This window comes from Indicator indicator, chromosome 18 (genome assembly GCF_027791375.1).
Source record: "Indicator indicator isolate 239-I01 chromosome 18, UM_Iind_1.1, whole genome shotgun sequence".
NCBI lineage: Eukaryota > Metazoa > Chordata > Aves > Piciformes > Indicatoridae > Indicator > Indicator indicator.
This window is the reverse complement of record NC_072027.1, coordinates 11,676,861-11,747,478: the sequence shown is the minus strand read 5'-3', so window position 1 is coordinate 11,747,478 and position 70,618 is coordinate 11,676,861. Positions and strand designations below refer to the sequence as shown.

The 70,618-nt window shown below is 50.0% G+C and overlaps 2 protein-coding genes across 2 annotated transcripts in view; one reads left to right on the top strand and one right to left on the bottom strand.

The window, feature by feature from the left end:
- Positions 1 to 1,203, bottom strand: part of YIPF5 (Yip1 domain family member 5) — an 8,613-nt gene extending 7,410 nt beyond the window's left edge. The window contains exon 1 of the mRNA XM_054389093.1: positions 1,103 to 1,203. Within this exon, the coding sequence (XP_054245068.1) occupies positions 1,103 to 1,203 (101 nt within the window). The remainder of the gene's footprint in view (positions 1 to 1,102) is intronic.
- A 10,825-nt stretch (positions 1,204 to 12,028) lies between these two features.
- On the top strand, positions 12,029 to 68,861 carry KCTD16 (potassium channel tetramerization domain containing 16). The gene is made up of 2 exons (XM_054389233.1): positions 12,029 to 12,860; positions 68,410 to 68,861. The coding sequence occupies exons 1-2, from the start codon at positions 12,029 to 12,031 to the stop codon at positions 68,859 to 68,861; spliced, it is 1,284 nt and encodes a 427-aa protein (XP_054245208.1).
- The last annotated feature ends 1,757 nt before the right edge of the window (positions 68,862 to 70,618 follow it).

Genomic DNA, 70,618 nt, shown 5'->3' with positions numbered 1-70,618 from the left:
CAGAGACTTCAGTAAACATCCCCAAAATATTTACCTATGGAAACAACAAATAGAAAGAAGCAAACCCCAGAATTCCTTCTCCTTTCTTTCCCTCTGTTAGCAGAGTTCAGCCTCCTGGTAGCACTGTAATCCTTATCAGGACATAAACAGGCATCAACCTGCTCCATCTATCACAGGGATTACACAGATCACCACAACCCTCAACCTGAGCTGGATCTTCACACAGGGCTCCCTGGAACTGCCCTGACCTAGACATGTCCGCTATACTTTCCTGCCTTTGGATCACCAGAGACACTGTGGGCTCGGGTATGTGACTCTGCAACCATATTTCAACCCCTGAGTAGCTGGAAATGGGCTCACAGAACAACCACATTGCTTTTCCCAAAGACGTGAGGATTGTTCATGTAATTAAGAAGACTCATATTTCTTTTCTTTCAACATATTTTCAGTTCTAGAGCCCTCACTCCAAGAATGACATGGAAGTGCTGGAACAGGGCCAGAGAAGGGCAACAAAGCTGGTGAAGGGTCTTGAGAACAGGGTTGGTGAGGAGCAGCTGAGGGAACTAGGGTTGTTTAGTCTAGGGAAGAGGAGGCTGAGGGGAGACCTCATTGCTCTCTACAACTCCCTGAAAGGAGGCTGCAGTGAAGTGGGGCTGGTCTTGGTCTCTTCTCCCTAGTATCAGGCGACAGGAGACAAAATGGCCTCAAGTTGCACCAGGGGAGGTTTAGGTTGCAGACTAGAAGAAATTTCTCAACTGAAAGGGTTCACACAGACTGGGAACAGGCTGCCCAAGGGCGTGGCTGAATCCCCATCCCTGGAACTGTCTAAAACAGTCTACCATTCTATATTCCAACCTTTGCTTCAAAGTACAGCAAATATTCAACTGTTTTATATTTCCTTTTAGTAACTGTAAGTTATGCTCTTCATAAAACAGAGCAGCAAGAATTCATTTATAGGCAAGAGCAGCTGGCTGAAACACCAATCCTGTTCTGAGCAAGCAGACTATCCCAGCAGTATCTTAACCCAGGCCTGGTGCCTACAGAAGAGTGACTGAAGGGCTATATACAAGGCAGGGAAGTTCAAAGGGCATGCACAAGTTACTTGTTGTAGGGCCTTCCGCTGTAATCGTAAGACTGGGTCTGGTCATCGATGCTGTAGCTGGTCTGGAAGAACTCTGTGTTGAAGCTCTCAAACCCAGACATCGCCAGTTATCTGTAAAAGAAGAGCGAGGTTTCCTCGGGGCGCCACAGTAACTCTCAACAGAAGCGTGAGAGAAAGAGCGGCTCTGTCCGCCCGCTTCCATGCAGGTCCTTCCCGGTGAGCCGTCCCCTGGGATCACTCCAGGAACTCCTAAAGGCACCAATTTTGTTCAAAGAGCTCCCGGAAGCACCGGGGCCGCTCCAGGAGCTCCTAAAGGCACCAAGGACGCTCCTGTCAGCGCAGAAGCTGTTCCGGGACCTCTGAAAGCAGAGGTGGGTCCGGGAGCCCCTTTCCCGCCGCTCAGCCCTAAGTACAGGCCTCGCTCCGGCCGACACCCTCAAGCTGCGGCCGACACCCTCAAGCTCCGGCCGACACCCTCAAGCTCCGGCCGACACCCTCCAGCTCGGACCGACCCCCCCACACGACTCAGGCCAACCCCAGTCTCAGCTGCAACCCCAGCCCCTCTTCTCCGACAGAAAACTCTCAGGGTAAGGAGCAGACCAAGCAGCCCCGCAGCAACAGCACAAACTCACCTTCACCGCCGGGCCCGGCCCCGCACCCGCCGCCGCGGCCCCTGCGACGTGTCACCAGCGGCCCGAGCACTTCCGGGGCCCGTCCGGGGCACATCCGGAACAGCAAGGCCGTGGGACCACGTCTGCACACGGCGCGCTGGGCGGAGCGCTGCTGTTGGGCATGCCCCGCCCCGTGCTGCGTGATGCTGCCGCGCATGCGCACAGCCGTCTCGCCCGTGGGGCGGGAGCCGAGCGGGTGTGATGTGGCAGGGGAGCGGGGAATGGTTGCGGTGCTTGGGTTCTTTAGGCTCGTCCTGGGGGACAGCGCGGGCACCCCTTCAGGGTCGTGAGCCTTTTCGCTATCCCGCAGCCTCCTGCTCGGGGCTAGCTGGCGTTTTGCCCTGCTAACCACCCTGTTAGGGCTGGGGCTTGGAAGAACCCCGGCTTCTGTCTCCCCTTGTTGTGCCTAAAATCTGAAGAAAAGCAAAAGTTTGCCTTTTAAGTATGTGCAGAATAAGATGCAGAAGGTGGGAATGAGGCAGAACTGAGGAAAAATAAAAAGGTTGGAACTGTGAAGACACCCTAAATTGATGAAGCTCCTTCACAACCCTTTGTCACTCACTGCATTTCTCTTTCCAGCTTCATCATTTTGCGCCTTCTTTTTCATGTAGGGCTAGGGAAAAGCTGTACTCGGGCTGTTAATTAGGAGATCCCTTCCAACCCCTCCACAATTTGTTTTGATTAATCCCTATGGCCCTGGTGCAGAGCACAGGAAGAGGTGAGTGTGCATGGCTGACCCAGGTGGGCTTTGTAGTGGACAGAGTCATGGAAAACCCCACCTGAGGTAGTCCAAATGAAGCTTCAGAACGAAATTTGCCACTTTGTTATTGTTGCTGAGAAGATATCTGGGAATAGGGCTCAGAAATGTGTTAGCTGAGCATACATCGACAGGGTCAATCCCATACTTGATGTAACCAGCTTCTCATATGCGTTTGGGAACTGAACCCCTGTCACTTGGGCACACATGCTTCATAAAATCATAGAATGGGTTGGGTTGGAAGGAACCTTAAAAATCATCTAGATCCAAACCCACTGCCATGGGCAGGGACACCTTCCACTAGCCCAGGTTGCTCAAGGTCTCATCCAACCTGGCCTTGGACACCTTCAGGAAAGGGGCATCCACAATCTCTCTGGGCAACCTGTTCCAGTGTCTCACCACCCTCACTGTCAAGAATTTCTTCCTAATCTCCAGTCTAAATCTATTACTTTGCTTCTGCAAATGTGAGTCCTTGCTTTGAATTATGTGTAAATTTGTCTTTAAATAAATTTTAGCTTAGGAAAATATTACAGTTATTTTGTATCAGACTCACATGTATATAATCTTCTTGCTGGGAGATTACTGTGTTTAAACCATAGTCCTGGTACAAGCCTCTCCTGCAAAACCTCTCTGGTGGTGCAGCACACATGGTATCTCCTGAGAACAGCTTCCAGATATTATATGGGTTGGTAGAGCTGAATGGAAAAAGGGTGGAGGAACCACAGCCCCAGATAATCGAGAGATCTGTAACTGTGGGATAAGCTGCTTCTCACGAGTTTAGACTGTAGGTAAATTAGTGTTTGAGGTCCGAGAAGATCCCAGCTTTCATGGAAGGCCTGTAGAGTGTGCAGACCACATCTGATGGTGGTGACTTAGTGTGGCTTTGCTGAACTGTGGGACTTGGCTGCAGTTCATTGGACAGTAAAATGAGACTCAAATCCCAGGCAGTGGGCTGTGTAATTCTCATATGCTGGTGAAATGCTCTTTGGCTGGAAATCTATTTGGATTTGCTTAGATTATTAGAATTTACTGACAGCTTAGGCAGAGCTTTCATTAATTAGTTCTCTCCTCACTAGGCATCTCAACACTGCTTTAGGATACTGTCTCCCTCAGCTTTGCAGGACAAATTCACACTCATCTGCAGCAGTGTGAGGCTGTCAGAGGCCTGTGGGTTCAAAGGGAGGCCAAGGCATTGCAGATGCAGAACCACTTCCTTTCTGCATTGCTGGAAAAGGACATTTCAGAGACAGCCCAGCTCCTTATGCCTTGAGGAACAACCTAGTGAGTCTCCAAACACTGCCTGGCAAACACCACCCTTCTCTTGAGGACCCAGCTCCAGCTGCACCCATGCTTACCTGGACAGGACCTGGCTTTGCAAGAGGCCTTGAAATGACTCCAAGATGGGAAAAGTAAAGAGACCCATAAAATCCCTGCATGGATGACATAGTGCTGGTATCACAGCAATGCTGCCTGGGATGACCAAACTTTGTCTTAGTTGTAACGTTAAAAAACCACACTATAATGATACTCATGTTAATAACAGGATGATCTGACATATAAGATCAGATTTGATGTGTCCCTGGGCAGTCTGCTCTAGTTGGAGGTGCCCCTGGGGCTTGGACAATATGATCTTTGAGGGCCCCTTCCAATCAGATGCAATCTGTGAAACTGCTGTACAGCCATTGTGATCTAAATCAGTAGAAGATGGTGCCCCCTCACTGTCAGGTTTTGAAGACCTAAAATTTAGTGCAATGTATTTGGAATCATTTAAGTGGGAAAAGACCTTCAAGATCATCAAGTCCAAATAGGGTCTGACAGCAGGAGCAGACAGGCTTCCTGGCAGAAGCTGTGCCAGCACTCACTGTAGTACCTGATGGGAAAAAAAAGGTCTTCTCATGTCTCCTCTTTGACTCATCTGCCTTGAACCATGCCCATGCTCATGTGCTCAGCAGCTGTGAAAGATCTTCTGCCCCTTTGCCTCTTGTTGAAAATACAGGATGCACTTGGGTTCTAAATGAAAGATCAAGGGCTCTGTGGCCACTTGTTAGTACCCCCTGCTTGATGGCACTCACACTGCTTTGCCAGCAGATCGTTTTCTTAGTCAGGTTCTGCCATTTAATGCTGCTTGATGCTTCAAAGTGAAAACATTTATTAGGGGTTCTTGCTCACACCTGCTGCTGGATTCCAGCAGAGGAGATTTGCTCTGGATGGTGCTCACTCTGCTGGAGCAGTGGCTGCCTGAGGACATGGTATCCTCTTCTCACTGAAACCGCTGTCCTTTTGCATTGACAATGGGTTGGAACTGGACCCAAGACATCTGCTGTGGTCAGACTCTTGTCAGTGGTGCCCAGTGACAGGAAAAGGGGCAATGGGCACACACTGGAACCCAAGAGGTTCCATCTGAACAGAAGGAGGGTGCTGGAGCCCTAGAGCAGGCTGCCCAGAGAGGTTGGGGGGTCTCCTTCTCTGAAGATATTCCATCCCCACCTGGCCATTGTGATCCTGGGCAAGCTGCTGTTGGTTGGACTGGATGATCTCCAGAGGTCTCTTCCAAGCCCACCATGCTGGGATCCTGGGATTTCTTTTCCTCTTTGCCATGCCACACTTCTCAGAACTGCTCTTTCCTCTGTGCCCTGGGGGAGCTGCAGCATTTAGAATTTAGAATTTAGAATCAAGAAGGCTGGAAGAGACCTCAAAGATCATCGAGTCCAACCTGTCACCCTAAACCTCATGACTATCTAAACCATGGCACCAAGTGCCACGTCCAATCCCCTCTTGAACACCTCCAGGGATGGTGACTCCACCACCTCCCTGGGCAGCACATTCCAATGGCCAACCACTCTCTCTGTGAAGAACTTTCTCCTCACCTCCAGCCTAAACCTCCCCTGGTGCAGCTTGAGACTGTGTCCTCTTGTTCTGGTGCTGGTTGCCTGGGAGAAGAGACCAAACCCCTCCTGGCTACAACCTCCCTTCAGGTAGTTGTAGACAGCAATGAGGTCACCCCTGAGCCTCCTCTTCTCCAGGCTAAAGAGTCCCAGCTCCCTCAGCCTCTCCTCATAGGGCCTGTGCTCAAGGCCTCTCCCCAGCCTCGTTGCCCTTCTCTGGACATGCTCCAGCAATTCAACATCTTTCCTAAACTGAGGGGCCCAGAACTGGACATAGTACTGAAGGTGTGGCCTAACCAGTGCTGTGTACAGGGGTACAATGACCTCCCTGCTCCTGCTGGCCACACTATTCCTGATACAGGCCAGGATGCCATTGGCTCTCTTGGCCACCTGGGCACACTGCTGGCTCATGTTCAGCTGCTGTCAACCAGTACCCCCAGGTCCCTTTCCACCTGGCTGCTCTCCAGCTACTCCGACCCCAGCCTGTAGCTCTGCATGGGGTTGTTGTGGCCAAAGTGGAGCACCCGGTGTTGTCTTGGTGTTCGGAGATGAGGCTGCTGAGGAGCATTGAAATGTACAGAGCATGTGGCTGAAGGATCCTTAGGTGGCACCTTGAAGTAATTTCTGGCTCAAAGTGTGTGGCTAGAACTGGAAGTACTGCTTTGCCTTTTTTATTTTAACCATTGTGTGTGAAAATTGCCTAGAGTGATGAAAGCGACTTTTTAGCTGAGTCTTCTCTCCAAACTCTAACTTGGGGCTTTTTTTTTTTCCTTCTCAGAATGACTCCTTCACTTTCTGCTACTCAGTTGCTGCTTCTCTGAGTGCTTTGAGGTTCTGCAGGGTGTTGCTAAATGCTGATGAGCTGCTTCCCTGTGCTTCGTTACGTGTGGGCGAACGGTGGGTATTTATAGCTGGTGTGTTCACGCTGCAGGGCGTGATGTCTGCTCACCAGCACTACTACAGACCTTGCCTCCTAGCATTCACTGCTGCTGCTGCTTCTAAGACACCTGTTTTTTTTTGTTTTTTTTTTGAGCCCCCACAGAACCTGCTGAAGTCAGTTCTCCCATCATTTCCTGAAAGCTTGAATGCTAATTTAGCATTTTCTGAAGAGGAGTGACCTCAAAGTGGTGGCTGACGTCACATCATTGGGAGTCCTGGTGGACAGCAGGGTGATCATGAGCCAGCAATGGGTCCTTGTGGCCCAGAAGGCCATTGGCATCCTAGGATGCATCCAAAAGGAGGGTGGCCAGCAGGTCAAGGGAGATTCTCCTCCCCCTCTACTCTACCCTGGTGAGGTCACATCTGGAGTACTGGGTCCAGTTCTGGGCTCTCCAGTTCAAGAAGGACAGGGACTTGCTGGAGAGGGTAGAGCCAAGGTCAAAGTCAAAGATGCTGAGGGAACTGGAACATCTGATGAATAAAGACTGAGTGAATTGGTTTTTTTTCAGGCTGGAGAAGAGCAGGCTGTTGGGGGAACTCATCAATGCTGATCAATACTTCACGGGTGGGTGTCAGGTGGATGGGGCGAGGCTTTTTCTCAGTGGTGCCTGGTGACAGGACAAGAGTTAAGGGGCACAAACTTGAACATCTAAACATGAGGAGGATGTTCTCTAAGGCTGACAGAACAGGCTGCTGAGGGAGGTGGTGGAGTCTCCATCTTTCAAGTCATTAAAATCCACCTGCAGGTGTTTGTGGGTGACGTTCTCTAGGTGATCCTGTCTGGGCAGAGGTGTTGGACTCAACCTCCAGAGGTCCCTTCCAACCCTTAACATGCTATGATTCTGTTACCATTAGTATATGGGGTTTAAGCATTGCTCTGTGGTGACTTGTAACGCACACACTCTAAGGTCAGGATGGATTTTCCCCTCACTGTAGAGTGTTGTTGAAGGTGAAACATGCCTCATCCTTCCCCCTCTGTTAGATTCATAGAATGGTTTGGGTTGGAAGGGACATTAATGAACATCAAGTTCCAACCTCCTGCCATGGGCAGAGACACCTCCCACTAGAGCAGGTTGCTCAAGGCCTTGTCCACTCAGGCATTGAACACCTTCAGGGAGGGAATATTCACAACCTCACTGGGCAACCTGTTCCAGTGTTTCATCCATCAGAATTGCAGCTGCTTCTCAACTGAGCTGTGTTTCTGCTGCAGCTGAATAGGTAAGAACCTGAGCGTGGTCCTGACACACATCTCACATGTAGGTCACCACGGTGTTTGCCCTAGATTTTAAAGTTTCACTGTCCTCAGGCTACACTTTGATGGAGTTGGCCCATGGGTTGTATGTGGCTGGGAAGCATTCTGTGGGGCTTTTACTACTGGAGTCATCTCATAAGGAAATTGTATTATGTTGGGGTGAAATGTTTGGAACATCCTGAGTGAGGAAATACAAGCAGATGTTGGATTCCTTTCATGTCCTGTGTGAGAACATCAGGTGCATTTCTGAATCTGTTGTGATTAAAGTGCCCCAGTTTTGTTCTTTCCAAAACGCAATTCTGATTAGAGCTTTTCATAAAGACTTCAAGGTGAAATGTCTCTGTGCTCACTAATCACACACTATCCATGGCAGGATGCTGCACAGAAGTTTGTCAGGAATCACAATTTCTTACAAGATTCTCTGTCACCACGGCTGCATGTCACACATTGTGTTGTCTCCATTTGGCCCTCAGAATTTCTACCCAGGAGGTCTTTATCCCCCTGCCTAGGATCTTCACAGAATTGTTTTGGTTGGAAGAGACCTTTAACATCATCCAGTCCCACTGTTAACCCAGCACTGCTAGGTCACCAGTAGTCCATGTCCCTCAGAACCACATCTGCACAGCTTTGAAGCTCCTCCAGGGATGGAAACTCCATCACTGACTCTCTGGACAGCCTTTTCCAGGGCTTGACAACCCTCAAAGGGAAGAAATTGTTCCTTGTATCCAACCTCAACCTTCCCTGGTGCAGCTTGAGGCCATTTACTCTTGACCTGCTACTTGTTGCTAGGGAGAAGAGACCAAGCCCCACCTGGCTTCAACCTCCTTTCAGGGAGTTGTAGAGAGCAATGAGGTCTCCCTTCAGCCTTCTCTTCTCCAGACTAAACAATCCCAGTTCCCTCAACTGCTCCTCACCAGACCTGTTTTCCAGACCCTTCACCAGCTTGGTTGCCCTTCTCTCAATACTCTCCAGCCCTTCAATGTCCTTCTTGGAGTGAGGATCCCCAAACTGACCCCAGGATTGGAAATGTGACCACCACACTGTGTGATCTCTAATGGCTTCAGGGCTTGTTTGAAGGAGATCAGTTTTTACAGAGGAGGGTGACTTGACTCTTCCAGCCCTACCAGCCTGGCAGCCCTGGCTTTGTGCAGTGGATGTAAATACAATTCCAGCTCGTTAATTGGTGTGAGTAACAGAAATATTTGAGCAAGCTGATGCAATGCTGCTCGTTTGAGCAGGGGCAGCACTAATGAGCTGTCATCCCAAGGGAATGGGATTTCATCAACCATTTCATCTGTCTGGCCGTGGGGATGGTAATGCAGTGACTGTACCAGGCTCTTAGGAAGTGAGTGGAGACATCTAAGGTAACATCTGCTCCTGTCATACCTTCAATTCTCTTGTAAGAGTTGTGGAGTACTTTGCAGGGACTTCTTCAGCTGCCACAAAGATGATCAGAGGGCTGGAACAATTCTGCTATGAAGACAGGCTGAGAGAGTTGGGGTTGTTCAGCCTAGAGAAGAGAAGGCTCCAGGGAGACCTTAGAGCTGTATGTCAAGTATCTGAAGAGGACATACAGGAAGGCAGAGGGACTTTTTAGAAGTGTTTGCAGTGACAGGATGAGTGGCAGTGGTTTGAAAGTGGAACAGGATAGGTTTAGATTGGACATCAGGAGGAAGTTCTTCACAATGAGGGTGGTGAAATACTGGAACAGCTTGCCCAGGAATGTGGTTGAGGCCCCATCCATTGAGACATTCAAGACTTGATATGGCCCTGGGTAACCTGATCTAGTTGGAGGTGACTCTGCTGAGTGCAGGGGGTTGGACAACACGACCCTTGAAAGTCCCTTCCAACCCAATGCATTTTGTGAATGTGAATTCGTCTACCAGAAGTGGGAGGGAAGATGCTCAGTACGTGGTCTTTTCTCTTCGTGAGGTTCACTGAGCTCTGATAGTGCCAGGTGTGAACATGAGAAACGAAGTCTAGAAGGAGACAGAGCCTTGCAGTTCTATCAACATTAATGAATTGATTAAGGTAACAATCAAGGGTTTGATTAACTGTTCAGTTCACAATTGGGATTTGAAAAGTCCATCAGTCTACAGAGTCATGGTTTTCTGTCTTATCCTTGAAACTTGTACTTCTCACAGCACCATATTCTGGTATGTCTTGATTTCTGATGCTGGCCGTGCTTTTGGAAGAATCCAGCTGAAACATCTACAGCTGAAGTGCTGTCAGCACAAGCTGTCTGTGTATGGTGCCTTGCTCACACAAAGGCTTCATTCATAGTTATTTCTGGAGTAAAAGGCTCTACTTTACTATACTTTGATCATCCTGAGGAACCTGGGTTTGCCCAGAACTGGTGTGTGCTGGGCACAACACTGGATGTCCCCATTACCATGCCGTGAGATTGCATGTGTGCACACGATGAGTTCGTGGAGCTGTTGGAACAGCTGCATCCTTCATTCCAACGGACGTTTTTATTTAACCATGTGGCTTAACGTCCTCGGGGGGCTCCGGTTTACCCCGCCCTCCCGGGGCCCACGTCCAGCGGCGGCAGGAGGCTGCACCGCAAATCCTGGTTTCCCCGGTGCCGTTCAGCTCATTTTCCAGCAGTGCTTGGCCCGGTGAGAGCAGCCGGGACGATCACGGTGGCGGACGCGAGGTGGCGGTGCCGGGTAGCGTGGGGCGGGCGCGGAGTCGCGGCCACAGATCCCCACCAGTTAAAGACCTGGTTAAAGTGGGTGCGGGACCGCTCCTGCCCTGCCGAGCCTCCCGCAGGGTCCCAGATCCTCCCGTTTGCACTCCTCTCCGCTGCCTCCCGCCCTTTCCTGGGAGATGAAGAGTGCCGGTGGCGGGACCAAACCACGGACCCGCCCGAAAGCCACCGGGGTGCGTTCCGGGAGCCCCCACCCACCGGGCGCTCCCACCCTGCCCGCCTCTTTAGCCGGCTGAAACCACTGCGCGGCGCCGGGAAAGGCACGTTTCGGCTGCGGGCGGGCAGGGGAACAGGAGCTGCCAGCTGGAAGGGGGACGGAAAGGAACGGAGCGGGGAGGAACTTCCCCCGAACTCCAGCGGAGAGGGCTGCAGAGCCTCCCGGATCCCCGGGCACGGGCACCGGCAGCGGCTCTGGCGCTGTCACTGTCCTCGGTCCTGAAGCTGCCCCCGCTACTGGCGCTGTCCACGGTTCTGACGTGGTGCCCGGTGCCGGTGCAGGTCGCGGCCACCCATCCCAAGCCGCCTCCTTTAAGATGATGCAATCGGTCCCGCGCTCCGCGCTCCCGTGCCCCTGCCGTTGAGCAGAACAGAGCAGAGCCGCGCAGCGCGGTGCGGGAGCGGCCCCGCGGCCCGGCCCGGCCCGGCCCGGCCCGGCCCAGCGGGGCGGAGCGGAGCGGCCCCAGCGCGGACATGGCTGTGCAGCCGGCCGCTCTGACCGGGAAGCTGCCGCCGCGGGGTCTGCCGGAGCCCGGCAGCCCTTAGCGCAGGGCTGCGGGCTTTCTGCAAGTCATCTGAGGCAGCCAAACGGGCTCCCCTGCCCCGCTCACACTGAGCACAACGGATCCGTTTCGGGGCGGGGGGCTGCTGCGGGTTTTTTTTTTTCCCTCCCCCCCCCTGCCCGCATCGTGCTCTGTGTGTTGGTTTCTCTCGTCACCTGCCACGGTTAAGTTTCCTATGACTCACTTTAACTCTTGAGATCTCCACGGATGTCGCTGAGAGCACTTTTCTTGCCTTCGCTGTCCCTTGCTGGGATGGGATTTGCCGCTGCCTGGCCTGTGTGCCTGTATGTTGTGTTCTGAGTGCCGGGGGGTTTTGCTTTCCTTTGCCAGAGCTTTGCGTTCCTGCTGACCAAGGTAAGCCTCACTGTTCCTGTTCCCTCACCTGCGTGTCTTGATCAGATGTGTCTCTAAAGATGAAATTTGTGTTTTGTTTGAAGCAAAGGAGTAATTTGTAATCCTTCCATTGATAAGTAGTTGTGAGAAAGGAGCACAGAACTTGCTCGGAACCAGACCCATTTAGCAGCAGATGCAGCCTGGCTTTCCAAACTGCTCTGCTTCTCTCTGCTGCAGCTCCTGTGGTCCTTCACAGACTAATTTGTGTCTTGCTTTCTTTTCCTTTTTGACAGACCTGTGAATGACCACAGGCTTGGCTTGACCTTGATTTGGATGGCTTTGTGGGAAGATCTAATGCCGTGATTGCATTTCATGAAGTGAAGCTCTCCAGACTCCATGGCATAGGGAATAAGCCACTTCTGCCACACTGTAACTCATGGACAATTCAGATTTGGGTTAAACAAACCATTTGGCTGTTTTTCTCTTTTATCACATCCCCTTTTCCCCCATTGTCTTAATGTTGGAAGCCTTATTCTACACTTGGATGTGATTGATAGTGCTGCTGCTTACTGCTGTTGCTTCCTGCTTCAAAGTACAATGGCTCTGAGTGGCAACTGCAGGACTTACCTTCCTGCTCGGGAGCAGGGGACTGGGCTCCACTCCTTCCCAGAGGTAGTGGAGCTAAACGTGGGTGGCCAGGTCTACTTCACCCGCCACTCCACCTTGGTTGGCACCCCTCACTCCCTGCTCTGGAAAATGTTCACCCCAAAGAGAGACACAGCCAACGATCTGGCCAAGGACTCCAAGGGAAGATTCTTCATTGACAGAGATGGTTTCCTCTTCCGCTATATTCTGGACTATCTCAGGGACAAGCAAGTGGTTCTGCCTGACCACTTCCCAGAGAAGGGGAGGCTCAAGAGGGAGGCTGAGTACTTCCAGCTCCCGGACTTGGTCAAGCTTCTGACTCCTGATGACAACAAGCAAAGCCCAGATGATTATTGCCACAGTGACTATGAAGAGGTCTCCCAGGGCAGTGACACCAGAATCTGCCCACCTTCAGCACTCTTACCGCCCGATCGTAAGTGGGGATTCATTACCATTGGCTACCGGGGGTCGTGCACTATTGGCAGGGAGAGCCAAGCCGATGCCAAATTCAGGAGGGTCCCAAGGATTTTGGTTTGTGGAAGGATTGCTCTGGTCAAAGAGGTCTTTGGAGAAAGTTTGAATGAAAGCAGAGATCCGGACAGGGCTCCAGAGAGGTACACCTCCAGGTTTTATCTCAAGTTCAAGCACCTGGAGAGGGCTTTTGACATGTTGTCTGAATGTGGATTCCACATGGTGGCCTGTAACTCCTCAGTGACAGCTTCCTTTGTCAACCAGTACACCGATGACAAGGTCTGGTCCAGCTACACCGAATATGTCTTCTACCGTAAGTACAGCTTCTGAGGGTGGGGGGGGGGGGGGTCAGTGTCTGTCTTAAGCTGCTCTCTTCCCTTCACTGATTGTCAAAGCACAGAGAGCAAATGTCCTTGTGCCTAAGGCTTTATGTAGGTCTGGAGGGGGGGGGGGTTACGCTTCAGCTGAAGCCTTCAAAATGCAGAGTAAGGCTGAAGCCAATGGCTTGGTCCTGGCTAGGTGGCAGCACAGACTGCCAAAAGCCCCCATCCCTGTGCCTGAAGGCTGCCTGCATCAGCCATCTGCCTGCCTTCCACACTGCCCTGCTGCGTGTGGGATGCGATCAGAGCCTTGCAGACACACCATGGATTTCATTACAGACAATCTTCAAATGGGATTCCATTTGCAAAGGTAATAGTTGCTTGATGGTAGTCGAGCAGAGGCAGCCAAGCCATCTGTTAAGAGACCTGACACACTTACAGGGAAGGGAAAACAAAATCCTGTCCCCCCTGGCTGCTTTTCAGCAGGGGCATTCTCAGAGCCAGCTGATGTTCTCCAAAACGAGGGCTCGGGGTGGGGAGAGGCAAGTGGCTGTGCCTTGTTATGCAACATGCTTGTGGAAAACAAAGTCTCCTCCTGAGGAGGAGCAGCTGCCCTGCTTAGCACAACCACCTTGGATCACACACTGCTGGGGTGATTTCAGTGATGGCTTGAGCAGGCTCATTAACTTCCCAGCTGAAATTCAGGCAGAGGCACTGTCACCAATAGTAACACTGGGGTGATCTGGGTCCTCTCATTCTGTACTAGAAAAATCATACCACATCTGCTGGGCTAGGATATTTGAGAGCCTCAGGAGTCTGTTTTTCTTCCATTTTCATGTGGAGAGAGTGTAGGATGGGATGTTTCCCCAGCCCATTGGCAGAAGTGGGCTTTGGCCAGCTGCTGCTTTGGGCAGTGGGGTTTGGAGAGAGCAAATGCTTGGCTGTGGTGTGCGTGGTGCCTGTGGAGAGCAGCCTTAGAGAGCTGGCAAAAGTTTTAGGCAGGAGATGTATCAGCAAGTGAGTAGTTGGTGTGTAACAGTGGATTCATCTACTCCTGTGTCTGGGCTCAACAGGCAGCCCTAATCTGCTTATGTAATGGTGCTTAAGTTAGCACCCTCAAAAGCCATCTGTGTTTTTGACGTGCATAGATTTACTTAAAATTAGTTTCCTAGCTGGATTTCTCTAGCAAAATCGTTCTAAGGTCATGGATCTGCTTATATTCCTACAGGGATGGATGGTTTCTATTATTAGGCTTCTTCTGGTTGAGATGAGTGTCTGGTACAAGTTACAGGAAGAGAATTCATGTAGTTGAAGGAATAAATGGTGTTTGCATTTGGATTTAAGCTCAGAACAGATTTTAAGTTCCTTATAGGCATATTGGTTTGCTAGTTGAAGAGAGGATGAACACAGGTGTGACATGAGTTACAGACCCCTGAGCTTTATATTCTTCCAGTTTTTCCCTTTGATGGTTCCTCATTGCTTCCACATCACCACAGCAGGTCAGGTGCCAGGAGGTACCTCAGCAATTTGGGAAGGTGAAAGCCTGTAACAGGCATCACAAAATCTTCTCTCAGCAGTGCAGGGAAAGCTCAATCCAATTAAAGTTCCTGGAAAGGCTCTTTTGCAGTTCAAGAAGCTTTGCATTTGTCTCCTACCAGTTTAGTGGGGTTTGGACACTGATGCAGTTCCAGAGGTGGATGCTTCAGAGGGTCCTTCCTGAGGTAGAAACTAAAGCAACAACCCTGGTGCCCAATCTCCCTTTTATCTCAAGCTGAATTATTCTGTCCCTCTCTGCTTGCAGTGATATTGCTGCTGGTGGGCTCTCAGCTTCTCCAGCCCCATGTGCATGGTCTGGCTGCAGCCACCCAACCTGAGAGCAGCCACAGTCCCCGCCAAATCCAGCTGGAGCAAAAGAGCCCTTGTGACAAACTTCCCCAAATCATTCCATTTGAAGCTTGGAGGACCAATAAAATTGACATCTGCTTTTTAGTGGAACATCACAACTTCTCTGCAGCTGCTTAGCCATAATTATTTAATTAGAAGCTGTCAACTGTTTCTATATAAGCATTAATTCTTCAAGCTGTTGTGTGCAGGTTAATGGGCCTAAACATGGGAGGTGGCCAGTATACCCAGTTGGGCAGAGTGAAGTGGTCTTTGCAGAACTGCTTGGTAGCTCCTGTGACATGCCCAGTTGGAGGGACTTCTCAGAGCTGGGAAAGGAGGATTATTTCCAGAGGAGGAAGACTAGAAGGAGCAATTTCTGATTTAGGTGACTGTGCTTTAGAAGGAGGGTTAGACTAGATGATCATAGAATCACATAACAGTTTGGGTTGAAAAAGACCTGAACCATCAACCCAACACCACCATGGCCACTAAACCATGTCCCCAGGTTCCATGGCCACATGTTTCTTCAACACCTCAGGGTTGCTGACTCCACCACCTCCCTGGGCAGCCTGTTCCAATGCCTGACCACTCTTGCAGCAAAGAAATTGTTCCTCATGTCCAATCTAAACCATCCCTGGCACAATTTCAGGCCATTTCCTCTCTTTCTGTCACCTGATACTAGGGAGAAGAAACCAACCCCCCACCTCACTGCAACCTCCTTTTAGGATGACCCTAGTGGTCCCTTCCAACCCCAAGCATGCTGGGATTCAGGGATTCAGGGATTTTTTTTTTTTTTGACACATCAAATACATTTTATGCTCCAAATACTACTCAGAAGGTGAATGTGTGTTGTTGGCAGGGAAATAAAGAGCATTCCTCGTGTGCAAATCCTTCTGAGAGTGGATCAGATGGACCTGGGGGGGTGTAAGCATGCAGCTCCTCACATGGGTACAGCCTCTGCTGCACGACTAACACTGGGTGACGTTTGCTCCCCCTCTTCAAATGGAGGTGCTATTAAGGCTAATGGAAGAGTCATTTTCTCTGTGGAGGAGGCATTCCCAAAATGCAGGGCATGCAACCATCTCCCAGTACAGCAAACCTGCAGCTGCTTTGCTGGCTGGGTGGCAAGATGGACTGCAAACGTGGCACTCGGGATGACAGAGCTGTCCTGGCAGCACAGCTGGGATCTTCTCCAGCTTCAAACAGAAGGCTGCACAGGAGGGTTTGGGGACAGGCTGTGCTGACACATTAGAATCAGAGAAATGTTTTGGTTGCAAAAGACCTTTAAGACCATCAAGTCCAACCACTCTCTAACTCTACCAAGGCTGGTGCTAAAACATGTCCCTCAGCAGCACATCTCTGCCTTTTTGCAAAGCCTCCAGGGATGGGAATTCAGCCACCTCCCCAACAGCCTGTTCCAGTGTCTGAGAATCCTTTCAGTGAAGAAGTTTCCTCTAATGTGCAACTTGAGGCCATTTCTTCTCCTCCTATCACCTGATACTAGGGAGAAGAGACCAACCCAACCTCACTGCAACCTCCTTTCAGAGAGTTGTAGAGAGCAATGAGGTCTCCTCTCACCCTCCTCCTGGCTGAACAACCCCAGTTCACTCAGCTACTCTATACCAGCCCTGTTCTCCAGACCCTTCACCAGCTTTGCTTGCCTTTCTCTGGACCTGTCCAGCACCTCAATGTCCTTCTTGGAGTGAGGGCCCCAAAACCAAACCAAATATTCAAGCTGTGGCCTCACCAGTGCTGAGTACAAGGGAACAATCTCTGTCCTGGTCCTGCTGGCCACACTATTCCTGATTGTGGCCAGGATGCTGCCTGCCTTCTTGGTCACCTGGGCACACATTGGCTCATCTTCAGCCAGCTGTTGATCAGCACCCCCAGGTCTTTCTTTGCTGGTCAGATTTCCGACCTCCTTGCCCCAAGCTTGGAGTGCTGCAGGGGGTTGAGCCATAATGGAAGAGTTCTTTGAAAGGCAGCTCCTGCCTGGTGAGAAAGCTTCTGCTTACAGCTGCAGTATGAGCTGAGGGAAGGAGGTGAGACTCTGCTCATGCTATTTCTTTCCCTCCAGTTTCTCTTACATCAAAGACATTTACTCCAGTGTGGTACTGGCTAAGGGTGGATCTCTGACTTGAACCATTTTGTGGTTCCTTCTCCGCCTCCTGTTGTTTTGATGATCAGGAAGTAAAACCGCATCTCCAAACTCCCATTTTTGAAGAGGGTGATAGTCTCTGCTTGGATCTTCATTTTAAAATGTTTCCAACCTTCAGGATGGGATGAATCAAAAATGTGTGCTTGAACATCTGGTAGATACTGTGGTGGGGATGGGAGGTGTTGAAACACATGGGCTGGCTCAGCCTGCTGCAGCCTGGCCCCAGTCCTGACTTGGCAGCAGCAGCAGGCTCTTTATCACCACCTTCCATTACCTCCAAACCAGCCCTTCCTGCCTGGCTCCACTACTGCAGCATTGCCATGACTGTGGGTGACACAGGGACCCTCTGATTGCCAGGAAAGCAAAGGAACAGGTTGAAAAGCTTCAGACAGCAGATCTGTGACATGGCAGATTGTGTGAGTGTGTCTGCTGGGCATCAAGGGGCTGAGGGACATGTCTGTGGGATGAGATGAGATGAGATGAGATGAGATGAGATGAGATGAGATGAGATGAGATGAGATGAGATGAGATGAGATGAGATGAGATGGGGAGAAACTGCATGGTAGCCCCTGTCTGTGTATTGCTGTTGCTCCCTGAACCCTGATGCCATGTCCCTTCTCTCTCTGCTGGTCAGAGGCTGAGGCTGCAATGTGCTCTCAGAGCAGTTGACAGCAGGGAAGAGAGGTCCCAGCTCGAGTGTTTCACATTGCACCCTTTGCTTCACTTTCCTGGCTCTCTGCACAGCTCTGGGTGACACCAACAAGGAGCAGGGTTGGCAACTCTGCTTAGCTGGAGCAATAAAGGATAAGGAAAGGAGAGGTATAAGGCAAAAAGGCTCAAGCATAGAAATACAGATGGAGGAGAAGGAGAGAGAATTCACACACAGTCTGGAGAGAAGGAACTGGGAAGAACCTGGGGGTACTGACAGCTATGCCGAGAGGTGGTGAGGGAGAATTTGTGAGATAGGTCAAGCCTTGAGTTCAACCCAAATGTTTTCTTGCAACAAGCAGGTGGAGAGGGGCTGACAGGTGCTCCTTGAAGTTCCTTGGCAGGGCTGGAGACAGACTGCGCCTGCCCTTCCTAAAGCTGTGCTTCAGTCTGAGCAATCAGGAGAAAATCAGGACAATGATTTGATTTCCTTAAGCCTTGCCTTGTGCCAACCACTTCACATCTGGAACAGGTCAAGACCCTGCAGATGTTCAAAGGAAAGTGGGAGATGTTCCTGGGTAGCTTTGAAAGCCAAAAATTGACAGGGCTCTTGCTCCTGAAGGATGTGTGCTGGCTCTGCTCTCTCCGGGGACGGCTGCATGTTCTGGCATCCTCACCTTTCTCTTTCAAGGAAAGGCTGCTGGTTGGAGGCTGGTGGGCAGAGATGTTTGCGAAGCTGGTTTTGGATTATCCTGGGATAAACAGATGAGCCCTCTGGGGTGGGGCTGAGCAGGAGGGAGGAGAAATGCCAAGTGCTACCCTCTGCAGACGCTCTCTATGGCTGCTTGTTGGACATGCATCCCTGGTATTATCCTGGTGACCTTTATACAAGATGATTCAGTGGGATTAATGTAGCCAGCTGCAGCTCTTTGGGTGTGTAAGCAGATCCAAGAGATCCCATCCTGATACCACCAACTCATAAAGAGTCCTGGCATCTGAGTGACAAACCTGAGTGCTCCTGCACAGTGACACCCAGAGCGTGCTGGCAGATGGGCGGATCTGGAAGAGCAACATCAGCTGCTTCACTTTAAACTGGTGCTGACATGTGCTGAGAGTTGGTTCTGTCTGGTTTTAACTCAGTGAAGGTCCCAGCATCCCAGCATGGTGGGGGTTGGAAGGGGGCAGGGGCACTGACAGCAGCTTGCCCAGCATCACAATGGCCAGAGGAGTTTGGAATCTCTCTAGAGAAGGAGACTCCACAACTTCTCTGGGCAGCCTGGTCCAGGACTCCGGCACCCTGGCAGTGAAGAATTTTCTTCTCCTTGTCAAGTGGAACCTCCTGGGTTCCAGTTTGTGCAGACTGAAAATCCTGCAGAGGTTTTAATCCACAGATGATATTCAATAGTCTTCTTGCCGTTGCCTCTGCTATTGCAAGACCAACAGAATCCCAGAATGCCAGGTTGGAAGGGACCCCAAGGATCATCTGGTCCAACCTTTCTGACTAACAGGAGAGTTGAGATGAGCTGGCCCAGCACCCTGCCAATCTGAGCCTTAAAACTGTCCAGTGTAGGGGACTCCACCACTTCCCTTGGGAGATGATTCCAATGTCAAACTGCTCTTGTGGGGAGACATTTTTTCCTGGAGTCCAATGGGAATCTCCCCAGCAGTAACTTGTCCCCATTATCCCTTGTCTTTTCCATGGAACTCCTTGCAAAAAGGGAGTCTCCATCCTCCTGGTAGCCACCCTTTATGTACTGGTCCATGGTCATAAGGTCTCCCATAAGCCTTCTTTTCACAAGGTATGGTCTGGAGGCAGCAGCTCACCTGTGAAGCTTGTAGTGCTGCTACTACTCTATGATCCAGAAAGAGACTTGTAATGACTAAAGGATTAACCAAGGAAGGCTGGCATTTGGGGGGTGGGGGGGCGGGGGGTGGGGATCAATGTGTTTTAAACTGCAGCCTCGAGCTGGAGGTTTTCCAGGAGCAGTGCGCATGAGGTCCCACAGCAGTGCTGATCAGAGAAGGGCTTTGCTGTGATAACAGCATCTCTGTGCCAGGGAGAGTTTTCTGGGGAGGTGTGGAAACAGGGAATGCCAGGATGCTGCCCTGGGATGCAGAATTATGAGTGGCAGTAGCCCAAGGTGAGTGGTGCAGTTGATAAGACTGCATGGAGGGATGCCATCCAGAGAGACCTGGGCAGGCTGGGAAAGTGGGCTGAGGAGAGCCTCATGAGGGTCAAAAAGGACAAAGTGCAAAATCCTGCATCTAGGCTGGGGCAATCCTGGATATCAGTCCAGGCTGGAGGATGATGAGATTGAGAGCACCCTTGCAGAAAAGGACTTGGGGGTGCTGGTGGATGAGAAGCTGGACATGAAGCAGCAATGGGCACCTGCAGCCCAGAAGGCCAATAGTGTCCTGGGCTGCATCAAAAGCAATGTGGCCAGAGATGGAGAGAGCTGATTCTGCCTCTCTGCTTTGCTCTGCTGAGACCTTACCTGGAGTGCTGTGTCCAGCTATGGGACCCCCAGCACAAGAAGGACATGGACCTGCTGGAGTGGATCCAGAGGAGCCACGAAGATGATCAGAGGGCTGGAGCACCTTCCCTATAGGGACAGGCTGAGAGAGTTGGGGCTGTTCAGTCTGGAGAAGAGAAGGCTCCAGGGAGACCTCAGAGCTACGTTTCAATATCTGAAGGGGACCTACAGGCAGGTTGGGGAGGGACTGTTTAGAAGTGCCTGTGGGGATAGGATGAGGGGCAATGGTTGGACATCAGGAAGAAGTTCTTCACAATGAGGGCAATGAGCTACAGGAACAGGTTCCCCAGGGGTGTGGTTGAGGCCCCATCCCTGGAGACATTCAAGAGCAGACTTGATGTGGCCCTGGGCAGCCTGCTCTAGTTGGAGGTGTTCCTGCTGCTTGTGGGGGGGTTGGACAAGATGAGCTTTGAGGGTCTCTTCCAGCTTGATCAATCTGTGAATCTGTGAATCCCTGGGCTGCTTCCCTCAGAGCGGTGCAGGATGGCTCCCACCAGCCTTACTCAGCCTGCTGGGGTCTGGCCCTTCTAAAATGTGCTGGAATGTGGTTGTGGTGCAAACAAACTCTGAAAGAGCCAAGGAGTGTAAACAAGAAAACACAACATGGATATTTGCCATTCAAGGAATAGCAGCAACATATTGTGCCCACAGACAAACACTTCATTGCAGCAGGTTGTTGGGGTGTTGTGTTTTTTTTTTTTTTTTTCCCCCAGGCATCCTGAATTTGTTTAAATTTGTAACCACAACATTTCTCGGCTTCTTTTTTTTTTTTTCTTTTTTTTTTTGGCTTCTCAAGTTCAAGGCTAACACACAGAAATGCGGAGCTGAGAAGCAAAATCTAAATTACATCTATACAAAGAGCCAGAGTGAACTTGTAGGAGATTTCAGAGAGTCAGAGAATGCCAGGTTGGAAGGGACCCCAAGGATCATCTGGTCCAACCTTTATGGCTAACAGGAGAGTTGAAATGAGCTGACCCAGCACCCTGCCAAGCTGAGCCTTAAAACTGTCCAGGGGACTCCACCACTTCCCCTGGGAGATGATTCCAGTGTCCAACCGCTCTTGTGGGGAGACATTTTTTCCTGGAGTCCAATGGGAATCTCCCCAGCAGTAACTTGTCCCCATCATCCCTTGTCTTTTCCATGGAACTCGTTGCAAAAAGGGAATCTCCCTTTTCCCAGTAGCCACCCTTTATCTACTGCTCCATGGTAGTAAGGTCTCCCTGAAACTTCTCTTCTCAGGGTTGAACAAATCTTGTTCTCTCAGACTCTCCTCATATGGTAAGGCTTCCAGTGCTCAAAACCCTGTTTTCAGTAAAGGATTAAAATAGCCTGAAATGAGTTAGATGTGACAGAATGGCTTCCCTTGTTACCAAGGTGGGATGATGGATGGGTGGCCAGTCCAAAGGATCTTGATTAAGTGATTCTCCTGGCTGCCTTCAGAAGACATGCTCAAGTTATTCCTGGAATACAAACAAAGTTTGAAGCCTTTATTATGCCTTCTTAGTTTGACACAAGTACTCCACAAGAGTGGAGCCTGAGCTCCAGAGCTGATGATGGAATCATAGAATTGTTTTGGTTGCAAAAGGCTTCTAAGATCATCAAGCCCAACCATTGACCCACACCACCATTAAACCATGTCCCAAAGTGCCGTGTCCACAGGTTTCTTGAACATCTCCAGGGATGCTGACTCCAGCACCTCCCTGGGCAGCCTGTGCCAGTGCCTGACCACTCTTGCAGGAAAAAAATTGTTCCTCATCTCCAGCCAAAATCTCCCCTGCTGCAATTTGAAGGCATTTCTTCTCCTTCAATCACCTGACACTAGAGAGAAGAGACCAATCCCCACCTCACTGCAACCTCCTTTCAGGGAACTGTAGAGAGCAATGAGGTCTCCCCTCAGCCTCCTCTTCACCAGGCTGAAAATCCCCAATTCCCTCAGCTGCTCCTGACCAGACTTGTTCTCCAGACCCTTCATCAGCTTTGCTGCACTTCTCTGGACCTGCTCCAGCACCTCAATGTCATTCATGGAGAGAGAAGTCCAGGGAGGTGGTTGAGGCCCCATCCCTGGATGTGTTTAAGGCCAGGCTGGATGAGGCTCTGGCCAGCCTGCTCTAGTGTGAGGTGTCCCTGCCCATGGCAGGGGGGTTGGAACTGGATGATCCTTGTGGTCCCTTCCAACCTTGACTGATTCTATGATTCTATGACTCTAAACTGAACCCCGTATGTGAAGTCTGACCTTGCCAGTGCCTAGTACAGGGGCATGATCACTTCCCTCCTGTCAGTGGATGGAAGCATCCACTATCAATCCAAGGGTTTATTTCAGCTGACCCAATGCTTTGTGGCCATAGGAGCTGCCTTCACTTCCCAGTTTCAGGATGAGCCTCTGCAATCCTGGTCCTTTGTGGAACAAAATGATGGACTTGCCCACCAGTGAAAACTCTCAGCTGAGAAAAATTCAGTAAAACTCCCTTTGTAGGAGCCCAAATGAACTCTGTTTTTCTCAGTTCTCTGATGGCTTTTTGCTCACTCAAGCTTTGCTCTGAGTTTTTGGCTTTGAGAATATTTGAAGTGCAAAATTCAGTCAAAATCAGCACGTTCCACTGGGTTCTATTTCAGCCTGATTGAATTCTGCTGTAAAAATACCCTCTGATCCAGGCTGATGGTAATTCAACCTGAAGTCTTGAGTGAGTCTCCTCTAAAAATGCACAGATCGAACTTGCTCTTGAAATTTGGCTTTCAGGCCTTGTCCAAAGACTAATGCCCCTTCATCCTGAGCTCAGAGCAAGGATGGGAACGTCCCTCAAGCTGCTCCAGTGTAATTCTGCTCTTCTAGAAGCACATCCCAAAACTCAGCCTCATTTTCCTGTTAGAAATTCCAGGTTTGGCCACGTTGTTGTCTTCTTCCAACAAACTCCAGAGCACACCAAAGAGATTTCCACATGTGGACTTCGAGTTTGCTTTCTAGATTTTGGAGCTGCAAACCAGGATGGCCAGGGTTCTCTTCACTGCATTTTTGGAAGAGGCATTTTTTAGCTGCCTTAGCAACTAATCAATAAGCCCCTGTAAATCACTGATCACTTTGTGAGGAGATTCAAGCACTGCAACATTTTTAAGGCTGGTGATTTATGAACCAGCTGCCCAAGTCCAAGTGGTTACTTCAGCTGCAGAGTGCTCACACCAGCTCTGGGTTTATGGAGAGAAGTGCATTTTCCATGACTGATGGTCAACTGAAAGAGGTCAGCAGGAGCAACCTGTGATTGATCAGTTTGTATTTATGGTTGTCTCAACAAAGCTTATGCCCAGCTATTGAAACCTAAAGAGGAATCTCCCAGTTCCAGATCCTCACTTTCCTTTAGACACCACTGGAAAAGTAAGTTACCAAGGTTGTTTGGGACAATTACCAAGGTAGAAAATGACCTGGGGGTTCTGGTTGACAGCCAGCTGAAGATGAGCCAGCAGTGTGCCCTGATGGCCAAGAAGGCCACCAGCATCCTGGCCTTGAACAGCAGGAATAGAGAAGTGATTGTCCCCCTGTACTGGGCACTGGTGAGGCCACAGCTTAAATACTGGCCTGGATGGGACCTTGAGCAATCTGGTCTAGCAGGAGGTGTCCTTCCCCACAGCAGGAGGATTGGAACTGGATGATCTTTAAAGTCTCTTCTGACCCAAGCCCTTCCATGATTTTATGATTCTATGACATTTCTTATATTATGTATGACTTTCATTGCTATTGTTTATTGTTAATGTTGTATTTATTGGCAGAAGAGTAAACATGAGGAGCTCTAGCATGACAAAAGCTCTGCCTAGCCCAGAGCTGAAGATCTGGCCAGGCATTTCTGCTGCACCTTAGCCCTGTGCTGCTCCTTGCCCTGACAGCAGCTTGTGCTCCCATGAGGTTTGGCTAATTAGAGCAGTTCATCCTGGAAGGAAGCTCATGGTATGACACAGCAAGTGTATTTAAAGTGCTTTGTTTAAATACAGATGAGCTTTCTTGAGAGGTCACTCTGGAAACATGTTGCTGACAAGTTCTTGGAAGCTCAGTTCCATTTGCCTGATAAGTTTGCCCATGCCATGATATCACCTGATGACTTTTCCCTGACTAGATTTTCTCTCTCTCACTTCTGCCAGCATGGGACAGAGGGGCATTCTCTCAACTCTGCCATCACATCTTAACCCACCAGATTTGTGCCTTAAAGAGGTTTTGTACCCATGGCTCATTTACACAAAATCCCAGCATGGTGAGGGTTGGAAGGGACTTCTGGAGATCACCCAGTACAACCCCCCTGCTAAAGCAGGAGCACCTAGAGCAGCTTGCCCAGCATCTCAAAGCCCAGCTGGGTTTGGAAGCTCTCTAGAGAAGGAGACTCCACAACCAATTTGGGCAGCCTGCTCCAGGGCTCCAGCACCCTCACACCAAACAAGTTTCTCCTCCTGTTCAGATGGAACCTCCTGGGTTCCAGTTTGTGCCTGTTGCCCCGTGTCCTGTCCCTGGGCACCAGTGACTCTTGTCAGGTGCTTTAGCTCTTGCTGAGCATTGAGCAGATCCCCTCTCAGGCTGCTCTTCTCCAGGCTCAACAGCACCAGGGCTCTCAGCCTTTGCTCTTTACAGAGCTGCTCCAGGCCCCTCATCATCTTTGCAGCCTCCACTGGACTCTCTCCAGTAGTTCCCTGTCTCTTTAGAACCAGAACTGGTCCCAGTAATGCAACTGTGGCTTCACCAGGGCAGAGCAGATGGGGAGGATTCGATTCTTTCATTCCCTTGGATGTCATTAACTCAAACTTTGTGCAGCCCAAGGGTAGCTTCACTTTCCTTGGTGAAGCCATAGTTATCAAGATGCCAAAGCACGTGTTCCTGGCTGAGGGAAGAGCAGCTTCTGGGATCCTTGATTTCATTCATTTGTGAGCATTCAGGGGAACAAATCCTCCATTCTCTCAAGTCAATGCACTTCTATTACACGAGGAATAATTCATTCCCTTCCTTCAGGTCAGAGCAGAGAGGGAGCTGCTCTGCCTCACTTCAAGGAGACAAAGAATATTTAAATCAGGATGCTGATAAAAATGCTTCCACCAGTGAAGATTTGATTGAAGAATCTGCTGCTGTTAAGAGTCCTGTAGGTGAAGGCAGACGTCAAATGAAGAGGGATTGAAGAGTTGGTGTAAGTTTGGTCTGTAGAAAAAAGTTCTGCAACTTGGTGACATCGTCAGTGCCAGAGGGAGACCAGGTCCCTCCTCACAGATTCATAGTTCTCCTCCACTACAGCCCCTGGGTGTGGGACATGGTCTAATGGCTATGGTGGTGTTGGGTTGATGGTTGGACTTGATGATCTTAAAGTCCTTTTCCAACCAAACAGTTCCAAGATTTTCTGATTCTGTGAAGGCTAAGAAGTTGGATGGCAGAGTAAATAAATAATGGCAGGGCAACATTGCACAGAGCTTTCTTGAAGAGCAGGAGTTAATTAAGTGTTGGGAACGTGCCTCCATTGATCAGGAAGGAAGGGCTGGAAGATTTACTGGCTTGGCAGGGCTTTACCTTCCTTCTCTCCCCCCAGTTTCCCTCACTTCATATCCCACAGTGGCAAGGGAACACGTTTCTGGTTTTCTTTCTTGAAGGAATTGATTCTCAGGAGCACAGGACATGATGGATGGTTTGTACCTCTACAATACTGCTAAGGAAAAAAAACCTCACTGGAGAAGGCTGGGCAGATATTATATTAATTTCCATGTTAAAATTGATTTTTTCCCACTAGGACCAATAACAAATGTGGTGAAGGCTTTCAACAGCTTCTCCACTAATAATTAGTTCCAAGACGGAATAAATCTTGTGAGGCTAATTTAGCAAGGTAGGGTTTTAGACACTTCACAAGACACTTTTTTTTTTTCCCCCCATTGAGTCCATACTCACCCCTGGATCCACAGTACCAACCACTCTGGGTCCTGGTGGGATCTCAGAGCCCCCTCTTTGGTCCATCAAAGAGAAACAGAAGTTGTGGAGGTGATTGAGATGGGTGCCTGGCAGAGGTTTAGAAGGACTAGACAGCCCAGCCCATCCCTGTGGCCCAGCAGAGGTCACTGGGGTAGTGCCAAGGGACTTGAACCTCACCATGGCAGTGGTGGATCTGTCTTCTGGAAGGGCTTCCTTGGGGCTGCCAGCTCTGCAGGATGGCAAGCGTGCTGCTGTTGACACCAAACAACATCCTGTGAGAACCGAGAGGATTTTTCTGTTCATTTTTTTAGTCTCCAGGTGTCCTGTCTCAGTTGCTTGGTTGTCAGAGCTGTGAAGGTGTCTCAGGGTGTGCCACTGAAAGCCTGGGCCTGTTTCATGGAATCATAGAATAGAATCATAGAGTTGTTTTGGTTGGAGAACACCTTCAAGACCATCCAGTCCAACCATTCTCTAACTCTACCAAACTCTATCCCTCAGCACCACATCCCTGCCTCTTTGAAACCCCTCCAGGACCAGGTATTCAACCACCTCCCTGGGCAGCCTGTTCCGGTCTTTGAGAACCCCTTCAGTGAAGAAGATTCTTCTGATGTCCAACCTAAACCTGCCCTGAGGCAACTTGAGGCCATTTCCTCTTGTCATATCCCTTGTTAACTGGAAGAAGAGACCAACACTGGTCTCACTCCAGCCTCCTTTCATGCTTCTCCAGCCCAGGTGCCAGCAAGCTCCCAGCTCCACATTGCTCCAAGCTGGCTGCGTTCCGTCCCCGTCTCGTTGCCGCCTGGCAGCGGGTGGCTGGGGAAGTGAGGGGGCTGCTGTCCTTGAAGCGTGGTTGGGATTTGGCATCCTGGTGCACTGTTCAAACTCCCCTTGAACAGATGGTGCCAGGATTTTAACTTCTGCTCAGGAGCTGCAGATGGTCCAAGGAGTGAACTCGTACACCAGTTATTTTTGTTTGGAGCAGGTTAAGAACGAATTACTCTTGGACTGCTGTCATTAGTGCTCTCCTTGTCATTTTCTCCTTCCCTGGGTGTCTGTGTACTTTTCAGCAGCTTTTTTCCTTGCAACTAGATCAAACCCAGCCCTAGTTCTACCTGAACTCCCTCCCTATATCCACTATTTCAATCCCACTGGCCCTTGTATTTCCCCTTAGACTTGCTGAGGTTCTCCCTGAGGGGTCCATGGACCGGAGCTCTGCAGAGGTCATGGAATTGTTTCAGGTGGAAAAGACCTCCAAGATCATTGAGTCCAACCATCAACCTAACACCACCATGGCCACTAAATCACATCCCAAACTGCCATGTCCATATATTTCCTGAACACCTCCAGGAATGGTGACTCCACCACCCCCCTGGGCAGCCTGTTCCAATGCCTGACCACTTGCAGCAAAGAAATTGTTCCTAATTTCCAGCCTAAATCTCCCCTGGTGCAATTTGAAGCCATTTCCGCTCCTTCTATGATCTGATACTAGGGAGAAGAAACCAACCCCCACCTCACTGCAACCTCCTTTTAGGGAGTTGTAGAGAGCAATGAGGTCTCCCCTCAGCCTTCTCTTCTCCAGGCTGAACAACTCCAGTTCCCTCAGCTGCTCCTCACCAGCCCTGTTCTCCAGACCCTTCACCAGCTTCCTGGCCTTTCTCTGGACCTTCTCCAGCTCCTCAATGTCCTTCTTGGAGTGTGGGGCCCAAAACTAAACCCAGTGTTCAAGGTGTGGCCTCACCAGTGCTAGATGCTGCTGTTGTGTGCTCACCAGTGCTGGATGCTAGTGCGAGGTGCTCAGCCCAATCCAGCCCCAGGGTGAGCAGGTCCTGTGTGGGGCTTCTAGGGATGCAGTCCCCCAGAACCTCCCATAGCTCCGGATTCCAGGGCAGGACTGGTGCAGGTGGGAAGGGCTGATGGGCTACCTAGACCTGGTGTGAGTGATGTGAGGGCAAGTTTCTGGTCTCATTGCACTGGAACAAAACCAGAGTGATCCTAGTTTTACACCAGTAAGAATCTGATAATTCCATTCTGTTTCCATCATCATTTATGAGCTTATTTAATCTTTTATAGACAAGAATTAAAATCTACTGCTACAAATTATTCATGGCCACCTGAATATTTTACACTACTACACAGGGCCAAGACACCAGTGTTCTTCACAAAGCACCTGTGGACATTTTCTGGGCTGTTTCTCCTGCTCCAGGTCACATACTCAGGGGAAGGACTCAGGAGTAGGTGTTTCAGGCAAGTCTTTTGTGTGACAGCCTTGGTTCTGCTTTGGCTTCTGTCTGTTGGGGGCTGCAGCAGGTAGCATCTTCTTGGAGAGGTGAGGTTTGATGTGGCCTCTCCATCTTCCTTCTTGAAGAGGTGAAGTTTGATGTGGCCCCCTCTGTCTTTTTTCTTGGAGATGTGAAGTTTGATGTGGCTCCTCCATCTTCCTTCTTGGAGTGGTGAGGCTTGGCATGGATCCTTTCTCTTCCCTTTCAGAGGGCTGAGGTTTGACATGGCTCTTTGATGTTTCCTCTTGAGGCTTCTGTGTGCAGCTGGGCACAGGGAAGCTTGTGCCTGGCCATGGTGTTGGTGTTTAGAGCCCATTCCAGAAAGCAGAAGAATCCTGGTGCCTCCTGCATCTGAATCAAGCTGTAGGTGCTTGAGATCTCTAGACTGGGAAAAACAACATTTCTCAAGTGTTAAATCATTGAGTCAGTGTCTACCCAGCTCACTCTTGACAAGGGAACATATTTCTGAGGTCTGACCTGACCAGCAAAAATAAATCTTAGTCTGCAACCTGTCCTTGAGCCTTCCACATGTCCATCCTGGCAATGTCAGCTGCAGGGAAGGTGTCCATGAGAAATGATGCAAACATATGGCATGAGGGCAAGGACAGCAGTTGCAGGTGGAGGTGTAATCAGGTTCATTTATTCCTCCCTCATGCCTGCTGCCATTACTCATCCCTCTCGCATGCAAATGTACAAATCTCCCTGCTGCTCGCTGCAGCCCACGGGGGTTTGGAAGATGAAGGGAACAGCCTCACAACACAGCAGGTCTGGGAGCACAGCTCTGATGGGATGGAGGCTCCTTCTTGCAGCAAGGTTCCAGCAACCAGGCACCCCAAGTGTCCCCACAGTCTTTTTTCTTTTTCCTGCTTCTTGGGAAACTGGTGGAGAATGCAAAGGGTTTTCACAGTCTCACAGTATATCAGAGGTTGGAAGGGACCTCCAGAGATCATCAGGTCCAACCCCCCTGCCAGAGCAGGATCACTTAGGGTAGTCTGCACAGGAATGCATCCAGGTGGATTTGGAAAGTCTCCAGAGAAGGAGACTCCACAACCCCCCTGGGGAGCCTGTTCCAGTGCTCCATCACCCTCACTGTAAAGAAGTTTCTCCTCATGTTGAGGTGAAACCTTCTATGTTCAAGTCTGAACCCGTTGTTCCTGGGCTTATCACTGTGAACCACCCAAAAGAGCCTGGCCCCCTCCACTTGACACCCACCCCTCAGGTATTTATAGACATTGATGAGATCCCCTCCCAGTCTTCTCAAGACTAAATAGCCCCGGGGATCTCAGCCTCTATTCACAGAGGAGATGCTCAAGTTTTGCTGGTGGCTGGGCTAGTGCAGCAGGGGCTGGCTGGGGGCTGCAGGGACACCTGGATGGGCTGTGGGGACCAGCATGCTGCTGGAGCACATCTCTAAAGGCTGTGAGATGTCTCATCCCTGCAGGGCTGGCATGTCCTCTTGCTGGGGCAGCTGTGCTGACGCAGAAAGGGCTTTTGGGATGCCCTGGAGCACAATAAATTGTGCCCTCCCACCTATTTCTGATAATTAGTGTTTTCCATAATTATCCTGGAGATGACATTGACCGAGAAGGCTGTGCCACAGCCAGAGGAGTTTTAGCTCATTTGGTTTTCCTGGGAGCACCTAGGGAGGAGGGCTGCAGGCACCATGGCATTGAGGGGCACATAGTGGCCTCTCCTCTGCTCCACAGCCTTGGCAGCTGCTGGTGAGGACAGGGTGAGTGGGGGTGAGGAGTGCAGATTCCATGGGAAGAAGTGACAGCCCTGGACAGGAGAGCAGCTGACTCCATCACATCCTGGCAGCTGCCTCTTTGCCTTAGCCAAGGTGGTTTCTGTCCATGGTTGCCTGGTGGGGAGTGAGGTGGTGACAGCAGAAAGGCACCAAGCACTGATCCAAGCTGCCACCTGCCCCTTCCCCAGCAGGAATATTTGAGTTTGTCTGGCAGCTCCTGAATGAGGGAGTTAAAGAGCTTCGAAATGTTAACTTCTTCCACTTTGTGCTTGCTTGAAGCTTTGTCTTCCAAAACACAACTCCTCTGCTCTGTGGGATGGGAAAGAATCTCCCTCTGCCCCTGGAATTTATGGATCTCCATCCCTGGTGGAGATGTCCAAGCTGGTGGGGCCTTGGTCTGCCTGCTGGTGGCTGGATCCTGGCTGCAAGGAGCAGGTTACAGCTTTGCACTGTCCTTTTTCCCTGCTGGGAACACTGAGGACTGTCGCCCAACAGCACATCCCTGTGGCACTGAGCGTTGGTGGCCGCTCTGCCATGGGGGCTTGCTGCCACCCACTCTTCTCCACGTGGGTGAGGCTGTTGCTAAGCTGTCTGCTGGCACAGCCTGGCACCGGATGCTTTCTCCACACTCACGGTGTCCCACGTCCCATCAGCACACGTGTGCCACCCTGCTGCCTGCTCCCTGCCAGCCATGCCTGTGGGATGATCATCCCATGAAGATCTTCCCACACTTTGCTCCACCTACATCTCCCAGGAATCAGCCCAGGGCTTGGAATCAGTGTCAGTGCTTCTGCTCATATTATGCAGCCATCAAACCAAACCTGAATCCCAGAACCACATTCCCAGTGTCCACAGGGCTGCTTGGTGACATAAACCATTGCCTTGGAGAGGGAGAGATTTAATCTGGAGAAGAGGAGGCTGAGGGGAGACTTCATTGCCCTCTAAAAGTCCCTGAAAGGAGACTGGAGTGAGGTGGGGGTTGATCTCTTCTCCCTAGTATCAGGTGACAGGAGAGGAAATGGCCTGAAATTGTACCAGGGGAGGTTTAGGTTGGACACGAGGAACAATCTCTTTGCTGCAAGAGGCATTAGGCATTGGAACAGGCTGCCCAGGGAGGTGGTGGAGTCCCCATCCCTGGAGGTGTTGAAGAAATGTGTGGACATGGCACTCAGGGGCATGGTGGTGTTGGGTTGAAGGTTGAATTGGATGATCTTAGAGGTCTCTCCAACCCAAACCATTCTATGATTCTATGAACTTCCTGCACCTGAGCCTGCCAGGTTTCCCCATGGCATGAAGAAGCTCACAATTAAATATCAGTGATGAGGTTTGTGAGTTGTGTGACCTGATTTTGAACGTATTCCAAGGAGAAAAAAGTGATTTTTAAGGAGTAAAATCTGAGCAGGAATGTGTTTGCTCAGCTGTAGTGACAGCTGTAGCAGCACCACCCTGTTCTTGCTGTTTGCAGATGCAGCTCTGGCTGCAGGACAGATTAAATATTGTTTGGGAAAGTGATCAGAGATTTTGTTTGCAGTCTCTCTGTGGCTTCTTCACTAAATGCTAGGAGCATTTTAAAGTGGTTTGTATTGATAATGGCATTGTAATGTCTCCTCCTACTCCTACAGATCTTCAGTGCTTTCATGGGCTTATTCCCAAGGGATGAAGGAGCTGAGGAGAAGAGATTAAGTTAAACCCAAAGGGATATTTTGATAGGGAAAATCATGTTTCTCTTTCAGGGGCTTTGGGTGAGGTTGGTGGGTGTTGGATTGGTTGTGTTCCTCACTGCCTTTGTCAGCAGTGGCTGTGGCTGGAGCCTGGTTCTCCAGCTCCTGCCTGCAGTGCTCTCATTTCACAGACATAAACATGCATGACCTCAGCCAGGGATATTCCACGAGCTTTTCATAGATTCATAGAATGGGTAGGAATAGACCTTAAAGATCATCCAGTTCCAGCTCCCCTGCCATGGGCAGGGCCACCTTCCACTAGACCAGGTTGCTCAAAACCTCATCTAGCCTGGCCTTGAAAAACTCCAGGGAGGGAACATCCACAACCTCCCTGGGCAACCTGTTCCAGTGTCTCCCCATCCTCACTGTAAAGAATCTCTTCCTCATCTTCAGTCTAATCTCCTTTCCAGAAAGGCTGTTCCCACCCAGTCCTCTTTGTGGGACCAGGGTGAGGGAGCTCCACCATGCATTTGGGTGCCCATTCTGTCCCCTTGCCCTGGCAGGGCTGTGCAGTAGCTGGGTCATGTTGCTGGCAGGGCTGGAGAAGGCAGTCAGAGCCCTTAGCAGGCACTGCATTTTTAATCCAGAGGATTTCCTTCTGCTGCTGTGCAAGTGCAGACCATGGGAGGTTTGTGTGCATGTTGAAGTGCTCGTGCCTGGTTTTGCCTGTCACGATCCTCTCCATCATCTCCGGCTCTGCCCCGCCGTGTGGTGACACAGCCCCTGCACAGCAGCAGCTCCCCTCTGACAAATCCATCCAGACACCGTCTGCCAGAAGCTGTTGGGATGCACAGGAGTCACAGCTCCCCTGAGCTCTTCTGAACATGTCCACCTGGATACAACCTGATAGCAAACAACCCCCTCCTGCAGGACAGGGACATGTCCCATATGTCCCCAGAGGAGACCAAATCCATCTGACAAGCCCTTGGGCGTCAGCCTGGGCAGCCAGCATGGATCAGCCAGGAGGTCCTGAATGCAAACCCCTTGGTGACAGTGGGATCAGGTTGGATGGGGCCTTGAGCAACCTGGTCTGGTGGGAGGTGTCCCTGCCCATAGCAGGGGGTTGGAACTAGATGATCTTTAAGGCCCCTTCCACCCCAAACTGTTCTATGAATCTCTGATGAGGGCTGAGCCCTCTCTGACTTGTTCCTCAGCCTTCTCTGCATCAGCCCAGATATCACCATCACCTTTCCAGCTCTCCCTGTAACCCCCTTCTTCAGTCAGAGTTGCTTTTTATCATACCTAACCAAAGTCCTACCAAGCTGGGCTGTCTCAAAGAAGTAGCTTTGCTGGAGCTGTACTTGGCAGCTCAGCAGGTCTCATTCCCCCTCAGACATGAAGGTTCCTCAGATAACACTGCTCACATGAAAAGATGTCTCCAAATTCCTTAAGTGCACATTAAAATGCAAATCAGTTGTCTTGTTACAGCTTGCTGGGAGTTCTTTGACAACACATTTAAATGCAAATCACTGAAACTTAGCCTCAATATTCAAATCCAAACAATTCTTTGATCCCCCACGCTGGAATTAAAGTGGGACCGTGTTGGATGTTTTCATAAAACCAGGGCCATTCTGGGGAGCCAGCTCTGCATGGGGCTGGGCTGGCCTTTGGGGAGGGAAAGGGACAGGACAGGGCACCTGCCAGATGCTGTCCCACCATCACTGAGCTCTTGTGTCCCACCAGCATCACTGAGATCCTGTGCCCCACCACCATGGTTGGACTTGATGATCTTAGAGGTCTTTTCCAATCCAAATAATTCTATGGTTCTATGATCTCCTCCAGTGAGAGGTTTGGGGAGGTATGGGGACAGATCCCTCCCTTTTTCCACAGCTGGGCTGAGGAGGCCAACTCCACTCAGCTGCTCTTGCACTAACCTCCTCTTCTAAGCTGATGGATCGAGCCATTTTCTTCATGGTGCTGGCTCTGGAGCTGATGTAGTGCTCCATGGGCCTTCATTTACAGCCAAGATCTGTATTTGCCAGTGACTTATTCTGCAGAGGTGCAGAACTCTGTGTTTTACCTTCTTAGCCAGGGAGGAAGAATAGCTGCTGCCGCTGACTGCAGGCAATGAAATCCCTGACATGTGCTCTTTATTATGGGCTTAAGAAGCCTGGAAAATCAGGGAATGGCTGATCCCTCAGCATAAAGCATCTTAGCTGCAGCGTGGAGTACAAATTATGCTGGAAAACTGCTCCATTCTTCAGCTATTTGTCCATGGGTTTTGTTGCTAAGTCAGTGATTCCTCATTCAGAGAGAGACAGGAATGCAAAGCACCCTGCTGGTGGGGGTGCTTGGATCCTGCTGGAGAACGTCTGTGTGGCACTGGCACCTGCACTGGGCACTGGTGAGGCTGCACCTTGAGTACTGGGTTCAGTGTTGGGCCCCTGACTCCAAGAAGGACATTGAGAGGCTGGAGTGTGTTCAGAGAATGGCAGTGAAGCTGAGGAAGAGTCTGGTGAGGAGCAGCTGAGGAAATTGGGGTTGTTCAGCCTGGAGAAGAGGAAGCTGAAGAGAGCCCTCATTGCTCTCTACAGCTCTCTGAAAGGAAGTTGCACTGAGGTGGGAATTAGTCTCTTCTCCCCAGGAACAAGTGAGAGAACAAGAAGAAATTGTGCCAGGGGAGGTCTAGAGTGGACATGAAGAACAATTTCTTTGCTGTAAGAGTGGTCAGGCATTGGACCAGGCTGCCCAGGAAGGTGGTGGAGTCACCATCCCTGGGGGTGTTCAAGAAACCTGTGCACATGGCAATTTTGGAGGTGGTTTAATGGCCACGGTGGTGTTGGATTAAGGCTTGGACTTTTCCAGCCCAAGCAATTCTGTGATTCTCCAATTCTCTAAGGTCTTCTGCTCTCAACTGAGTGAGGCACTAGAGGCCTCCAGCTGCTTCCTTCCAGCATGTTTTTTCCAGATCTTATTAATGCCTTTGGATTTGTTTTTCTTTTATCATCTATGAAGGAAAAGCTGAAACTCAGGCTAGTAGGCTCTGCTGGGAAAAGTCCCTGTGAGCAGAGCAGAGGCTGCTGTCATGGAACACTCTGTGTTCTATACCCTCTTGTTCTCTTCTGGGGTATTTTTGTTGCTTTTAACCTTCCTGTGATTGTTTTGCTCCCAAAGTCACCTCTCATGTCTGTTCAGCTCCCCCCCCTACCCCTGCCCCAGCTGATTTGCTTTTGCTTTCCCCTGTGGTGCAGAGAAGGATGTTTCCATTTTGCCACTGAGTTTGGACTCTGTGCATGACACAGTTTAGGAAACTGCTCTCCTCAGGCTTCATTTGAGATTTCTAGGGGAGGACAAACCCAGCAGCAACCAAACACTGACCAGTCAGTCTGTCCCACTTCCCCCTCCTCCTTGCTGAGATAGAAAAGGCATTGCTCTGTGATTTACCCTACCAGAATCCACTCAGCCCCTCCACCTGCTTTGCATTGGACAGTTTTAAGACTCAGCTTGACAGGGTGTTGGGCAAGCTCATTTCAAATTTGCTGTTACTTAGAAAGTTTGGACCAGATGATCCTTGAGACTCTTCCAACCTGGCCTTCTGTGATTCTAAGTGACCCAGTTCTGTGCTGATCCTAGGGCAGCAGTCACTAGTTCCCAGCAGCTCTTCAAAGCTGCTTTCTGGGCTCTGAGAAGAATTCCTAAAGCAGTCTGTAGGAAATGTGTTGGAAAATGAGCTTCATGTTCTCCAGCAGATCATTAAGGGCTCCCTCACCCCAACAATCAGAGTGTTCTGTGATTGGTTCCATGCTGGAAGAAGGTGAGTGCTGGCAGCAGGCAATGTGTCCTCTCATCATTTACTGCTGGCAGGGCTGTTCCCAGGGGGCTGCAGTTTCCTAATGAGCAGGGACAGCAGAGAAAGAGCATCTGGCATGGTTCTGAGCCTGCTCACAGCCCGAGGCCCAGCCCAGGCAGGGCTAGAAGCATGTTTTGGGTTTTGATATTTTTACCAGAAACAGGCATCACTCATGAATGCCTTTTGCCATTCTCAGTTTCCCTTTTTTCTCCTTGCACGTCTCCTTAGCTGTGCAGCTCAGCTTCTGCTCTCCTCCTGTGCTCTGGCATCTCTCCATCCTGTGTCAGCCTTCTCTGCAGTGTGAAGAACATCACTTCTGATTAGCTCTTGTCTCTTTGGATGCTGGTCTCTGAATGTGTGGTTAGATAAGGATGCCAAAGCTTAATTTTCCTCTGACTTGCAAGGGATAAATGTGAAGACAAACCTCCCCCTGCACACTCATACAGTGTTTGATGAGTCTTAAGTGAGTTGTCTTAGAGCCTCCCCTCTGCTTCCTATGACAACCAGAATGATCAGATAGCTTGGCTGGTGGGACCCAAAGCAAAGCTGCTGAGAGGAGTCACAGGGATAAATGTGGCTGGGCAGTACCTTCTCAAGAGGGGTCACTGCTTTCAGAGGTCACCATGAGAAGCTGCTCCCTGATGGCCTTGAAGAGATCACTCTTCAACTTCCTAGCTTCCTGATGATTCTTTCTAATCCCAGGAGACCAATCTGGGATGGCAGGGTTGGCATATGGATGTGGAGAAGTGACTCTGAGCTGAGATCTGCTAACCCAGGGAGGTTGCCCTGAGGAGCACAGGCAGTCAGGAAATAAGGACTATGCCTGGCATCTATGGTGAGCTCATTGAGTTGCCCACCAGCCTGTGGGCACCTGGCAGCATCCACCCTGAAGCTGATTTTGGATGGGTACAACTGTGAGGAATTCAAGGAAAACCCATCCACCCATCACTCCAGCCTGAGGCACTCAGGATTGATTTATTTTCTTGTGCTGTGGAGTTACCCCCCTGCAGAAGCTCCAGTGAAGCATCCCCTGAGATAGCAGCAATCCTTCTGCCCAGTGTTGCGGTGCTGATAGCAGCCCAGCTCCTGCTGGCTCTGCTCCACTGCTCCCTAATGAGCAAAACAAATGGGTTGTGGGCACCAGGCTGGCTGGAGGAGCAGATGTGGGAGAGCAGGAAAAATGACCCTGGAGCAGGTGGCTCTGGCCAGGCTCAGGCTGGTCACTGTGACACTGGAGCTGTGGCTCTGCCTGCCTGCTCCTGCCTTCCTGGTCCTTTGCAGTGCTAATTACAGTGTAAATCATTATTTGGTCACACAGTTCTCACTCACTGCTTTGTTCCCCAGCTTGTCTCTGGTGGCTCAGGAGCGTTTTGGGGTGCAATAATTGGAGGCTCAAGGCATTTGCTTGGAAACTGGCAGTTATTGATTTCCTTATCAATGAATTTTCACTGCGTGGCTGCAGCACGCTGGGCTCCAGGAGCAGCAGGTCATGCTGGGGGCTGGATAATGGAGATCAGGATCCACCTCTGCTCTAATGCAGGCTCCAATTACAGAGAGTGAGACTTCCCTGCTGCCTCCGGTGGGGGCACAGTGACACTTGCTTTGTTTCATTGCAATTTCATCACTGTGGCTCCAGTCAGCTTGGTCCTGACTGATTTTTTCCCTGTGTTTTTGGTGCCTTTCCAGCTGCATGGTTATGCAACATCATCATCTTGTATCTTTTTATTTGATGACCCTGTTCTATTAGTGATGATGTGCTAATTACTCAGGTTCTCTCTGTGTTGATAATTGCTTCATGTTATGGTAGTAAAGATCAGGAGTATTATGTAGCACTTCATCTTCTGAGCTGTTATTAACTCTGCAGCCCACTGAGGAGTTTAAACTCTGCTCAAAGCTTCCATTTCTGGAGTAATTCATAGATTCATAGAATGGTATGGGCTGGAAGGGATCTTGAAGATCACCTAGTTCCAACCCCTGTGCCATGGGCAGGGATAGATGTGCAGGTGTTATGGATCCTCACCTCCACCCCTCTCTGGACCTCACTGCAAATACCTCATTACTCTTTCCCATAACCTGAACTTCCTAATGGGAATAAAAATCCAGGTTCTTATATCTTGATTGACTTGATCTCCAGAGGTGTCTTCCAACCTCTGGACCCCTTCCAACCATTCTAAGACCCCTTTGTGAACATTAAGGAAACACTCCTGGATGCTCAATCTGTGTGAGGTGAACATGGACCTGAGGCTCCCTCCTGGGCCTGACTCCAGATTCACTAAAACTTGATGCTGTGCTGTAAAACCATGAGGCTGCTCTTCATTCTTGTTTTCAGCCAAGGATTTCTCTGAAGAGCACTGAAGTCAGTGGCCTTCAAGAACATTGAGCTGTGTGTGGGAATCAAACCATCACAGTGAGGTTGGTTACAGAATCACAGAATGGCAGGGGCTGGAACGGACCTCTGGAAATCATTGAGTTCAAGTCCCCTGCCCAGGCAGGGTCACTTAGAGAAGGTCACACAGGAACACTTCCAGGTGGGTTTTTGGATGTCTTCAGAGAAGGAGACTCCACCACCTCTCTGGGCAGCCAGTTTCAGTGCTCCATTGCCCTTAAACTGAATTCCTCCTGTGGGGCCACCTCCTTGGGGATTTATCCTTTGTTCCTCTACCCTTCTGGTGCTCTTCAGAAGCAGGTTCCTGATGAGAAGGAGAATGAAATTTGTGCTGATTAGCATCATGAGATTGCTCTTGTGATAATGTTCCAGCCACGGGTTTTTGAATGGCTTTTTTGGACTCAAATAGAGCAAAGAAAAGTTCCCCAACCCAATTTATTTCCCACATTCTATGCTCTAAACCAGATGTCTGAAGTTGACTAAGTTTGGATTATAAAAGTAAATAAATCAGTGTCACTCTTTATGTTATGTTCTTGGATCTTGTAGTTTGCAAACAAACTGTGACTGAACTTCCACAACTGTTGGGATGCTTGAAATTTTAAAGACAATGCCAATGGGGCTAAAACATTTGTAGGTTTGTGCTTTTTTTTTCCTCCTCTTTGAACCAAGATCAGTATCTCAGCTTCCAAAAGATCTGTGTGGAAATGCTTCTCCCTCCTGTATTTTGCAGGAGTTCAAGAAGACCAAATGAAAGCTGGACATGATCAAAGGCTTGTGGAGCTGCTGAGTCTGCAGCAGTGAGGAGCAGGCTCTGCAGTGTGTTCTGCAACAAACAGGGGACAAACAATTGTTTGAGAAGGGTTTAATTAAGCAGCCATTAAAGGTTTTACCCAGGGTATTCACTGCCTTGTTTTTTCACTTACATATGAGAATGTTCTTTTTGCAGCAGGGCAGATTTAGGAGGAAGATGTTCCTCACAATGAGGTGAGACACTGGAACAGGCTACCCAGGTATGAGGTTGAGGCCCCATCCCTGGAGATATTCAGGGTCAAACCTGATGTAAACCTGGGCAAGCTGTTCTTGTTGGAGTTGCCTCTGCTGAGTGCAGGGGTCTTGGACAAGATGACCTTTGAGGGTCCCTTCCAACCCAATGCAATCTGTGAATTGATATCTGTGCACCCTGCCCAGAGACTCTGATGAGCTCCAACGGCTGCACTAATGACCTGTGATTAAATATTTGTGGTCCAGTAGTGACAGGGCTGGTACAGTGACAGCAGGAAGGAAATGTGTGCTCAGGAAATTGGGTTAATATGGGTGTAGAATTCAGTGCAGTGCTGAGTGGGTTTGGGTTTGTGTCCCACAAGGACAAGTGGGTTTTGATGATTGGCAGCATTGGGTTCTGCTCTACCAACATTTATAGTTGAACTGGGGGATCCAACCAGATATGAGCCTGGGACCAACTGGGTTCCAAGAACTAATACCATCACAGAATCCCAGCATGGTTGGGATGGAAGGGACCTCTGGAGATCATCCAATCCAACCCCCCTTCTAAGGCAGGGGCACCCACAGCAGCTTGCCCAGGATCACGATGGCCAGGTGGGGTTGGAACGTCTTCAGTGAAGGAGACTCCACAACCTCTCTGGTCAGTCTGCTCCAGGGCTCCAACACCCTCACATCAAAGAATTTTCTCCTCCTGTTCCCATGGGACCTCTTGGGTTCCAGTTTGTGCCTGTTGCCCCTTGTCTTGTCCCTGGGCACCATGAGAAGAGTCTGACCCCATCCTCTTGTCCCCCATCCTTTAGCTCTTGCTGAGCACTGAGCAGATTCCCTCTCAGGCTGCTCTTCTCCAGGCTCAACAGTCCCAGGGCTCTCAGCCTTTCCTCCTCACAGAGAAGCTCCAGGCCCCTCAATATTTTCATAGCCTCCGCTGGACTCTCTCAGTAGTTCCCCGCCTCCCTTGAACTGGGCAAGCCAGAACTGCACCCAGTATTCCAGGTGCAGCCTCACCAGGGCAGAGTACAGTGCAGGACAACCTCCCTTCCATGCCCTTACATCTGAAGCCAGCTCAGTGTATCAGGTTTTAAACACAGGGGTCACTCAATTAAGCTGCAAATATCATCTTCCCCTCTTTGAAGCCAGCCCATTTCTCTGCTCTAGGTTTCATTTCTCTGCTCCAGGTTTCAACCAAAGGTCTCCATCTGTAGGAAGTTTCCCTGCACTTTGATGTTAAACACTGGGATTAAAGGCTTGCTATCACCTCTCACAAATTACAGCTTCTCAGCCAGGCACTGAAGTACAGCACACAATTACTCAAAGAACAATTTCCTTGTGCCAGAGCCAGCATTTTATATCTGCCACTGAATTTACAGCTTCAGGCTCAGTGCTGCCCTGAGCACCCATCTGATACACTTCTCTCCACTGCTGTTTTTTTTTTTTCTTTCTTTCTTCCTCCTACTTCTTTTAGCCTCATGAGTCACACATGAATGTATAGCAGGAATTAATGACAGGGCTAAGTAGCTCCTAGAGAGACAAATGTCCAAACAGGAGCTCTGGTGGCAGTCAGAGCCCTGACAGAACCAGTTTGTGCTTTCCCAGTGGAAGCAGAAGAGGGCACAGTGTGGGGCATACCCTGGATTTCACTCTCTCTCCCACCTTTAAGCAACCCAGAGCAATAATATATAGCACAGGTTATATACAGTGTCACTCTTAGATTACTAGAAATCTGTTATAACATCTATGATGCCATGATGTGTGTGCATCTGCAGCTGGACCCCCCCAGTTTTCCACAGGGAAAGCCTCAGAGGCTTTTGCTTTGAGGACAATGTTTGGGCCAGCCCTGGATCCTGCTTTTACCAATTTGATGTCATTGAGTTGGGTGCTGCTCTGTGGAACAGCAGCTGCTGTCCTTGCATTCATGCCCAGAACCCACACCAGGCACCCTGTGCTGTTGAAATAAAGAAAGAAAAGGGACTTTTAGCTACTGGAAACTTTGTCAGAGCTGTGATCTCAAGCCAGCTCCTGGGCACACTCACAGGAGCAGGAATGTTGGAACTCTCTGGTTCTTTGCCAGAATAAAGCCCAGAATTTAACGAAACCAGCACCTTGCATGACCTCATCAGCACCAAGGATGCAGCCAACAGGTCTCAGGACTAATTTAGAGCAAGGGCCTTGCTTCATGAAGGTAAGATTGGCACGAGTCTCATGGCACACAGGAGTACAGACACACCAGGGCTGCCCAGCTCGGGTGGACTGTGTGGAGACTGCAACTGCAGCACAGGTCCAAGCTGTTTGGTTGGTAACTGGGCTCTTCCCTTTACCCAAAAGGTAATTAGAGCAGGGTGAGAGAGAGCAGGGTGAGAGAGAGCAGGGGACTTCCTCCCAACAGCAACAGCAGCCACACCATGAGGTCCTTCCCAGCCGTTTCCATGCTGTACCTTGGGGTTTAGATATAGACACAAATCTATGCATATCCTGCAGATTTGCACTGCTTAAAAACAAGGTCCATTGGGTGCTTGTTTCACCAAATCATCCTTGATCTTTTGAAGCTGTGAGCTCCATTTCCTAAGCAGAGCCCTGAAGTTTGAACTGAGGGAACTGGGATGGAACTGATTCCACCTCATTGCAGGTGACATTATGACACCAGCTCCCTGGCTTGAAGATGTGCTGGCAGCCAAACACTGCCCAGTGTAATCACAGCTCTTGTACAGCTCAGGACAGGCAACTTCACCTTCTACATCTCATCTGTTGGTTAACTATAAACGTAACAGCTCAATCTTTATCTGTTTATCCAGATTTATACGCACCCAACAACCTTATTTACCTGGAGAGGATGCTGTGCAGACCAGCAAGCAAACATCTGATGAGTATTATCCAACCTAAGCATCTGATGAGCATTATCCAAACCTTAAATGTTACTACTAATAAAAATGCCAGCTTGACAGTCAGTTGGGTCCCATGGAGCCAGTTTCTCAGCAGAAATGAATCAGTTTATTTCTGCCACAGCCAATGAAGTTAAACTCATTTCCACAGCTGTTAATGCAGCCAGATTTAGGGACAATAACACTTTGCTCTTTCCTCTAGTTAAACAAAAATACATGACTTGTTTCAAAGGAAGCTGCCCTGCTGCAATGGCTCCTGAGTTTTTGGCCCAAAAGGTCCTGCCTCTTGCTATTTTTAAGCCAATTTTAAACAGTCTCACAGAATGTTAGGGGGTGGAAGGGACTTCCAGAGATCATCGAGTCCAACCCCCCTGCCAGAGCAGGATCACCTAGGGCAGCCACATGGGAACCCATTCAGGTGGATTTGGAAAGTCTGCAGAGAAGGAGACTCCACAACCTCTCTGGGCAGCCTGCTCCAGGGCTCTGTCATCCTCACAGTAAAGAAGTGTCTCCTCATGTTGAGGTGGAACCTCCTGTGTTCCAGCTTGTACCTGTTACGCTTTGTCCTATCACTGGGCACCACCAAAGAGAGCCTGGCACCTTCATCCTGACACCCACCCCTCAGATATTGATAGACATTGATCAGATCCCCTCTCAGCCTTCTCTTCTCCAGACTAAACAGACCCAGATCTCTCAGTCTTTCTTCATAGCAGAGTTGTTCAAGTCCCTGCTTTCTGAATTCCTTGCCTTATGTAATACCATCTACACTTGGCACAACCTCAATGAAATCAATGTCAAAGGCAAAACCACATCCTGCACTGGTCTCTGGTGGATCTTCCTCTGCTCTCAGAAATTCCCACTTATTTCCTGGAATTAGCCAAAATAATTACTTAAAAGCTGCAGTGCTGTTTGTGCTGCAGAGGGAGAGGGATCCTGCTTGGCATCTTGCAGGGGCAGGATAAAGTGAGAGCTGTGCTGTAGGCACCACCCCTGGAGTGCCCCAGGTCCTGAGCAGTGAGTTGCAAGGGGGGCCTGGGGCTTGAGTTTCTTCCTAGGAAGCCTTTCATAGCCAGGTCTGAAGATTCACTTCCTGCTGAGAGGTCCTTTTGTAAGTAATTTCTGGACTGAGAGACAGGAACCTCAGCTAACAGAGTCTCTTCTGCAAGGAGCACACTAGGTTAGACAGCGTGGCCAAGGGACACAGCCAGGCTTGTTCTGCAAGGAACAAGTCTGACAAAGCCTCTATCATGTCACTAATTAAATCTCACTGAATCTCCCAGATTTTATGGCCCTGTGAAGTCCACCACAAGTGTTTCACACCTGTTTTACTAGGCTGAGCTACAAACACTGACAGGGTGATTTAAGGGGACAAGTGCCAAATGCTGCACTGCTGCTGCTGCTGCTGAAGTAGCTCAGGGCTCACCAGAAGACATCAATTTAGAAAAACCAGCAGAGCCCAGGCAGCAGGTTTGCTGTTGTGGAAGATCACAGCTGTGAAAGATGGCTGCTGCTCACTGTCCTGGCAGCTGGGACTTAAGAGTTCACCAGCAGGTCAAAAGAGGTTCTCCTACTCATCTGCTCTGCCCTGGTGAGACCACATCTGCAGTAGTGGGTCCAGTTCTGGGCTCCCCAGTTCCAAAGAGACAGAACTACTGAAGAGAGTGCAGTGGAGGCTACAAAGATGCTGAGGGGCCTGGAGCATCTCTCTGAGGAGGAAAGGCTGAGAGCCCTGGGGCTGTTGAACCTGGAGAAAAGCAGCCTGGGAGGGGATCTGCTCAGTGCTCAGCAAGAGCTAAAGAACCTGTAGGGGCAAGAGGATGGGGCCAGACTTTTCTGATGTTGCCCAGGGACAAGACAGTGGGTAATGAGCACAAGTGGAACCCTGGATGTTCCATCTGAACAGGAGGAGAAACTCCTTTGGTGTGAGGGTGCTGGAGCCCTAGAGCAGGCTGCCCAGAGAGGTCATGGAGTTTCCATTTTGACTCTTTGTTGAGACCATTTTATCTCTCTATACTGGGCAACCCCATTACAGAAACTGCCCTCTGAGATGCCCATAGTGCTGGAAAGTTTGGACACCAAAGAACTATTTAATTCATTATTTGCTAGGGCAGGCAGCCTGAGATCTCTGCAGGATGGTTTTCCCTTCAGTTTGTCACAGAATCATAGAACGGTTTGGGTTGGAAGGGTCTTTAAAGATCATCTAGTTCCAACCTCCTACCATGGGCAGGGCCACCTTCCACTAGAGCATGTTGCTCAAGACCCCAGGCAGCCTCTTCATGCCACCATCTGCAGAAATACCAAAGGCAGGTGGATGCCAGGTAGTATTTCTCCTTCTTGCTGCTGGATCAGAAGCTGCTACTCTAGAGAGCACCGTGTTGTGCAAGAGCTTGGTTCCATGCCAAGGACAGCATCTGTGTTCTGTGAGTTAGGAAGCAGTCTGTTGCTGGAGGGGAGCTTGTGTAGCCATCTCTAGCTCAAAGTTCTCTGGAGCTCTGTCACTGGAAATGCTGTGTCTAAAGCCTTGCTTTCCTTGTGTCTTGGGTCAGAGTGGCCACACAGGTGCTCTCTGGAAGCCACATCCCTGGGTTCTGTGGATGCTCTGAGCTGGAGGGGTTCCATGTGTGACCTAGATCAATAGATGGACAATGGGAACTTTGCTGCTGCTCTGCCCTGGGATCAACCCTGTGGTGATGGCATCTACCACTGAGCCTTCATCTGACCCTGTCTGTCACTCACAGCCCCTCTGCTCTGCCCTGGTGATACCACATCTGGACTATTGTGTCCAGTTCTGGGCTCCCCAGTTCAAGAGGGACAGGGATATACTGGAGAGTACCCAGCAGAGGCTACAAGGATGGTGAAGGGAGTGGAGCATCTGTCTGATAAGGAAAGGCTGAGAGATCTGGGGCTGTTTAGCCTGGAGGAAACTGAGAGGGGATCTTATTAATGTCTATCAATATCTGAAGAATGAGGGGCAAGAAGAAGGGGCCAAGCTCTTTCAGGGGTGTCCTGTGGTAGGACAAGGGGCAATGGACACAAACTGGAACACAGGAAGCTCCATGTCAACATGAGGAGAAACTTCTTTACTCTGAGGGTGGCTGGAGCCCTGGAGCAGGCTGCCCAGAGAGGTTGTGGATACTCCTTCTCTGGAGACATCCAAAACCCACCTGGATGTGTTCCTGTGTGACCTGTCCTGGATGACCCTGCTTTGGCAGGGGGGTTGGACTTAATGATCTCCAGAGGTCCCTTCCAACCCCTTCCATGCAGGGACTCTATCATAGTCTTCCCTGGGAAGAGCTGCTGCTCTGTCAGATCTACCCTGAGCTCAGAGCTGTAGAGGAGGAGATGTTCCTCCCACTCCAAATCACACCAGAAAACCTTTGTGAGCGACTGGTTTCACCCAACCAAATGGAAGGGAGGAACAAAAGGGACAAAAAGGTACCCAGTGAAAGTCAACCCAGGGCACTGGGCACCTCTTACATCATTTGCTTCCTCTGTGTCCTCTCTGCTGTATCAAAGCATGATAGCTTTCTATCTGGGCTCAGTCTTGCTAATTAACCTGGTCTACTGAGCTCCCCCAGCAGCAGCAGGATCAGTTCCACCTCCACTTTCAGCCTTTCCAAGAGCTGCACTTTGAGATAGGAGGCACTGGGAAGGGTTTGGAAAGCAGGGCTGCATTAGCTTCCCCTGCCTCCTTTGGAGCCAGGGATTAGAGGCAGTCAAGTTCTCCTTGCTTTTGAAACCTCTCCCTCTGAGCCTGCCTGACCTTCAGACAAAGGCAGGGTTAAAACAAAGGCTAAGAGCCTCCCTTTGGGTAAATGGCTGCAGGCAGCCCAGCCTCAGTGGGTAAAATCAGGAGAGAAAGAGAATCTGGGCCAGGGTGAGGAGGCAGTGAAGGGAACAGCCCTCTGGAAAGACATAAAAGTTGATTGTTATGCAGAAGTGGAAGATCTTTCTCAGCTCTCAAAGATGAGTGCTCATAACATCCCCATTAAAAAGTGCAGCTGGCCAGCATTCCTCACTGGTCCCTGAGGCTGAAGGCATTGCTCATGCTCTTGGATCATAGAACCATAGAAGGGTTTGGGTTGGAAGGGACCTTAAAGATCATCTAGTTCCAAACCCTCTGCCATGGGCAGGGACACCTTCCACTAGCCCAGGTTGCTCAAGGCCCCATCCAGCCTGGCTTGAACACCTCCAGAGAGGGGACATCCACAACCTCCCTGGGCAGCCTGTTCCAGTGTCTCACCATCCTCACTATGAAGAATTTATTCCTGATCTCCAGCCTAAATCTCCCCTCCTCCAGCTCAAAGCCATTGCCCCTCATTCTGTCACTACAAGCCCTTGTAAAAAGTCTCTCCCCAGCTCTCCTGTAGCCCCCTTCAGGTGCTGGAAGGCTCTTCCTGGAGCCTTCTATTCTGCAGGCTGAACAGCCCCAGCTCTCTCAGCCTGTTCCCATAGAGGAGGTTCTCCAACTCTCTGATCATCTTTGTGGCTTCCTCTGGACCAGCTTCAACAGTTCAATGTCCTTCTTGTGTTGGGGGCCCTAGAACTGGATGCAGTGCTCCTGGTGGGGTCTCATGAGAGCAGAAGAGAGGGGGAGAATCACCTCCCTCACATGAAGCTTTGGAAGGAAGCTGCTGTGACTGGAATCTGGAGGTTGGGTCATAGCTTGACTGGTGCCCAGACACCCATCAGAGATAGCTGCAGCCTCCCTTTTGCTCTCCCTGGAGCACTGCTGGGAGGTGGGGATGCACTGGCAGCCAGACCCATCTCTGCTTCCTCTGCTCTTCCAACCAACCCCTGTTTATTCCAAACTGTGGGACAGGGACTTGTGCTCTCCTCCTTCTTCTCCACAGCAGCTCTTGGATCTTGGTGTGAGTTTGGCCCCAGCAGGCGCAGCCATGGGAGCTACGCTTCATGGCCAGGCCTTTTGGGTGCCATCCAAAGCTTGCTTGAGCTGATGGAAGGACTTCAGTGAACTTTTACATCATACTGTAAGTGCTGGCTTTCTTTCATTGTGAGAGAGCAGATCTTGATTTCAATGCCTCTTTCTGTCAGCATCCCTGGAGGTTTTATTTACTCAGGCTGCTTTCTGCGCGAACGGTGCCGCTTCGTTTGGCTGAGTCCTTGTCGAGCTGCTGGAGCTAAAATTGAGATGCAAATGCACAGCAGCTATTCCTGGGGTGGTTTTTTTTTTGGTTTTTTTTTTTTTTTTTCAGCCATAGAAAGCAGGCATTGGGAAAATAAATTACTGTTGTTCCCCTTTAAGCACATAGTGCTGAGAAGCAAACACTAAACCATCAAAATAAAGCAGTTTGGGTTTGTTTTTTTTTCCCCTTCTTCACTCTTTTTAAAGCACAAATATAATTATGCTCCATGGATCTCAGCAGGGCAGAGATCAAAGCAAGGGAAATTGTTTCCAGTGAGGGTAGTGAGACACTGGAACAGGTTGCCCAGGGAAGTTGTGGATGATCCCTCCCTGGAGGTGATCAAGGCCAGGCTGGATGAGACCTTGAGCAACCTGGGCTGGTGGAAGGTGTCCCTGCCCATGGCAGAGGGGTTAGGACTGGATGATCTTTAAGATCCCTCCCAACCCAAACCATTCTATGAGTCTATGATCCTTCTGCAGAGCTGTTTTAACCAACAGAACCCATCCTTCCATGGGCATTACTTAGATCCTGCTTGGCACAGATCTATTTTTCATGTCCTTTCCAATCCAAACTATTTTGTAATTCTATGAGTCTATGAAGAACTGATCTTGGCTTCTGGACTGTGGTGGTGAGTGGCATGTCCAGTGGCATGCCACAAGAGGCAGCTGGCATTATGGGGAGCAGCCTTGGCACCCAGGGAGGGCTTGGTGGGTACATGGGCACCTCTGCCCAAGCCAGCCTGGAGTGTTGAGGTGAAAAGGAGCAGCAGCAGGCCTCAGAGTGGGGAAAATTCCTATGGATGGAGTGCACTGAAGGAGGGTAATGGGCTGGCTCCATGGGGAGGAAGATGATTCTTGAAGCTTAATAGACAGGACCTCTGCATTTAAAACCTGCCACTGAGCTGGTTTGAAATGTAAGGACATGGAAGGGAGGTTCTCCTGCCCCTCTGCACTGCCCCACTGAGGCCACAGGTGCAGCACTGGGTGCAGTTCTGGGCTCCCCAGTTCAAGAGAGACAGGGAGCAACAGGAGAGTCCAGTAGAGGCTCCAAAGATGCTGAGGGGCCTGGAGCATCTCTGTGAGGAGAAAGGCTGAGAGCCCTGGGGCTGTTGAGCCTGGAGAAGAGCAGCCTGAGAGCGGATCTGATCAATGCTCAACAAGAGCTAAAGGGCCTATGGGGGGCAAGAGGATGGGGCCAGACTCTTGCCAGTGATGCCCAGGAACAGGACAAGAGCCAATGGGCATAAATTGGAACCCAGGAGGTTCCATCTGACCAGGAGGAGAAACTTCTTTGGTGTGAGGGTGCTGGAGCCCTTAGCAGGATACCTAGAGAGGTTGTGGAGTCTCCTTCTCTGGAGATGTCCCAAACCACCCTGGCCATTGTGATCCCAGGCAAGCTGCTGTGGGTGCCTCTGCTTTAGCAGTGGGGTTGGAGTGGATGATCTCCAGAGGTCCCTTCCAACCCCCCCCTGCTGGGATTCTGGGAAGAATGTCCTTTATCATTTGGATTTTTTCCCAGGGTGCAGGGCAAAGCTCTCAGCCCATGCTGTGGACTCAATTTATTGCCAAAAAGCAGAGTTGAACCCAGGGCTTCTCTGGAATGAACAAGGATGTTAATTAAACTCTGTAATTGTGGATCTGCCTTCAAAAGTAATGATGGGATGCAGCATCATTTCTTTGTGATTCTTGCTAATCAAGGAGAGAGCCAAAGAAACAATCTGCTAATCACCAAGGTGAAGGCTTCTGTGAACACAATGATTGATAAGGACCCAACTGAGGATGATTGTCCCTGGGAGCTTTTGCACAACAGCCTTTTGTGCCTTTCAAAAGCTGCCTGGAACGGGAAAACCACGAATCCTTTCTGAGCCTGGGCAGAGAGGGAGGGACAGTCATTTGTCTGCTGTAATTGCGTGGAGGTTTAGGAAGAGGAGGATGTGAGCTTCTATCTGGGCACCTGCACATCTTGAATTCCTGCCATCACTGCTGGTTTGCTGAAATAAAAGCTCTTTTCCAGCCAGCTTGGCTGGAAATGGCTGCACCTTAAATGTAGGTGATCCTCTGGCTGGGTCAGTCAAACATCTCCTCAGTGGAGCTGGAGATACCTGTAACAGAAAGTAAACTTCTTACTAGTTCTTACTCCAAATAGAGAGGAGACTTCTAGAGTGTGGCCAGCAGGTCAAGGAGGTTCTCCTGCTCCTCTACTCTGCCCTGGTGAGACCATATCTGGGATATTCTGAGCTCCTCAGTTCAAGAGAGACAGGGATGTAATGGAGAGAGTCCAATGGAGGCTGTGAGGGTGATAGAAAGGACTGGAACATCTGTGTGATGAGGAAAGGATGAGAGACCTGGGGCTGGTGAGCCTGGAGAAGAGCAGCCTGAGAGGGGATCTTATTAAAGTTTATAAATATCTGCAGGTGGCTGTCAAGAAGAAGGGGCCAGTCTCTTTTCAGTAGTGACCTGTGACAGGACAAGGGGCAGTGGATATGAACTGGAACATAAGAAGTTGCACCTCAGCATGAGGAGAAACTCATTTGGTTGGAGAGTGTTGGAGCCCTGCAGCAGGCTGTACAGAAAGGTTGTGGAGTCTCCTTCTCTGGAGAGCTTCCAACCCCCCTGGCCATTGTGATCCTGGGCAAGCAGCTGTGGGTGCCCTGCTTTAGCAGGGGTGGTGGACTGGGTGATCTCCAGAGGTCCCTTCAATCCTTTACCATTCTACGACTATCACTCCTGAAGACACAAGATTAAACTGAAGGTCTTCCACCTAAGTTTTGTGGTATAAATGACTACCAGTGTATTTATTAAGGTGTACCTGTGGAGCCTTCACAGGGCTTTGTTGTGCCCCTTGTGCAACAGGAGGGGTGAGGACCCAAGTGCATTGTTGGTCACTGGGGTTTGGTGTGTCCACAGCACCCTGTGCTTAACTACAGCCTCCTTCATGAGCTCTGAGTAAAAGCAGCCACTGAAAGGAAGATAATCAATTCTTTTATAATTGTTAATAAAAAAGAAAAAGAAAAACAAAACATCACCAAGAGCAGCTGAAGATGGAGATGAGTCTCTAACCTGATAGAGCTTTGTGGTGGATCCCCAGCCTGCTCAGTGTTGGGGTGGCTTTTTGGGTCCTTTGGGGCTGCCCAGCTGAGCAGAGGCTGAGGAGCAGCATCATCCCCTCAAAGTGACTCTTCCCTACAAGGGACAAAGAGCTGCCAAAACAAATCCTGACCTGGCTCTATAGCAGGTCCTGGTTTCTGTGCAGGGTGGTGGGTCCTCTCCTGGGCTGTCTCCTTATCTCCCTCATCCCAGATTTACTTCTGGTTTGAAATGCACTTGCTGAGCAAGCAGAAAACCTGTCACTCCAGCAAGTGCTTAATGGAGCTGTGCAATCCTAGGCTGGCTTTGTTTCCTTTCAGAAGATGAACAAACACTGTCCACCAACATAGTTCTTGCTCCTACCACCTCCTCTCATCCCCTTTCCACACAAACTGTTTCCAGGCAGTGGTACTCCTCACCCACTCTCTGCATTCCTTGTTGGATGTATCCAGAACGGCTCCCAGGGTGACATCAGGCACGAATCCCCACAGCAAAGCATCTCCAGCACATGGTGGGAGCAGTGGGATGGCCCCAGCAGCTCCTGTTATTGCTCTCATTACTCAGGGCTGATGCTGGAGGCCTGAATTAAAGCAGCCCAGAGCATTATCTGAGGATAATGTGAAGGAGCACCACGAGAGGACCCAAATGTGTGTCTTCTCTGCTGGTTGCATTCAGCTCAGCTACAGCCTGAAATCAGGGCTAAAGCCTGAAGGTTCTGCAGGAGAAGTCAGCTTGCAGGTGTCTGTGGACCTCACTGTGGACTGTGCTTAGGGGCACCTCACAGTGTGATCTCCAGCCCTGGGCTGTGTGATGATCCCACCTGGCTGGGAGGGATGCAGATGGGGCTGGGTCCAGTTTCCCTGCTGCCCACACATCCTGTGTGGAACTCCTGGGATCTTCAGCTGTGACCTGGAGGCTGCCAACAACCGCTAAAACCACAAACCAGATTTTTCCTCTTGCTGCTAAGGAGATCAATAGGGATCTTAGCCACCAGGTTGTAAAACCAGTGGTTCCTCTCCTGCCCTTGTGGTTCCTGTGGGCAGGAGGGATCATGCTGGGGGCTGCAGGCTGGGGCAGCAGCACAGAACAGCTCCATGGAACATCTCCTGTGGGATCTGAATCTTTGCAAGACCCTCCTGCCGCCATGAGCTGCAGCAGAGGTGAGGTACAGAGGTGGCCTGCCAGATGTCCACCTGTGTTTGGGTCTCTGCTCCAAGGATAATGTGTGCAGAGGTGGGAGACAGCTGAGGTGTGGAGCAGGATGGAGTTGGTCCATCTGGACCCCCCTTACTCCATGACAGGCCATGTTCAGTGGGTCCATGGACAGGTGGGATGTTTAGTAGCCATCAGGCAGAACATGACTGCACCATGGGCTGGAGCACCTCCCCTGTGGGGACAGGCTGCAAGAGCTGGGGCTGTACAGCTTGGAGAAGAGAAGGCTCCAGGAGACCTTCTGATGGCCTTCCAGTACCTGAAGGGGACTACAGGAGAGCTGGGGAGGGACTTTGTACAAGTGATAGGATGAGAGGGAATGGCTTTGAGCTGGAAGAGGGGCGATTTAGACTGGAGATTAGGAAGAAATTCTTTCCAATGAGGGTGGGGAGACACTGCAACAGGTTGTCCAGGGAGGTTGCCCCCTCCCAGGAGGTGTTCAAGGCCAGGCTTGAGCAGCCTGGGCTAGTAGAAGATGTCCCTACCCATGTCAGGGAGATTGGAACTGGATGATCTTTAAGGTCCCTTCCAAGCCAAACCAGTCTGTGATTCTGTGATACACTGACCCCACTGTGGCCATCCCAGTGAGTCCTTCTGGGATGCTTCCCCATGCTGGGATCTGTTGCATCAGGCTAATTGGAGAACAAGGCTGGTTGCTGTTTTCTCAGTGTCAAATATTTTAATAGTTAATTTGAGCACAGGAGGCTTTCTGCAGTGCTGGTTAGGGCTTTGAAGTTAAATTGCAGCTTCATCAGCTGCATGATAAATCACTTCACGGAATTGCCCAGATGTTTGACAATTAAGTCAATGTTTTCCTGAAAGAACCTCAGCCTCATTGCCCTGATGGGAGCTGGAAAATCTCTCACAGTTTACTAGGAATTTAAGCTTCTCTCTCAGCAGCTCCAAGACCAGCTTCTGCCCCCCAGGTATGTCAGAGGTGGGCAAAGGAAGGTCCTGCCCAAGCTGTGTGTGGTGCCTGCAGAAGCAGGAGGCAGCTCCCGGAGATGGGCTGATACTCAAGCTTGGATCACAACTGATTTCAACCTCAAAGCAGCTCAGACCTACTGGTGGGGAGCTGGGATCTGCCTCCAAGGGACTTTCCATCTCTGATGAGGGATCTCTTCTCTGACCCCTCTGGTTTGAGTGTGGCTGAAACCTCCCTCTCCTGCAGAGTGACATTATTGCCTTGACAAGTCAGTTGTCTTCTGAAGAGTCACTGGGGTGACTTTAGAGATGCATTTGAATCTTGTGGCATCAACCTGAGAGAGAAAAATCTTATTTCAGGTGAGAATCTCAATGTTGCAAATCAGCTCATGATGGAGAAATGAAAACCAGTGAAATAAATACTCCTGGGTGTGTCTCAGGGCCCTGGGAAGCAGCTCAGGGTGGTTGCAGATGAAGTGCAGGGCAGGTACCTGCTTGCACTGGGCAGGGCTATTGGTGGCTTCAAACTGGGGCTGTGCCAGAGCATGGAAGCCTGGGGACCTTGTGTGACCTGGTGTGAGCTGCAGGTTCCCTCCTCACCCACTGTGATGGGCAGTGCCTGGCAGCAGCACAGGCAGGCTGGAGGATGAAGTATCAGGCTTCAAAGAAACTGGTCCCTCTTAGTTCAGGCTCCTGTGCACCAGGAGCAGCTCTGCTGCAACAGCTGAGCCTGGTGGCCCTAAAGTCACTAATCACCTTGCTTTGATTAGTTTGCAAGTTGCCTCTTGGCTATGAGTGCCTTAAAACTTGATTGTCCTTGGGGAAGGCTTCAGGATTCAGACAGGGGACTGATCCAGAGTGCAGTGCTGGTTGGCTTGGAGCACAAAGCTCAGAGATGCTCTGTACTTGGATGGCTGCTGGGTCTGCCCTTGGCTTTTGGGCTGGCGTATGGGTTGAAGGGCAAGCAGGTGTTGCTGTGCCAGGCCTGTTGCAAGGCTTTGGACTGAGCTTTTTGTTTCCTGCATGATCCCTGGTAGGGAGCTGGGTGGGCAGCTGCAGCCATGACACAAAGAGCTGAGGTGGGCACCAGGAATCCTGGGCTTCAGCTACTGGATTGGTGTCATCCCAGTGTGTGCTCATTGGTGGACTTGCTGTGGTTGTACAGGGGCCTGCTTTAGGGTCACTGAATGACTGTGCACACAGGCTGTGAATGACAGGATTCTGATGGTGCTGGTGCTCCTCAGTGGTGGAGAATGAGCAGAATAAGTGACTTGCTCATCCTGCCAGCCAAGCTCTTCAGCCATTCCCTCTACTGGAGGACCTGACCCACTTCCACATCCCCTAGTGATAGTGCATGACCTGCACTTTTTAATTCAACCATTTATTAACAATGAACTGGGAGAGGACTGAGTAAGGTGCTGAGCCAGTGCTGGTTTGTTAACAGGGTGCTGTTTAGTAGGACTGCTTAGAAGGGCTTGTAGGGATAGGGTGAGGGGCAATGGTTTGAAGCTGGAGCAGGGGAGGTTTAGGTTGGACATTTGGAGGAAGATCTTTACAATGAGGGTGGTGAGACACTGGAACAGGTTGCCCAGTGAGGTGGTGGAGGTCCTGTCCCTGGAGACATTCAAGATCAGACTGGACGTGGCCCTGGACAGCCTGGTCTAGTTGGAGGTGACTGCAGCAGGGTTGGACAAGATGATCTTTGTGGGTCTTTCCTAACCCAGTGCAATCTGTGAAGCTGCTTGTGGTGCTGTGAGCTCAGCTCCTGGCTGAGGTTAAGTAGGCAATGCCAATCCTGCCGCCTCCTCCTCATCCTCTCGTGTGCATGTTGAGCTGTTACGGGGCATGACTGCAGAGTTACTCACTGTAAGGGAGTGGGGCAGAGCTGGGATTTGAGGGGAAGGAGGAGGAAGCCCAGCCCTAGCTGAGGACTTGCTTTCCATGCTAATTTCCTTTCCCTAAGAGGCAGCTGGGTGAGTGCTGCCAGCCTGGCATGGCAGCGTGCGCCTGTCAGGGCAGGCATACGGCTGGGATCTGCTTTTAGCTGCCTGCACAAGCTGCTTCCAGCAGAAGGCTGAGGAGTGCTCCCTTTGGGCTTGTCTACGTGACACTCCAGACGTGCTGTGGGCTCTCACAGCCTCGCCAGCCAGCACAGCTCTGAGCTGGCTTTGCTCTTCCCTGGAGGCTGGGGGCGCCTGCATCACAAGGCTTCTCCTTCAGCCACCAGCAAGATCAGGGAATCATAGAATCCCAGCATGGTGGGGTTGGAAGAGACCTCTGGAGATTGAGTCCAACCCCCCTGCTCAAGCAGGAGCACCCACAGCAGCTTGCCCAGGATCACAATGGTCAGAGGGGTTTGGGAGCTCTCCAGAGGAGACTTCACAACCTCTCTGGGCAGCCTGCTCCAGGGCTCCAGCACCCTCACATCAAACAAGTTTCTCCTGTTCAGATGGAACCTCCTGGGTTCCAGCTGGTGCCTCTTGCCTCTTGTCCTGTCACTGGACAACACTGACCGGAGTCTGGCCCCATCCTCTTGCACCTCATGCTTTAGTTCTTGCTGAGCATTGCTCATATCTCCTCTCAGGCTGCTCTTCTCCAGGCTCAACGGCCCCAAGGCTCTCAGCCTTTCCTCCTCACAGCAAAGAAATTTCTCCTTCACTCCTTTGGATGTGTGCTGGTGCAGGGATGGAGGAGTTGGGGATGTTTCTGTAGGTACAGAGCAGGAGGGTGCTGGGTGTGTGTGAGGGAAGCTGGTGCCAACAGAGCACATTCCACAGAGCTGGGATTCCTGCTGGCTCTGCTTCACATGTTGGGTTTTTTTCATCAGCCCCAGTGCTCTCTCCAGTGCTTTCATAACTGTTCCAGCAAAACCATCAATATTTAAAGAGGCTGCAGCCACTCATTTTCAGAACTCCCTGATGCAGGCAGCAGCAAGCTCCAAGCACAACCCTGTGCATATCATAGACTCAGAGAATGGTTTGGGTTGAAAGGGAGCTCAAAGATCATCCAGTTCCAACCCCCTGCCATGGGCAAGGACACCTTCCACCAGACCAGGTTGCTCAAGGCCTCATCCAACCTGACCTTGAACATCTCCAGGGAGGAGGTATCCACAACCTCCCTGGGCAACCTGTTCCAGTGTCTCACCACCCTGACTGGAAACAATTGCTTCCTAATCTCCAGGCTAAATCTGCCCTCTTCCAGCTTCAATCCAAGCTCAAATCCTCCTCAGGATGGATTTGACTCTTATGATGTATAATCCAAACTGAGGACCCCAGAAAACATACATTAGCCCTATAACCATCCCATAAATATGAATTTGCACTGGAGTGGACAAATATATATGTGCTGAATGATTTATTTTTATTATTTTATTTTTTTAAAAAGCAAAATAAATTCAGAAGATGAATTATTCAGTGATTAATATTTGACCAGCTGCAATGTGTGCAGAGTTACTGGGATGTGTTTGTAGACCCACACTGGCTCAGTAGGACAGAGCCTCTGGGCAATATTTTTACAGCTGCTAAATATTAAGAGCCCATTGGTCATGAGCACCAAGGCTCCATAAATCATTTGGGCTCCTAAAGGGGCCTTGAAGCAGAAGTAAATTACACTGCTGCTTGTTTTATGGCCCTTGTACACAGTGAGGGAGGGATAAAAAGGCTCAGTGTGTATGTGGGAGTGTGGCTCTGCACTGGGGTTGGGATTTGTGAAGCATTCCAGATGACAAACTCCCTGCACTAAGTGGGAGTTTGACTGGAGGTAGCATGTGTTGCCGTGGAGCAGTTCCCTGCCCCATCCCATGGGCTGCAAGGGTCTTGGGGTCCTCTCTGCCAACTGTCCCCACCCCAGCCCCACTGGGCATGTGGTGCCCACCATGAATCATGGAATGCACTGGGTTGGAAGGGACCTTTAGAGGTCATCTACTCCAACATCTGCATCTAGAGCAGGTTGTGCAGAGCCCCATCAAGCCTGGCCTTGGACGTTTCAAGGATGGGGCCTCCAATACCTCCTGGGACAACTTGTTCCAGTGTTCCACCACCCTCAGAGAAGAGAACTTCCTCCTAATGTCCAATCTAACTCTACCCTGCTCTAGTTTCAAACCATTGCCCCTTGTGCTACTGCTACAAGCCCTTCTAAACAGTCCCTCAGCCATGATCTGTCCCAGCCAGCATGAGTGTCCATGGCAGAGAGGCTGGAACTAGATGATCTTCGAGGTCCCTTCCAACCCAACCCATTCTATGATTCTATGAATCAGGTGCGGTCTGCCTCTCCTTGTGCCTGTCTCCTCCTCACTTTCCAGTGTGAGAATTCTCTGCTTGGCTGTGTTCCAGCTCACCCCTCCATCCCCTCAGCGTGGATGCTATGCTTTGTTTAGTTTTCCAACTCTAAACGTCCCTCACTCCAGCTTTCCCTTGGATTTACACCCATGGAGCATGTCCACAACTGTTACTGGTTCACTTTCTGCAGTTACCAGTCTGAAGGCTATGTCCCCTTCTGCAGAGTGCCTTCCTTGAAGTCAGAAATGCTGAGGCAGGTTGGCCTTTGGGTGGTTTCTACATTTATTCCTTGTTCACTGCAAAAGCCAGCAAGAGTCGTGTGTTTCATTCATGCAAACTCTGCGTGCTAGAGCTTCCAAGTGACCTACATAGCGAGCTGGCTGCCATGGAGCTGCTGTCCCTGCCAGGCTGCTGCCGTGGCTCAGCACTCCCCTCACCCCTCTCCAGTCCCTTGACTTCACAGAAGAGCAAACCTCATGATCTCAGAGCATTTAGGAGTGCCCAGGCATGGATAGCTTAATTGGCCTGGAAGCTGGTGCTAGAAATATTTGAAATAAACTGTTGGCGTTTTTTAGTTTTGTTTTGTTTTGTTTTGTTTTAAAGCAGCATCTGGAGGGGCTCCTGCTGCAGGGGTTTATTTGATGCCAAAGTGCTTTGGTCTGGATGCTCAAAGTGATAAACCAACCTCTTCATTTCCTAAAGTTCAGTTCACCACTCAGAGGATAGAAAATAAACCAAGCTAAGCCACAGCGACGTCAAGAGCGAGAGCCAGGATTTAAGGCAAAGCCCACTGTGGCTGGGGATGCTCCTCACTGAACCCAAATTTATCTCTGCAGAGCAGGAGGAGGCTGCTTTGTGAGGCTGAGACAGGAAGTAAAAATGAAAACTTCTGGAGTGTCTTAAACAGCTCACAAAACCCAGGATCTGCCCCTGTGGGAAGGGACGCCTGATGGTCCCAGGCGCAGCATCCCAGGGCAGAGCTCTGGCACCATCCATGCCCTGGCTGAGGGTTTGGACATCCCTGCTCTCTTCTGGCAGCAGCTGCCTTTGTCACACTCCAAATCATTAACAAACTGCAGCCCTCCCCCCACCCAGCAGCCCTCACATCCTCCTTCTCCTCAGAGCCTCTTCTCAGAGAGCTCTTCTCAGAGCTCTCCTCAGAGCTTCTCCTCAGTTTGCCTCCAGGCAGCTGAACCTCACTGGTGGGAGCAGGACTGGGCAGCATGAGGCTGAGCAGCAGGATGGGCTTGGGGCATGCAATGAACCATCACCCAACTCCCACACCCCACACCTCACATAGAATCAGAGAATTGCTTCAGTTGGAAAAGTCCTCTAAGATCACTGAGTCCATCCCTCAACCCAACACCACCATGGCCATTAAACCATGGCCCCAGGTGCCATGGCCACACATTTCTTCAACACCTCCAGGACTCCACCACCTCCCTGGGCCTGTTCCAATCCCTGACCACTCTTGCAGCCAAGAAATTGTTCCTAATCTCCAGCCTAAACCTCCCCTGGCACAATTTCAGGCCATTTCCTCTCTTTCTATGACCTGATACTAGGGAGAAGAGACCAACCCAACCTCACTGCAACCTCCTTTCAGGGAGCTGTAGAGAGCAATGAGGTCTCCCCTCAGCCTCCTCTTCTCCCAGCTGAACTTTAACTCCAGTTCCCTCAGCTGCTCCTCACCAGCCCTGTTCTCCAGACCCTTCAGCAGCTTTGTGGCCCTTTGCTGCATTCCACATGCCACACCACATCTGCCACTGCTCCCAGGATGGGCCACACTGCCCTTTGCCTGTGCCCCATGTCCAGGAGTGCCAGAACCACACAAGATTGTTCTTGAGAGGGTTGATTATGAGAATTGAGGGTGGGTTTGGTGCTGTGGGAAATACTACAGCAATGAGCACAAGTTCTGAAAAGGAGAAACTTCTTTGGTGCAAGGATGCTGGAGCCCTGGAGCAGGCTACCCAGAGAGGTTGTGGAGTCTCCTTCTCTGGAGAGCTTCCAAACCCCCCTGACCATTGTGATCCTAGGCAAGCTGCTGTGGGTGCTCCTGCTTTAGCAGTGGGGTTGGAGTGGATGATCTCCAGAGGTCCCTTCCAACTCCACCATGCTGGGATTCTGTGATATGTACAAACCCCAGTTTGGACTCAGGCTGGAGCCCTGGTTTGGATGCCTGCTGTAATTGGCAAAGCCAAAGTGTGGTCGCTCCTGCTCCTTGAAGATGTCTATCAGAAGCTGCTGACAGATAGTTGTGGTGAGGTGGTAACCACAGGGTTTCAGTTCTTGAAAATTAGAACTCATGAACTCCAGAAAAGCTCTGGAGATATGAAGCTGTCATGTCAGCCTGTGTTGCTCCGATTAATTTCAATCAATTCCTAATTGAGAGCTATTTTAAGACTTGTCATTACTCTGAACATATGCAGAGGAATTTGTGTGCTCCCCTCTACCCCTCCAAATCACACTGGGGCAAAGAAATCTCAGGGAACAAAGGAAAACCAGGAGCTTGATTCCTGGTTTCCTTCTGCCTCTACAACAGGTACAGTCCAATTGTTCCAGCACCCTCTCAGCAAAGAAGTTTCTCCTGGTCAGGTAGAACCTCCTATGCCCCTTGCCCCTTGTTTCCAGGGTTGGTGTCATGGTGCTGGGGAGTTTGTCCCAGACTGGTCCAAGGTTGGCATCACACTGTGGGCATGGCACCTGGGGACATGGTTTAATGGCCATGGTGGTGTTGAGTCAATGGTTGGACTTGATGACCTTAGAGGGCTTTTCCAGCCAAAACAATTCTATGATTCACCACAGGTTCTGCTGATCATAGAACCATAGAACAATAGAATCATAGAATCATAGAATCATAGAATCAGTCAGGGTTGGAAGGGACCACAAGGATCATCCAGTTCCAACCCCCCTGCCATGGGCAGGGACACCTCACACTAGATCAGGCTGGCCAGAGTCTCATCCAGCCTGGCCTTAAACACCTCCAGGGATGGGGCCTCAACCACCTCCCTGGACAACCCATTCCAGGCTCTCACCACTCTCATGGTGAAGAACTTCTTCCTCACGTCCAGTCTGAATCTCCCCACTTCCAGCTTTATTCCATCCCCCCTAGTCCTGTCACTACCTGATATCCTAAAATGTCCCTCCCCATCAGAGGATGCAGAGCAGTGTGGCCACCACATTTCCCTGGCAGGATGCTGATGTGCTGGCCAGGCTGAGCTGCTCCTGCAGCAGAGGCAGCCACCAGTGCTGTCTGCTTATGAGGTGGCCAATGCCTGAAGCCCAGGATCTGTTTTGTGGTTAAGACAAGCTCTGAGTAGGCCAGTTGTGTCTCCAGGCTAGGGCATGGGGACTCCAGGTAGAGTTAACAATGTTTATTGCACAGCCAAGTGATGTCCAAAAGAAGAAAGTGACCATGGAAGAGGTTTCCTTTCTGTTCTGAAGTGCAAGGAGTCTGTAGGCTTGGAGTACCTCACAGCTTTCACAAATGGTCTGACACCCTCAGTGACCATGGTTGACCCATTTCTCTGGAGACTTTCTGTCCTTACCATGCTGCTGCTCACACTTTGTGCTTCTCCTTCCACTCAGAAGTTGAACCTCAGCACATGTTACTTTGAGAAAGAACTGGAGATAAGTATTTTGGCTCATTTCTTCTGCCCTTTGCCATTTTAACACCAGGTCTTGCGTTTTCTCCACCATTTGGGGAGATGATTTTTATTTTCAAACAAATCTGATGCTCCTGCAGAAGTTCATTCCCAGAATTGAGTGTTGTGGGGACAGTCACAGGGGTGCTGGCAAAAGGAGAATGTGCTAGGAGGAGACTCCTGGTAATTGTATGTGATGGAGAGGGACTGGCTAGAGTTCTCCTGCATGAGTCACCAATTAACAAATTGCATTGGGTTGGAAGAGACCCTCAAAGGTCATCTTGTAAAACCTTCACTTCACTCAGCAGGGACACCTCCTAGTTGGAGGTGATCTAGTTGATCAGGCTGCCCAGGGCCACATCAAGTCTGCTCTTGAATGTCTCCAGGGATGGGGCCTCAACCACACCCCTGGGGAACCTGTTCCTGTAGCTCATTACCCTCATTGTGAAGAACTTCTTCCTGATGTCCAACCTTAATCTCTCCTGCTGCAGTTTCAAACCATTGCCCCTTATCCTATCCCCACAGGCACTTCTAAACAGTCCCTCCCCAGCCTTCCTCTAGGTCCCCTTCAGATATTGAAATATAGCTCTGAGGTCTCCCTGGAGCCTTCTCTTCTCCAGACTGAACAGCCCCAACTCTCTCAGCCTGTCCCTATAGGGAAGGTGCTCCAGCCCTCTGACATCTTTGTGGCCTCCTCTGGATCCACTCCAACAGGTCCATGTCCTTCTTGTGTTGGGGGTCCCATAGCTGGACACAGCACTCCAGGTGAGGTCTCACCAGAGCAGAGAGGCAGAATCAGCTCTCTCCATCTCTGGCCACATTGCTTTTGATGCAGCCCAGGATGCTATTTGCCTTTTGGGCTGCAAGTGCCCACTGCTGTCTTATGTCCAACTTCTCATCCACCACCACTCCCCAAACCATAGAGAGAGAGCCCAAGGGAGAAGAGTTTTGATTTTTTTTACACAAGCTCAGAAATAACTTCAAAACAGAAAATTTAAATTAGTGGAATGGACTGGAAGGTTCCAGGTATCTGCAGGGAGCAGCTCATAACAGCACCCAGTATGGCAAAAAATGGTTTTAGCTCCCTAATTGCGCCTGGCAGCAGCTGCTGCCTCCACCACCTCCCTTCCTGCCCCTTTACTGCTGCCTCTGAGCATATGCCCCAGTTCACATCCTGGGCAAATCACATCCTGGGCTGCATCAAGAGAAGTGTGGCCAGCAGGTTGAGAGGGGTGATTCTCCCCCTCTAGTCCACTCTGGTGAGACCCCACTTGAAGTACTGTGTCCAGTTCTGGAGCCCCTATTACAGGAAGGATCTGGAGGTGCTGGAAGGTGTCCAGAAAAGGGCCATGAGGATGATCATAGGGCTGGAGCTCCTCTGCTATGCTAGTGCAGATAAACACGAACTGAGGAATGAGTTAGGTGAGATGCATATGTTTACAGCTAATTAAATCGAGCGTCGTTCAGTTAACTCTGGAGAAGAAAGAAGGCTACTGAGGAGACGGCTGTAAACCTTGTCTTGGTGGCCCATTCCCAGTAATCTGGAAGGGGTCGGCCAACAGGGAAATCTGGCGGGAGCATAATGAGAGTGACCACTATCCTCTAAGGGGTGATCCCAGGTAAAGTGAGAGGATAAGACTAGGGGTGATTGGAGAATCGCACAAACAATTAAAGTATGATGGGGGTACACTATTCAAAAGTTGGGGATCTTAGGAAGAAGTTCCATCCTCCAAGAAGTCGGTTAGTGTTCTTAGGTTAGCACCGAGGATGCAATCACTTGGTTGTCTGCACCCGGGTTCGAGGAGAGTGCCTGGGAGTTAGGGAAGGAGGCACACCCATGGCGCCGCGCGTGGGAATAGGTTTTCTTTTTAAGAGCCATGACGAGGAATTGATTGGTATAGGATGGGCAGAGCCAGGAGATTACTAAACAGAGGGGTATTGAGATGAGTGTCCCCGCCCCATTGGCAGAGGGGCCCAGGGGGGTTTGATGGAAGCATTAGATGGATCCCTTTGAAACGTCCCCTTCCGCAACCCTAACAAATTCTAAATGATTCTATAAAAATTATACGCATAATTAAAGGAGAAAACACCGCACAAAGTAACTAACCTACGCAGAACAGTACAATTGTCTTGTCCAAGCCTTCCCCTAGGGTTATTGAGTTTTGACTTTGCTGCATACCTACACATCTTATAATTGTCAGATGTTGCCTCAGGCAGAGATAGCCTTTCAGGTCACTCAAATTTTGCAAAGAAGTCGCTCACGGGTTGTCCACTTCCTAAGCTCCTCAGATACAATAGCAGTAAATAGATACGCACATCCTGTCACAATCCATGGCAAATCTCTCTCAACTGCTTATCGAGCCTTCAGATCATTCTACCGCTTTGTAAGCAATTTTCATTGATCTCCAAAAAAAATTAACGAAGACAGCGTGGCAACTTTCATGCTGGTTCTAAAAGAGAATTCTGACCCATGCTCGGGCGATTCACCAATTTCAAGCCAGATTAATGTGTCTTATTAGTCAAACATCTCAAAATTAATTAGAAACCTTCGTGGTCTCTCTCATATACACAAGTTACACAACACCATATTACTACATAACCAATAGGTGCATTGAGATGGCACAGCCGTTCATCACGAAATGGAGCAGTTGTGGCATACGGCTTGAGTGACTTACTCAGATTTCAGGTTGCCATCTCGCTCATCCCAGTAATCTATGTAACCTTTTAAGCAATCCCCAGGCCCTGAGCAGACAAGCCAGAAAGATAGGGCATCTCTTCTGGTTCTCTCCCTCGGAACCTCATCTGAGTGAGTTCGACGCTTACGTCTTTACTTATCAAAACAGCTACCAGAACACTTCATCTATCTCTTTTGATTTTGTTCTCTCTCTCTTTGAGTGTATACTTTGGTTTTATGTTTCTTCTATGTTTTTGTGTTTGCCTTTCTTTGAGGCAACAGACTGAGGACTAACTTGTGCTTTCACAAGTCCCATGGTCATAAGTGAGAAAGTCGGATAAGCAATTTGATAGGGAGAATGAAGGTTAATTGATAGGCCTTAGATTGTGGTTGGTACTCAAATTCTCCCAATGAGCTACAAAGAGACAGCTGACACAAATAGAGGACAGTTCTGTACCTCAACTCTCTCCCTCCATAGGAAAAGGTGGATTTAGCGATTTTTGGAAACATAGGAAACTACCGATTTTTGGAATCAAAGTATTTATGATCTTCTGGCACCAGGTAAGAGCACATGGTGAGTACGGGCTTGAGGGGAACGCAATACCCCCTAATTCCTGGAGTGGGCGATTTCATAAGCAATAGGTAGGGAGCGAATATTAGGTTCTAAGTGGTGATACCTCAGGCAATTACATATTTAGAGGAGTGGCTTCTCATCTAGGAGTTGGCACGTAATCCATCTATAGAACTCCTTACAAGGTATCGTCCTCTTGCCAGCTCACCAAAATTACGGATACATGTAAGTAAAAGGGTCATTCAGTCACACTATACTCCACAGAGCTTACAGCACAGGAAAAAGATGACATAAGGGTGGGAACATTCTACAATTACGGACAGATCTGATTGAGTGAAATATGAAATGAGTAGCTCTTTGAGGCTGGCGTCAAAGGCTGGCCATGGGAGGCTGCCTGGCTCAAGACTGGTGGACACCTAGTGGTCGGCCACCCTGATATTACTCATCTCACCGATTAATGGTCATTTTCTTGTAAAGCTTCATAAAATGTTACTATACAAATGCGAAACTATCCCTTACTCAAAATGGAGATAGAATGCTGAATCAGTTCGCTTGACAGGGTTGACTAATGAGACTGAGGGTCAGCGCAATATAAGACTAGAAGTAAGGATCAAAAATGGATATGAGCGATTACAAGATAAGCATGATGTCAATAAAGCCATGATGAGATTACTAGGCTGTTCAGGTTCTAAGTGTAGCTAAAAATATTATCAAGGAAGCTCTCAAATCGTCTCAATAGGGAATTTGCACAAGACAAAAGGAAAGAATAGGATCATGCGAGAATTGACGAGATAGGTATAGTTTGTACTTCGCTGGTACTGTTTACCACAACCCATACCATTAAGACTCTACAAAAATCTCCAAAACTCCCTCCTAAGCTGAGAATGCGACTCCCAAAGCTGGGCTACATGGAGCTGGCTGTGTGTTAGAGTGTCCACTTTTTCCCAACTAATAAAAAAACTCTTGATCATGGCTTTCGCATCATATTCTGAGAAGGTTACCTCCTTGTGAGTCCTTAATTTGGGTTGTCGCCAATAGCATCGCTAAATGACCTCTCTTGCTTCCCTGGTGTTCTCATGTGCACACCGTATATTTTCACCAAATTATCACCTATTGTTTTATTCTGGAGAATTTCATGTTATTTAGCTGGGATAAAGTCGGAAACAGAAAGAAGGAAGCGGGGAAAGACTCCTCTAGCTAGGACTGCTTGAGTCATATGCATACGGTGTACTATTTGATGTCTTGTAACTCAAATATCATAAACATCAGTATATTACGAGGACTTTGCGCCTATAGAGTCTTCAGCCAAGAACGACTTCTAAGATAAATAAGCAATACATTCTCGGCGAGAGGAAGAATAGCCTCTGAGACTGTAGCTGATGTACAACAGTACAGTCTAAGATAATTTGGGAAGAAAGAAATAATGCAGAAAACACGATATTGACCAACATTAGTCCAACAAAGATATTGAAAATTAATAGATATACAGCGACCGAATTTTATCTAATAATGAATACAATTACTCAAAGCATAATTTCCATCTGTACAGTCTGACCATTACTTTAATTAATTTACTGTTGGATTTGGCATATATACTTCGCAAATAGGGATGTCTATCGGGAAATCTTATGAGAACTGTCGTACAAACAGGATTTCGGAATCTAAACGTGGACGTGAAGAGCATCTCATCTTGTAGAGATGGCCCAGTATCCGCAACTTCCAATTCGTACACACACCTGCTCCAGATTTGACTATCCTAGTTCTTTTTATTACCATATGATCCATGGAGGGTTCGGTAGCGTAAACTATAATTGCGATCTAAAGCAGAATGCTTCATTTACTCCCTTACGTAAGTCTATCATCTCAGAGCTCTGAGAGAACACACAGAACAGCGACAAAGTGCATTACCTCGCATATCTTGTTTTTTTATTACGCACTGACAACAACATGTACTCTGTCATGCAGATTCCTGACAGGAGTATGACACCGCAAAAATACACAATGGGAACTGCCCAAGCATAAGCAACTATCACTCACAAGCGAAAGAATGCTCTGAGGTTACTAGCAGTAAAGTATGAATTTCTCAACCACCTTCTTCTAATTGGGGATGGAACTGTGCAGACATATCTCATAGAAAACGTGTTATGGGTTGGACGGGATCGCTTGAAGATGCATCCAGGTTATCTGCATCTTGCTATTCGTAGAAACTCCCTGCCTTCAACTCCGGAAGCCTGCTTTATGAGCCGGATTTGCATGCAAGATAGGTATGATGGGCGGACAAATGGACGATCTTCTGGGCTGATGGGGATTTTGAAGGGGGCCTACCACAAGAAAGGTGGAGGAAAACCCGCGGCGAGAGACTTTTTATTATCAAGCTTAGAGTGAACCTCGTATAGGGAGGAATCACGGATGCACATGTAAATTTTATCAAAAAGAAATGTCTTCTTCTTCCCGTTCTCTGCAGAGAGCAGCAGATGTTCAGGTTGCAAACAGGAACTGGTTGGTTTTTACTGTCCCTCGAGCTGCAGGGCCAGGCTCTTGCCTTTCCCAGGACAATGGTTTGAAACTGGAGCAGGGTAGATTCAGGCTGGACATTAGCAGCAAGTTCTTAACAATGAGGGTGGTGAACCACTGGAACAGGTTGCCCACAGATATGATTGAGGCCCCATTCCTGGAGACGTTCAAGATGGACTTGATGTGGCCCTGGACAGCCTGATCCAGTTGGAGGTGCTCCTGCTGAGTGCAGGGGGTTGGACAAGATGGCCTTTGAGGGTTTCTTCCAACCCAATGCAATCTGTGAATCTGTGAATTTGGAGATCTCTGCCAGCCCCACTCCCAGCCCAGCCCAACTCTCTGAACCTCTCCAAACCCCATAGGTGTTGCCAACACCCAAATCTCAGCTGCTTTTTGCAGTTCTGCCTAAGCAGTAGATGAATTTCTTCCTCCCAGCTCACCCTGTGCCCCATGTTGGTGAATATTCATTAAGTGAAATTAGCATCTATTAGGTCCTAATTAACTTACAAAAAAGGCTTGTTTTGTGGTAATGAACTATATACCCTAGATGTGCCTGATGACAGCTGGTGGTTCCCCATGCCCATGCAGCCATCCCTGACCAGGATATGGCCACTCCACAGGGGACACAGGGAGCTGGATCTGTTCATCTTCCCCACAGGGGTGAGGAGGGGTCTGTGAGCTGAGTGTGGGCTGAACATGAGCTCAGGTTTGCAAAGCTCTGTTAGGTGATGGCAGCAATGGCCTGGGGCACCTCAGTGTCTGCTCTGATGTCTGATATTTGGTGTCTGATGGTATTTTGTATCTGGTGATGTTTGGTGTTTGATATTTGGTTTCTGATGATGTTCAGTGCCTGATATTTTGTGTCCAGACTGTTTGGGCATTTGTAGCACATGCTGGAGTTGTGTTCCTTGGCTGGACAAGCTCAGCCCTTTGGTGTGGGTGCCAAGGGCTGTCCCTCTGCTATGGAATGTGGAGGGGCTTTAGCTAAATGTGTCCAGGAATTTGCTTAGCAACTGTTAGGCATCAAAACCTGCCATGCTCAGAGCAAAGCTGGGATGGAGGAGGAGGTTGCACAGCATACTGATGGGAACTGACCTGGGTAGGAACCTTCTGCCTCCCAGACCATTTTTCACCATTTTCCACATAGTTTGTTGTAGGGAAGCAGCAGAGGCAGTGGGAGCTCGTGGTCATGGTGCAGGAGCAGATGAGTATCCCCAGTGCTGCTCAGTGGAAGCCTGGGGACTAGAGGTGGCAAACAGTGTGAAAAAGCTGCTGGCAGTAGTGGGGTTTGGCAGATTATTTCCTCTGTCAGCATTTGCTGGGGAAAGGAACTGATCTGCAGGTGAGAAGAGAAGGACTCACCCCAGAGAGTGCAGAGGAAACAAGGCACAGAAGAGCAGGAGCTGCCCTGTTGCCAGCCAGAACATCCCCTGCTCTCACCCAATTGCTCCTCATCCTCATTCCCTGCTCTGACCAGACTGTTTCCCCCTCCCTGTTCCCTCCTCCTGCCCCTGTACCACTACCAGAAATGCAGAGTTCCATCCTGGCTCCAGGTCCCTGGTTCATTGCCCTGGGTCAGAGCAGGGACTCTGTAGCTGGTCCAAAGCTGCAAAGCTAAATTAGACATTTCTTGCTCTGGATAATGTTCCCAATCTGCCTGAGCTGGCAGTGAGAATTATGTTTTAGTGGGAAGATGGATGCTTCCAAATGACATTTAAATCCATGATTATGGCAGTGGTTTGGGCAGGGAACAGTTGCTCCTAGTGCCAGCTCTGCTCTTTCTCATGGGTTGCTGCCTCTGGGCAGGGCTCCAGCTAAAGCACAAAGAATCCAACCACACACTGCATGAGTCAGGAAATCAATTCAGTAACCCAGGGGCTCTCATCCCCAGTGGGGAATGCAAATGAAGGACCATGTTCCCCATAAACCTCTGGTTTGGGTATGGTCATTTGTGGAGGAACCTCTTTGCTGTGAGGGTGCTGAAGTCCTGCAGCAGGCTGCCCAGAGAGGTTCACAGATTCACAGCTTAGGCATGGAAAACATGGACATTGTTGTTTAGGTTGGACATGAGGCACAATTTCTTTCCCTTGAGGGTTGTCAAGCCATGGAACAGGCTGCCCATGGCAGTGGTAGATTCCCCATCTCTGGAGGGGTTTCAGAGCTGTGGAGATGTGTTGCTGAGGGACATGGCTTAGTGGTTGACCTGGCAGTACTGGGTCAATGGTTGGACTTGATGATCTGAAAGGTCTTCTCCAACCTAAACTATTCCACATTCCTTTGATTTTCCTAAGCCATGAGAGCAGTATTCTCTGAGCACTGTTTCACCAGGAGGAACATCTTGTTATGTTGTGCTTACCTTCATGCCATGGGAAGGTGTGGCTCCTGAGGTTCCCATCTTGGTGTCACACCTGGTGTGACGGCTGCTGTGCTCCTGCCTGCTCCCGGGAGTCTCTCAGGCAGCAGCAAGCCCTCAGGGGGTGGGCAGTGCCTCGGGGTGCTGGTGGGGTCCCAGAGCTGTGGGTAACCCCGGGGTGCTGTGTTCCTCTTGCAGGTGAACCCTCCCGATGGTCCTCCTCCCACTGCGACTGCTGCTGCAAGAACGGCAAAGGCGACAAGGAGGGGGAGAGCGGCACCTCCTGCAACGAGCTGTCCACCTCCAGCTGTGACAGCCAGTCTGAGGCCAGCTCCCCCCAGGAGACCGTCATCTGCGGCCCTGTCACCCGCCAGCCCAACATCCAGACTCTGGACCGCCCGGCCAAGAAGGGCCCAGTGCAGCTGCTGCAGCAGTCGGAGATCCGCAGGAAGAGCGACCTGCTGCGGACTCTCACCTCTGGCTCCAGGGAGTCCAACTCCAGCAAGAAAAAAGCGGTGAAGGAGAAGCTCTCCATTGAGGAGGAGCTAGAAAAATGTATCCAGGATTTCCTCAAAATCAAAATCCCAGACAGGTTTCCAGAGAGGAAGCATCCCTGGCAATCCGAACTGCTGCGGAAGTACCACCTATAGGCGGGGGGTGGGCAAAGCACACAACCTTCCCGCCCTTAGGGAAAGGTCCTAAGGGAAACGCCGATAATTCCCCCAAATAATTGTTTGTTAGGTCACAAGGCCAGGCCAGGCCCATTTCTGTCGTGCTGCCTACTTCACCTCAATATTTCTAGCTGTAGAGTAAGGACCTTCCCTCCCCCGTGGTGGAAGCACAACGACAAACGCTTCTTGTTGTCGACTCCAAGTCTTACACAAGCTCAATACCTTAAAGGCACAACCAGACCTGTTCACCTCCAGCTGCTGCTGCTGCTGCTGCTGGTGGGACCATGAGCTGGCAGTGGCCTGGGCTTGGTGGCCTCTATGCCTTCTGCCTTCTCATTCACAGATTGCAACAGGTTGGAAGGGACCTTCCAAGGTCATCTTGTCCAACCACCCTGAGAGGGACATGCAGGGCTGCAAGGGCCCAGCTGTGCCGTGGCAGTGACCCTGCAGCAGGTGTAGATCTCTGTGTGCATATATATATGTGTGTATATATCTGAGTGTATATATATGTGTATATATATAGCAATAGAGACTGCTGGCAGAGCTTCTGCCTCTCTCCTAACTGCACTTTCTCAGAAAAGAGCATTTTTTTTAGCAGTCTGTGGATGTTCTGTTTCTTCTTCAGGTCTTTGAGGGTTGAACAGCAGAAATCCCAAACCCAGCTCACTGTCTCCCTCTCCCCTGACACTCCCTCTCTCTTTGCCCCCCTTTCCCTTTCCTCTAAATGCATCTCAGTGGGGCTGCACTGCCAGCAGCAGAATCTTCCTTTGGTCTTGATGATCTTCTCCCCTCTGTGTCCTCCCCATGCCTCATGTTGTGTTTCTCAAGGCTCTCTGGTGCCAGTGGGTTAAACGCATGATGATCCCAGTTGGAAAGCTGTAGGAATTAGATTGGAGATTAGGAGCAATTTGTTTCCTGCAAGAGTGGTCAGGCATTGGAACAGGCTGCCCAGGGAGGTGGTAGAACACCACCATCCCTGGAGGTGTTCAAGAAATGTGTGGACATGGCAGCTGGGGACAGGGTTTAATGGCCATGTTGATGTTAGGTTGATGGTTAGACTGGATGATCTCAGAGAGCTTCTCCAACCCAAACAATCTATGGTTCCATGATTCTATAAATTCTTCCAAGGAGGAGTGTGGTGGAAGCAGAGTGGGTTTGCTGGTAAGGATGGTGATGGCTGACGTCTGCCTGGCATGTGTGGCCTCAGCAGGGTGAGCAGGCCCTGGGTCCTGTCCATCACATAAGCAAACACAAGTAATGTCCCACCTGCCAAGCCCCATTTGATGCTTTGACTGGTGGGGGATCAATTGCTGCAGGAGGGGGGCAGAGTTTCAGGATGAAATGCAGACACCAGAAGGAGATGCCCATGTTCCCTCCTGCAGGTGCCCATCTCAGAGTTGGTCCTGTCTGTGCCAGTGCCAGAACATCAGGCATCAAGGTTCTCTGTTGGGGAGGGCTGATCCTACCTGGATCGGAGTCAGGGTCCCACAGCCCCCCAGGACATGGGAGCTCAGGGAAGGGGGATGAGTTAGTCTTGTGAGGTGCAGCATGATGGCATGTCTGGCAGGCTGCACAAGGACCAGAGAGTGCCCAGGAGCAAGTGCTGGCAGGTGGGCCCAGGGCAGATGAGCCATGGAGGGTAATGGGAACATGAGTTCCCCCAGGTGATCTATTTTGGCCCAGAGCTCAGGACAAAGCAGCAGGAGGATTAGAGATGAATTGTTTTGTAAAAGCAC

Coding starts and splice junctions, on each gene's coding strand:
- KCTD16 (XM_054389233.1), top strand. CDS start 12,029: ATGGCTCTGAGTGGCAACTGCAGGACTTACCTTCCTGCTCGGGAGCAG. Junction 12,861..68,409: donor CACCGAATATGTCTTCTACC/GTAAGTACAGCT, acceptor TTCCTCTTGCAG/GTGAACCCTCCCGATGGTCC.